Genomic DNA, 72,089 nt, shown 5'->3' with positions numbered 1-72,089 from the left:
GTGAGAGGAAAATTAGTCTAAAATTTGATTGCTGTAATGTCAAAGAGGATCAGTGCATATGTGTCTGCTTCGTTTTGAAGTAGCCCTTGCAATCCCAGTAATTTTGTTAAAATGGAAGCAGTCTATCCCAGATTAGAAAAGCTGAAGGCAGGCACCCTACATAGTATGTTTTTCTTTTGTTTCTGTTTTCTTCTGGGTTTGGCAACAGGAACACCACTTCTTTAGGGTAAAATGTTAGGGTAAAAATAATGGCCATTTGTGAATGTATACCATTGTTAATATGCACCCTGCATGTTTTAATGAAAGTTATTCACTGAGAAATCTTATTCCAGCTAGCAAACTGATTCAAACGTGGAGAGTGGATGACCTGATGCAAATAAAATACCAATCTCCCACTTTCCTCTTCATTTTAAGCCTATTTGCTAATTTTCCTTTCTCATATTTACAATTCTACTGGGCTCAAGTAAAAGGCAGTCAGATAATTAGAAAAGAAATTAAAGAGAAATGCGATGGATGAATGTTTTTTAGAAGCTCAGAAAAGGCTGAGTGTATCCTTTGCCATTTGCTTGGATCTATTAGGGAGTTATAGTGCAGAATATTGAATCCAAGCATTGTGATTTTTCTAGATGTCAGCATTAGTAGCCAGAGGGCTTGCTCTTCATCAAGACAATCTTCACCCTTCATAAACTTGGGCCTGAATAAATAGAAAGTATTGATTAAGAGAAGTGTGGGCGGGGAATATTTTTGATGTTTCTTCGGTTTCAAATAGTACTCTTGGGTGTTTGTTATTTGCATTGATGTCTGCTGAGAGCCCCAAGGGTGTCTCTCAGAAATGCTCTGTGGTCTGCCTTTAGTAGTAAGCCCTTTGGGTAAGTAAAACAGAAAGAGAAAGCTTCTTCCCTGCCTTTGAGAAGTATATCAATGGTCAGAGAGACAATACACAGAAAATTCAAGCATAATTAGAAAGCAGCAAGGGAATATGGGCCAGATAAACTGGTACAAAGTAGAGTCTGTGGAATAAGGAATCATACATTGTGGGGAGAGAACATGGGATCTGGACTGCTTGGGTTCAAATCCCTTCAGCGCTATTTATATTTAATGTGTGACTTTAGGGAAGTCACTTAACCTCTGGGCAAAATAAGGATACAATGTTCACCTCATTTGGTTCTCAAGATGAAGTGAGACATAACAGAGGACTCTTATTCACAGTATCTCTTTTGCGTGATAAATGTAACAGGAGTAGTAGCATAATCAGAGACTTTCAGTCACAAAATTGCCTCATCATCTGTATGAGTTATGTACACATAATTCCTAAAGTCAACAACTCAAGGAAGATGCAGGTTGGAGAGGATCCTGCAGACATCAATGACCGTAAGCATAGATTAAAGGGCTTCATCCTTAAAATGAAGACATTTGGGAATACTGTATTTATTCAGCAAAGGAAAGACTAAGGGGAAGATGTGTTTGGTGCTGTAAAAATATGAACTCGGAATAAGCAGTACTTTAACCACACTACTCTCAGGGCCTCTACTTTTCTCCTACAACTACCACCCTGGACACGAGAAATTACCTTGCCCAATTATAAGGCTTAATAAGACCAAGTGTCATTAGCATTGTCTCAGCAATCCAAATAATTCCATATTTGGATAATATGTCTTTAGACTCATAAAACATGTATTGTTTTGGGTGCTGGTTCTCATTTATAGGTGCATGTAGGAAAAAAAAAATGTTGGTGACTACTTTGGCAGCTGCAGTGAACAGAGAACAATTACTTCCTTCTCTTCTTGGCTCTTCTGAGTTCTCAGGAGGTACAGCAGCAAAATCAACACCAGATGGCTCTAAAGAAGATTGTATTGATTTTTCATCTATGTCCTATTTCTAAAAACGAAGTTAAGGTAGCTCAAAGTCTCAAATCATTTGCAGAGCAGAAACTTCTTATTATTCTGATGTAAGTCTCCCTAGAGGAAAATGTCATTTTCATTGATTTACAAAGCAAATCTTGTGGTCCAGTGGTTTAGAGATGTTTAGTTCTTGCATGATGAAGTCCTATGAGTTTAATTGCTGTGGCAGGGACCCACCTTAGTCCTGTTGCAAAGCACCTAGAAAATAGAAATTGTTAGGAGAAAAGCATCCAAAATATGTTCTAGATTATTCTCTAAGTTCTTAGAAAAATCTTAGAGACATGCCCACCAATAGTCAACAACGTGCATCGTAGAAAGGGAACAACACGTTGACAAGGATGAAGACAACCAACAAGGAGAAGTTTGCTAGGCTTTCCACTCTGACAGAGCCAGTCTATTTGCCTCATGTTTTCTTTCTGATGTATGCACAAGAGCTATGTATAATAAAAATCTATGTCTCACAAGTAGGGGCAGCTATATTATTTGCAGGGCCCAATGTGAAATGGAAATGTGGGCTTCTTGTTCAAAAAGCAAGAAAAACAGGGGCACCTGGGTGGCTCAGTCGGTTAAGCATCCGACTTCAGCTCAGGTCATGATCTCATGGTTTGTGAGTCCAGGCCCCACGTCGGGCTCTGTGCTGACAGCTTGGAACCTGGAACCTGCTTTGGATTCTGTGTCTTCCTCTCTCCCTGCCCTTCCCTGTTGCACTTTTTCTCTCTTAAAAAATAAATGAACATTAAAAAAAGTTAAAAAAAAAAGCAAGGAAAACACTTTTTCTTCTTTTCCAAGGTTTCTTTCTCTACCTGTCAAAGCTATTTGGAAACTTGCTCCCCCTGGCATGGAGTTACTTGCAGGGCAAGTGTAGACCCTCAGAGGAGCTCAGGGCCCTGCCCTGTGACTTGGCAGGCAAGGCATTTACATCTGAATCCAAGCCATTCCCAGGCTCAGGTGCGGGTGGGAGGCCACAGTGGTTGCTCGTGGGTGAGGAGAGCATCCTTGAGTACTCTTCCTGGAGAGATGGGTAGGTAGGGCCCTATGTGATCCCACCACCAAGCCTCTAGTGGCTACTCTGTTGTCCCATAAGACTTCACTTACCAAAGTCAAAATCAAAGACAAAATTATCAAAAGTTTCAAGACAGTGACCACAAAGCAATAAAATTGCAAACAAAAGGCCCATCTGAGTGTGGGACCCTACTGGTCACATGGCCTATTCACAAGTCTTTCTGAGGCAGGTTTTGTTATCTTTATTTGGTAGATAAAGAAGTTAAACTCTGAATGTTCACACCTGCTAAACGACAGAATTGGGCATTAAACCCAGGTTGGTTTGACTTCTATGCCTGTGCCTGGGACACCATGCAAGTAAATCTTGTTGTTACTCTCTTCTGGGATCTACCGTAGGGCACTCTCAGCAGTTTGATCCAACTTTGCAATGCGATTTCTTACTTGAGGGAATGTCACAAACAGTTCAAATATCTTTATCATAAACTGAAATTATTGTATTTCCACTATCATAAATGATAATGCCTATAAATATCTCTGTTGTAAATACCTCGAAGAGAAATGTGGCCTTTGCCTCTTTTTCTTGACCCTTTTTGAAGACCCTGTTCCTATTAGTACAGTGTGCTTCTGGGAACAGTTCTGTAAACTCAATATACAAGTCTAACAATTTCCTTGGTCATTTCCCAGAGAATAGTTCTCTACTGCATTGACTCTACCTGCACATTAGAATCACCTTGGAAGCATAAGGAAACACTTGGTCCTACCCTTCACTATTTAAAACAGAACGTCTAGGGGTAAGGATTAGGCATCTGTGCTTGCAAATCTTCCCAGGTGATTCTAGTTTGCAACTGGAGTCAAAAATCCACTGCTCTGCTTATAACCCTGAGCAGCCTGATGTGAACTACATTCTTTTACTCTGGGAGTCTTTTCATTATCAGAATAAATTTCAAGTCACCTAGCATCATTTCCACTTCTTATGTAACATATATCTACATATGAATATGGCCAAGCTAATGCCAAATTGTTTCTCCCATATGTACTTACTAATCGTAATGGACCTCTATTTACATTTTAAGAAGCAGCACGTATGTGTGCAAGTCACACGACTTATTCCATCTACAGATCATGCTGGATGTTTGGTGAAATTACTGGTGGAACTCCCTGAGCCAACCTCTCCAAGTTTTATCCGTGTATGAATTCGTTCAGTATAAAATAGTGTACTTGAGCTGAGCTTCCGTTCCTTATTGAGATTTAAAGACACATCCTTGCCTTTTATGAAGACAAATATGAGCAACACCAAATTGAGGGAATGTCTTTGAATTTCCCACAACTATAATTAAAGATAGTGCTCGTGTTAATTCAGATGTGGCCCACCTGGGACAAGCTGTCAACACTCCCTTAGCACAAATAGAGGGGCTGCTAATTGTGAGTTTAAATGATCATTCTTCAAACATTCATTTTGCAGTTATTCTGTGCAAGGCATGCTTCTCACTCTAGAGGACACTGCAGTAAATAAAAAAGATACAAATTTCTGCTTTTATGAATTTTACATTCCAACAGTAGGAAACAGACAATAAACAAAATAAATGAGTTAAAAAGAAAAGAGGTGACGCTATGAGATTTGGAGAAAAATAATGCAAAGAAAGGGAATAAGGACACTGAGGTGGGAACATGGTGCCCATGAGAAGGTGACATTTTCATAAATATTTGAAGGAGCTGAAGCAGCCAGCCAAGAATGTATCTGGAGAACAGCAAGTGTAGTGCCTGGTGTTTTCCAGGAAAAGCAGCAATACTGCATCGTTGGAGTAGAGGGAGTGAGGGCCAGAGAAATTCTAGTAGATGGTGAAGTTGGAGGTTTTGTGAATGTTGTTAAAGGTGTTGACACACAAGTTAGTGCCTAAATTAAGGGCAGTCTTATAAAAGATTCACTATCAGATGAATACTTCGACCAGATAACTTTTATGGGTTCCAATGAGCTCTTACAACTGTTGATTTCCACAAAGATGCACTTTATTCTTATAGGGCAGGTTTCTTCAAATTCCAAACCAGTGGTGGAGGGAGGGTGAAAAGTCAAATTCAGTTTTACTTTTATTGAAATGTAAACTCATTGAAGGCAAAGAGTTATACAATTTTATTTACTGCTTTGTCCCCAGGCACAAGAAATGTGTAAAATGAATATTTAGGGTAAAATAAATATCTGTTTAAAGAATAATAATTTAAGTTTACAATCAATCAGTATCCCCACTATTCTTGCTAAAGATAAGTTAACTGAAAAACATCAACTTGTTCAGAGTTAAAAAGAATGATTTGTGGTTGTAATATTCATAGACCTTTCTTTTACAATCATGAAAATCTTTTAAAGAACGAAGACGAGGGTCACTTAAAGTTCTTATTTTCAGGAGCAGATATCTCTTCTTTCATTTACCTGCATGCTCTGATTTCTCAATTCTTTGTTCAAATCTCATTTTATTCAAATGTCATTTTCTGTGACCACCTTATCTAAACATGCCTTCCCCCTACCTTTGCCACCTTCAATTTATTTTGTTCTGTTTCTTTTTTTTTTTTTTTCACTGTATAGGTTATGAGTTGAATTGTGTCCCCACCAACAGGTGTGCTGAGGCACTAACTCCCAACACCTCAGATTGTGACCTTATTTATATATGGGGTCTTTGTAGATGTAGCCAAGTTAAAATGAGGCTGTTTAGGTGGGCCTTAGTCCAATATGACTAGTGTCCTTATAAAAAGGGGACATTTGGGCATAGACATAGACATATATGGGAAGAAGGGTATATGAAGAGACATGAGGAGAGTACCATGTGAACATAGAGAATGGAAGTGATGTATCTACAAGCCAAGGAATGACAAAGATCAATGGACAACCACCAAAAGCTAGGGAAATGGCAAAGAAGATTGCAGAGAGACATGGCCCTACAGATAACTCGATTTTGGATTTCTATTCTCCAAAACTGTGAGACAATAGATTTCTGTTGTTTTAACTCATATTACTTGTAGCATGTTGTTGTAGCAGCTCTAGGAAATGAATATACCACTCAACATTTACCATTTATTTAACTTCTGTCTGCCCCTGGCAGATTCCAAGTTCCATGAGGAAAGAGGCATGGTGTATTTTGTTTATTACGTACCCCACGTACTTAGAACAGTCCCTGGCACTCAATAAATATTTGCCAAGTGTAGGGATAAGAAATTTTATTTTTTCCTATTCTTTTCTTTGCTACTATTTAGTCTTTCTTATCTTATAAATCCAGGTCCAGGATTGGAGAGGTAGGAAAAAATGTCAATAACTGTAGAGGAGTATAGAGGAAAAAACTTTACTTCATATTCTATTATGGTTCCCTAAAAAATACTCTGTTGTAGGAATTGATTCTCTGGTAGGGAGAGTCTTAAATACCTCTGAGGATGTCCAGGAAGGGGCTATGACCAAGATGGAGACCATCTGCCCAGGAGACTCTGTTGGGTACTTAGGATTAGGATATCCTGTGTGTTGTCAGCCTCTTGCCTGTTGTGCAACTCAAAGAAAGTGACAGCAAGTTCTGGCAGGATTGCTCCATTTCCCTTCCCCTTTGCTGTCACTGACCTCTGCTGATGCAAAGCAGCGCCTTCTGCTCACCTTCAAGAGCTGCGTTTTCATTGTCCACCAGGAAAACATTCAGTAACAAATCTCATCATTCTGGAAAATAAAAATAACCCCAGGCGTCAAAGGCCACAGTGACTTCCAGCATTTATCTCCTAAAATGGCTTCTGAGGTTTGGAAACTTGTCTGTGAGAACTGCACACAGGGTCACAGGTCTTCAACCTTCAGTGTTACTGAGAGAGTAAAGAGAAAAGGAAACTTGATGCAGCTTCCGCCTTCCCTTGACCACTAGATGTGCCTCCTGCAGCAACTTCCTGCAAACTCTAGTTACTGAGGTGACGCTATGGCTTTTTTTTTTAAAACATAAAATAAAGAGTCCATGCTTCCATTAATCCTCACTCTTATCTAATTCTACCACCTCATCTGGCCAACTCATGGGAGGAAAAAAATATTCTATCCCTTTATTTAGATGAACAATCTAATATGCCTCACAAAGAAAACATTAAGATTAATGATCTCAGTGAAGTCCTTCTGATAAGGCAGCAGCATGATATTCTAAAATAGAAAGAATAAAAACAAAGAATACGTTCATGCATAAACATCCCTCTTAATACATGAGTTTTGGAAAGTCCCATATTTCATGAATCATTAGCCTGTTTTATCTCTGTGTTATACAATCATTTCCAAAACAAGACTGTGGTGATGTTGCCACCTACTGTTTGCCTGGAAATATACTAGTATAATTCACTTTATATAACTATACTCTTTCCTCTAACTGCATTTCTCTTTCTGCAAAGACCATTTTTATCTCAATTCCTTCTTCTTTTAAAATTGTTTATTTAATCACTTACTGTTAAGTACTCTACAAAGTTATCACAAGAAATTCTTCCACTGATATACTAGGAAATCTGGAGGAAGTGGCCTAATTTTCCTTAAATCTGCTGCAATCTATTGAAATAATTTTTAGGTTCGAAAAGATATATAGTATGTGTAATTGAAACCCCATTTTATTTATTTATTTATTATTATTTTTTGATCTTTTAAATGTTTATTTATTTTTGAGAGAGAGAGAGAGAGAGAGACAGGGAGCATGAGTAGGGCAGGGGCAGAGAGAGAGAGAGAGAGAGATTGGGAGACACAGAATCTGAAGCAGGCTCTAGGCTCCAAGCTGTCAGCACAGAGTCCAATGTGGGCTGGAACCCATGAACTGTGAGATCATGACCTGAGCCAATGTCAGACGCTTAACTGAGCCAACCAGTTTCCTCTGAAACACCATTTTAAAAATACATTAGTCTCCAATCTAATTCAAAGGAGTTAAGATTACTGGATTGCTGTTAGTTTTAAGATTCAAATCGAAGATATTTATAAGGCAAATATCTGCTTTCCCCCTCCCGTAAATATATTTAGATGTCAGTGATTGTCCATTCTTTTTATTAGGATAAAATACCAATTCTTCTACTAACCAATGTCTACTTTGTAGTTCCTACTACTTTGTAGTAGGTGCGTGTAGCACTATTTTAAGTAGGATGTTGATTCAAACTGGAAATAAAGTGAAAAATTTTAAATCTTCTCAACCCTATTTCAGGCTAATTTAAATGCACTGAGATAATCTGTGGCTTATAGACAAATAACTATTCTAGACCTAGTAATAATCTTAATTAAAATCTGTGAACTGTTTTACAGTATGTATTTTTTTTGTATATTTTAGTAAATTTGGTCTTAGTAACAATACTGTAGAGTAATTAGTACAGTAATTGTTTCCATATTACAGATAAAGGAAGTAAGACTGGAAGAAATCAAGGTACCCGTTGAATACTGCATGGCCCAAATAACTACAAATCCAATTCTCTTAACTCCTGAGCTTATTCACTTATTATTTGTTATAAGTAGGTTTAATTAATTTACAAGATAGGTACTCAACACCTTTTCAACTTTTGCTTGTTGAGTAATTTTAAAGTATTTGCAAAAATCACGTAATTCACCTCCAAATCTTTGGGCAAGTCTGTAACAACTGAAATTTACTGAAATGTATTCCTGTCCTATGAAGCTGACCTGGACAAGCAGGTCCGTAAACATTGCCTTCCCTAAGTATGTGCTGAATACTTGGTTTAGTAAAGAGCAGATCTTTTAAAATGGTAGAAAGTACTATATTTCATTACTTGCGCTATTTCTATTGCTGCTAGCAAATTACCACAAACTTAGAGGCTTAAAATAACACAAATATGTGATATCACCACTTCTGTAGGTCAGACGTCTTGGCATGAGGTGAGTGAATTTTAGGCTGAAGGTATCACAAGGCTGAAAGCAAGGTATTGGCCAGGCTGAGTTTTTGTGTGGAGACTCTAGGGAATGAGCCACTTCCAAACTTATTCAAATTGTGGACAGAATTCAGTTCCTTTTGTTGTGAGACTGAAGTCCCCATTTTCTTGCTGGCTGTTGACCAGGAGCCAATTTTAGCTCCCAGAGGTCACTGACCTTCCTTGCCATAAAGCGCCTCCTCCGTCTTCAAAGCCAGTAATGGAAACATTTTCCCTTGTTGAGCTCCTCTCATGCTTTGGCTCTTTCTAACTTCCCTGTCTCTGGCCTCGAGACACACATATATTGAAGGGACTTGTGATTAGGTCAGGTATTCCTGGATGATTTGTCTTTTTAAATTTTTAAAATTTTTAATTTTTTTAATCTTTATTTATTCTTGAGAGGGAGACAGAGTGTGAGCAGGGGAGGAGCGTAGAGAGAGGGAGACACAGAATCGGAAGCAGGCTCCAGGCTCTGAGCTCTCAGCACAGAGCCTGACGCAGGGCCTGAAACCACAAACCGCGAGATCATGATCTGAGCCAAAGTCGGTCCCTCAACTGACTGAGCCACCCAGGCACCCCTGATTTCTTTGTCTGTTAAGGTCAGCTGATTTGGGACCTTAATTACATCCCCAAATCCATTCACAGCAACACCTCGATTAATATTTTGCTGAATAACTGGGAGAAGGTGTGCATATACCAAGGGCTGGGAATTTTGAGGGTCTTTTTAGAATTTTACTGACCATGCTTGTCATCTGTGCAGCTACAAACATTTTCTAATTTCGCTTTTAATACTCCCATAAATTCACATTACAAAATAGGACCCTCAGTGACTCTTGCTTAAATTGATAATAAAACAACCCACACTTTGAAGGTCCCTCATTGTAAGTAAGGGCACTGAAAATCAAGATCTGTGTCACCTGTTTCTCTCTACTTTCCTTCACGTATCATTAAATCGAGAATTCACCCTGTGTGTCCAGTATACGGCAAGCTCAGTGCTTTGACTTCTCCCTCTTTTCCTTGCCCTCATCTTTACAAATCTTAAGTGTTGTTTCAAGGCAGCATTCCAATGCTAACTCCTTCAAAGAGCTTTGCATTAACCTTTTCTCCTTTGAATGCTTTTGTTTTATTTTTTTGAAGTTTATATCTCTAGTGTGGCGAGGGCTCCACCTTGGGTTAGGGTAAGTAACAAACTGTAAGGAATAATTGCTCCTACTGAATGGAGAATTCTTCCAGGCCAGATCTGGATTTGGTTCATCTTTGTCTCTCTAAAACACCTGGTAGTACCTTGTAGAGATTTTATATTGCCTAATGGTTGTTGAGCCATTAAGTCAAAATAAAAATAGAAACCAGAGTGGGTCAAGAATTCATAGATCTTCTGGGATGCCTGGGTGGCTCAGTTGGTTAAGTGTCGGATTCTTGACTTCCGGCACAGATCATGATCTCATAGTTCTTGAGTTCCAGCTCCACATCAGGCTCTGCACTAACAGCATGGAGCCTGCTTGGGATTCTGTCTCCTTCTCTTTTTACCCCTCCCCTGATTGTGCTCTCTCTTAAAATAAATAAAAATAAAATTAAAAAAAAAAAAGAGAATTCATAGATCTTCATTGTGAATGCTTAATTACATTTCCACATGTTTGGCAGTTCAGGCTGATAGTCTGTTCTTTTGTGGCAACTATTTTTCAACATCATTGACTCCAGAGCTGTGGTTTCTCAGTTAGACTATATTCTTCAAATGCCTACCTAATATTGAATGTTCAACTCATTTGTGTTTTCAATTATTATAAATAAATGTTTTTGATATACTGGATAAAAATGTTTTTCTGTTGAAATTTAAGAAAACTTTCAAGAGCTAGAGAGACTTAGTCATCTACCTTATTATCTCATTCACAGAATTTACTGTTTTTTAATATTAGTAATATTTCTTTACAAGTCATTCCTTGACTAGTGGACTCTGTTATATGAGTCATGCATGACTCAGCGATTATTTTGGATTTTAAATGAGTTACCATTTATTTAAGCAGGCTTCACAAACATGATTAGTCATTCTGCGATTCAGCTTGCACAGTTCCAGTTATGATTAATTAAAAGTAAGAACAGAACAGATATTTACTTGGTAACTTTTCTGAATTTTCAAAGGACTTTGGCATTAATTATTTAATTTTATTTCATAAAACATGTATGTCATCATCAGCTGTGAAAAATAGCACCTTACCTTAGAGATCCCTTTTAGAACATACTGAAATAAGTGATTTTGGAAAAAAAAATGAATTAACTTATGAATGGATAAAGTGAATGAACTTATGGAAAAATGACAGATTACAAAATAAATGGAAGCAGAGAAAAATGGACTTTAAGTTGCACATTTGAGAAAATAATCAAAACCTTACAACTTAACTAAAGAACACAAAAAAGACCTAAATAAATAATCATGTCATTGTAATAACAACACTGTGAATAAATATGTCAATTTTCCCCAAATATTCTACAATTGATGTGAATCCAAAGTATCAAATGGATTTTTTTTCTTGTTTGTTTTGGTCTTGTAATTCATCTGTAATGGAAAATGCACACAACTATTAAAATGTTGAAAAGGGAACAATGAAGGAAGATTTGCCCTGCTGCATATGTTTTATTTAATGTAATTTATTGTCACATTGGGTTCCATGCAACACCCAGTTCTCATCCCAATAAGTGCCCTCCTCAATGCCTATCACCCATTTTCCCTTTCCCCCATGCCCCCATCCACCCTTAGTTTGTTCTCTGTATTTAAGAGTCTCCTATGGTTTGCCTCCCTCCCTCTCTGTAGTCCCACTGCATATCTAAAGTATACTTTAAATTTGTTGTAAGTAAAACAGTGCAGAATTAGTGTAAGAATGAACAAATAGGTCACATACTGTAATATGGAATTCAGAAACATACCATTTAGTTCTGGAAATTGAAGTGGGGCCAGAGACTGCTAGTTGGGCCATTCTTCTCTGCTATTTCGTTATAGAACCCATGATTTCCAGCTCAGAATATGGCTGCCCACAGTAAAGACCATACTTTCCGGCCTCCCTTCCAGTAGGGTGGCTATGTGATTAATTCCCGATTGATGGGCAATGGGCTGGAAGCATGAAGGTTGTACTGTGATCTCAAAGTAAAAGGCATAGGCACCTTTGCCTTTCACTCTTCCTGCTGGTTGAAACAAGCACAATATATGATATCTTTTTTTTTTTTTATGGTTATTTATTTTTGAGAGAGAGAGAGCGAGCAGGGGAGGGGCAGAGAGAGAGGGAGACAGAATCCGAAGTAGGCTCCAGGCTCTGAGCTGTCAGTACAGAGCCCAGCACCGGGCTCAAACTAGCCAACCCTGAGATCATGACCTGAGCTGAAGTCAGACCCTTAATGGACTGAGCCACCCAAGCTCACCTATCTGCTATCTTAAAACAGTCTTGGCCCATGTGGAAAAAGCCATGCCTATAGTTGGCAGAGAAATAAGATAGAGGGGACAGGGATCCATGACACTACAAGTGCTGGCTCGCCTATCTTTAAATCTTATTTTTGGAGGAATATACAATTCTATTTTGTTTGTGCCTCTCTTATTTTGGGTTTCCTGTTATCTCTAGATGAACCCTATTCTATCTGTCACAGGTATAAGACTATTGATTACACATTTAAGAAATAAATTTAAAGTTTACAAAAAAGTGGAAAAAAAGAAGAAATAAAAAAGAAACCACCTTTAACTTAACATGTTAAAGAGAAAAGAAAGAATCCTCAAGCCCAAGGCATATATTTCTGAGCCTAGGTTTTATCTCTCTACTGCTAATGTAATGATTCTTTAAAGGGGTGTCTTTATTTTTGTGGGATAATGGTGTCTGTTCCAAAAGTTCATTTGTAAGTTTCTTGATTAGGATTTGGAATATATTTTCTCATAGAAGTAAAGTTATGGATGATGGTTGGGTTCCCTATGAACCAGTGCCACAGAGGACAATAGCGGGTTCTGATAAAGACACAGGGACTTGAATCAGTATTGATAGTAGTACATATTTCCAGTCTTCTGTCTTTCTAATATAATCACATTGTTAAGTTTACAGTATTCTGTGTGTTTATATTATCATGAATATAAATGTTATGGATGGCTCAGCCAAATATTATACTATGATCATTTTTCCTTTACTTCAACTCTTTGTTTTCCTAGGGATTAATTACAGTTTATTTTCTTCATTTGCTTATGTCTCTATGAACTATCAGTTTGACCCTAAACTCTCAATCAATGGTCTAAACCTCTTCTTAATACATTCAGACCCACCAGGTATTCTTATGGCTCTTCAGATGTGCTTCCATCTGGAAGAGTTTCCCTTAGAGCCTTGGACTCTGAGCTTTGGATTGAGAATCCTGGTAGCTCTGCCTGACTGGCTGGGCAGAGGACAAATATCTTTTCTTAGATGAGGTGCATACATGTTAATTGTAGGGGTAGAAATGTGAGAATCTGATATTTTCACCCTCTGTAGTGAGAGCTGACTATTGCTTCCACCAAGACTCTCAACATAGGTACTTTTTTCCCCCAAACGCAGGAAGGGTTTTAGATTTTAGGCAGTAAACAACACAAAATAGCACCAGTATCCATAAGGGCTATGAGTAAACAATGTTCACTATTCATCTAATTGAATTGATAAAGCAAGTAGCAAATTGAATAGCTGTACTTTCAACATTCACTGATAATAACATTTATTTTTTTTTTTAAATTTTTTCAACGTTTTTTATTTATTTTTGGGACAGAGAGAGAGCATGAACGGGGGAGGGGCAGAGAAAGAGGGAGACACAGAATCGGAAACAGGCTCCAGGCTCCGAGCCATCAGCCCAGAGCCTGATGCGGGGCTCGAACTCACGGACCGCGAGATCGTGACCTGGCTGAAGTCGGACGCTTAACCGACTGCACCACCCAGGCGCCCTGATAATAACATTTAAATGTCCCAGTTTTCAGGTGCCTCTGTGGCTCAGTGTGTTAAGTATCTGACTCTTGATTTCAGCTCAGGTCATGACCTCAGGGTCCCGAAATCAGCCCCTCGGCAGGCTCCACACTGAGTGTGGATTCTCTTTCTCCCTCTCCCTCTACCCCTCCCCCCTCTCAAAATAAATAAACATTATAAAAATAAATTTCCCAGTTTTTAATCAGTTTTCTAAAAATTAAATTCCTATATGGGATCTTGAATCATGTTCTGAGATATCTGGGCTACTTCCCTTCAAAATCTTTTGGGTTCTTAAAAAATGATTAGGAGACAGCGAGGGCCTGAGGAGCAGAGTTGCTATGGAGGGATCTGAAGGGCGGCCCTGCCCCTCTCCCCATCAGCTCTGTCACAGTGATATAACAGTGCCCTCAATGCCACCTTATGTTTTGAGATGATTTAAACTTACAGAAGAGTTCCAAAAATAGTACAGAGTTCTAGTATGCTCTTTTTCAAGCTTCCTCTTATGTTTGCATCTTACATAACCACAGAACATTTACCAAAACTAAGAAAACTAAGAAATTAATCTTGGCACAGTACTACTAATTAGAGAATGTATTTGTATTTCACCAGTTTTTCCAAAAATGTCCTTTATTTATTTCAAATCCCATTTTGCCCTTAGAAACGCCATAGCTTTATTTTTATTTTATTTAATTTATTATGTCAGATAACTCTACACATAGAAATTTTACAGTTCTTCCCTGGCCTAGTCATGCTAGGTGCTTAGTTGGAATTAATTTCCTTGTTTTATTTTAATTTTTTTTAACGTTTATTTAATTTTGAGAGAGACAGAGTGTGAGTGGGGAAGGGACAGAGAGAGGGGGACACAGAGTCTGAAGCAGGCTTCAGGCCCTGAGCCGTCAGTACAGAGGCTGACACTGGGCTCGAACCTATGATCCGCGAGATCATGACCTGAGCCAAACTGGGATGCTTAACTGACTGAGCCACGCAGGCTTCAACTCCCAGTTGGAGTTAATTTCTAAGATCAGTTTCCTATTATGACAATTACAGCATGGACGTGAAGAGGTTACATTAAACTTGGAATACGCCACAAGGAGCATAAATAAGTGTAGGGGACCATGAGTGTGTCTCCTGTTCTTTAATATTTTACAGAATTACAGAATATTAGAGTTGGGAAGAACCTGAGAGATCATCTTACCCCAATCCTCATTTTGCAAAGGAACCAAGATCTAGAAAATTAAGTGATGTGCCTTCAAGGCTTCATCTGGAACTCGGGTCTTTAATCTGCTGGCTCTTCCCCACTGCAGTAGCAGTTCTCGGTGTGGTCCAGGGACCCAGGGATCCCCACACCTTGTGAGGAGATTATGACATCAAAATTATTTCCATAATAAGATGCTATTTGCCTTTTTCACTCTTATTCTCTCACGAGTATACAGTGGAATTGTCCAGGGGCTGCCTGGCATGTGGTGATGCAGTAGAATGCAGAAGCAGATGTGAGGTTCTAGTGATTTTCAATTTCTAGACACTAACAAGAGTTGCAAAAATATGAAATGGTGTCAAGCCTCTATTACTTTTTTGCGTTTTGGAGAATATGGTTATTTTTCTTTGAAATATATTATTTGTGTTAACATGTACTCTGTTCATTACTATTTTGTTTTGAAATACGGTCAATATTGATTGACATAATCCACATAAATGAAAGGTTTTGGAATTCTCAATAATTTTTAAGCACTGTCCCAGTGTTTGGAAGGATGTCCTTAGTAAGAGAAGAAAACGTGGACTGGACAACATTCACTATCAAATTTGTTAAATTAATGGTGCTATAAAAATGTTTTCTGTGACACTCCCCTTCTTTCTCTAAATAGGGCTCTGGCTGTTTGGGAGTAATTTTTTTACTCATTATATGTGATAGCAAGCTCCTTGGAACTAAGATTTCATGCTCCAACATTCATGATTGACTTTAACTTTATGGAGTTAGGCTAAATATATGAATAATGATTGAAAATATTGTATTAAAATGGTTTTGAACTAGTTTTTCATTTTATCAAACCTGCATAATTGTCACCTACTTTTTTCAGGGAGTTGCATTATTTTGTACTTCTTGCCTCATTGAATTTACAGAAGGGGAAGATGACAGGAGAAATTCCCTTTCCAGAGCAAGTGAAGAAGGCAACAACAACAGCAAAATCCTCACATTCCCTGCCAATGTGTGTTTCTTCTCATTCATGAAATCACTAAGCCTCTACACAGCCCCACCCAAACTACTCTTTTTAGTGATGGGTTTAAAATCTCAGTCCTGTAAACAGATCTACCGTTTCCTTAGGAAATGAAATGTTTCTAGGCAGAACTGGGGAGAGGCGGGGGCTGAGTAGGTGGAGGGGACTACTGGAAGCTGTTGTAATCAGGAGTTCCAGAACTCCTGAGAGAGCCCAAATATTACTCTTCACAATGCTTGGCCATATTCTCTTCAGTTAAGGGTGTCGATGGCAGTTTTCTGGTTGTCTGTCACAGCTAGACACATATGAAAGAGGAGCAAACCCATGCAGCTTCTAGAACACAAATCTGGAGAAAGATAAAGTGCAAGTATCCTGTCACTGTTGTCATGGCCTTGCACTGACCCTAAACTATGGTTGTGTGATTGATGGAAGTGGTAAGAAAGACTATTCTCTCCTTTGCACTTATCTATTATTCTCACAAATCAGTTAGGCCCTTACCTCCATTGGGCATGTTCTATCCTATTTCTTCAGCAGTTAGTGTTGGGAAGGCAAGAACTTTGTGTCTTATACATTGTTTTGTAACATGCATACATAAGTGTGAAGTAAAACCAGAATTATTGTGGTTTCATTTTCTTCCACTGTTTCTTGTACAATGAAAGAATAGGTTTAATCTTGTACTTAATTTGCATCCTTTGCTCCTCTAGTCCTGTTAAATAATTCAACAGAAGGCAGTAACTTAGTGGTAAACAACACACTGTTTCCCCTGGTTGGTACTTAGTAAACTTTAGCTCCTGCAATCTGTTCTCAGAGAATGAATCCCATCATTCCGTTAATCATTTTAGTCACTCCTCTCTGGATCCACTCAATTAGAGTACATCTTTTTGGCAAGAGAAGTACTCGAGTTGAACAGTCTTCCCATATGTTGTCTCAGAAGAGTGGTAGGGGAAAGACTTGAATCTTATGTTCATGGCTCAATGACTCTAATCATTTGGCTGATAGAGTCCCTGAATATAGTAGGTATTGAACAAATGCTTATGAATGAGCAATATTGACTATGGACTTATGACAATTCACTGTTTTTTCCCATCTATCTCTTAAACATTTTACTAACATTCGGTTTCCTGAAAACTGATTTTATAACAGTAAGACTTTTAATGTATCTTGTGCTACTATCACAGATTTGGTTATTTCCATGTATCCACGCACACAAATGATTATGGTAGCTGCATGCATGGTTAGCCTATTTGCCATCCATTGCTGGACTGCAGCAGTATCAATGAAAAGATGAATAAGTGGAATAGCAAATAACCAAGAATTTTCCAAAAGGACGTTAAATATATACACATAAATATGTATAAGTGAAATAATTGACTTTATCATTCATCCAATTTGTTTTTCCTTTAATAGTTTTTAGTTCAAGAGTGAAGTTTAACATTTTATAAATTCTTTTCTTCATAGATTTTATTTTATTTTATTTTTATTTTAGAGAGAGAGAGAGTGAGCATAAGCAGGGGAGAGGAGCAGAGGGAGAGAGAATCTTAAGCAGGCTCCACGCTCAGCAAGGAGTCTGAGGTGGGGCTTGATCTCAGGACTCTGGGATTGTGACCTGAGTCAAAATTAAGAGTCAGATGCTTAACCAACTAAACCACCCAGATGCCCCTATAAATTCTTTTTGTTTTTTTTTTTTTAATGTTTATTTATTTTGAGAAAGAGTGTGAATGCACAAGAGGGGAGGGGCAGAGAGAGAGCAGGGGAGAGAATCCCAAGCAGGCACTGTGCTGATTGAGCCCAATGCAGGGCTTAGTCTCATAAACCCTGTGATCGTGACCTGAGCTGAATTAAAAGTTGGTCACTTAACTGACTGAGCCACCCAGGCACTCCTATAAATTCTTCATATAATAAAATTCCCTGGGTAAAATTACAATTGGTCTTGAAAATTGACTTGATGTCTTGGACTTTAAATAACATATTTTTCAAACAACATTTTAAGGAACAAATCATAAATCATACTAAGGAGGGGTGCCTAGGTGGCTTAGTCAGTTGAGCATCCAACTTTGGCTCAGGTCATGATCTTGTGGTTCATAAGTTTGAGCCCTGCATTGGGCTCACTGCTGTCAGTGTAGAGCCCACTTTGGATCTTCTGTCCCCCTCTTTCTCTGCCCTTTCCCTGTTCACTCTCTCTCTCTCAAAAATAAAAACTAAGCACTAAAAAAAAAAGAAAAATCACACTGAGGAAAAAAATGTGTATACCTCATAAAAAGATGCAAAGCATATAAGAAGAAAGGAAATTATAGTAAGCAAATAGTGCTTATATTTACTTTTGCTGACCCTAAACAGAATATGAGGCAATGTGCTAAATAAGAATTCTTCCAGAAAATCGGACATTGATGAAAGGAGTTTTTAAAAGCAAAAATATGTTTGTTCCTATGTCTTATTAAATGTTTTAAGTTTACTTTCAAAATGATATGTGATATATAGAATATATTATTACATATTTTTATTTAAAAGAATGAAAACAGAAAGTCTCTTGAGAGATCACAAAGTATAAATGTGTACATTTGTCGATCAAATTCTCTGTCAGGGGTTGGCAAACTGGCCATATATTGTCTATGGCTGTTGTCATCCTACAGAGGCACAACAATGACCTACAAAGCTTAAAATATTTATTATTTGGATTATGGAAAAAAAGTTTGTTGATCCCCATTCATGGTTAAATACCCAGATTTATTCCTTAAAGTTTATTTATTTAGTTTGAGAGAGAGAGATGTGGGAGGGGCAGAGAGAGAGGGAGAGACAAAGAATCCCAAGTAGGCTCCACATGGATGCGGGGCTCGAACTCACGAACTGTGAGATCATGACCTGAGCAGAAAGCAAGAGTCCAACATTGAACTCATTGAGCCACCCAGGTGCCCCCGCCCTGATTTATCCTTTAAAGTCATCTGTGCATGTTAATTATCTTCCAACAGTTTCTTTTAAACATTCCTTTCCCTACAAGGATTTTCCTTTCTCTGAAAAATTGAGGGAAAAAAAAATCAAATTAGCAGAAAGGAGAGACAAAAATAATGTGAAAGACCAAATGTTGGTCTCAAATTCTGTGCAAATGCTATTCTAAAATTTTGCCTCTTTCCTCAGCCTTCAACTATCATACTTTCTACAGATGGAATGGCCTACTTCTACCTATGCAGATTTCCATCTGAAGTCTTCAGTATTTAGGAATGTTAAATATATGATATTAAACCTCACTCCCACAAAGTAAAAAGTACCTGTGCCCTCCTAAAATAGATTGACAATTTAATTTTTGCTGCAAGTAGTCCAAGGAGTTCCTACTCACATCAGTCAGTTTTAGAGATCAAAAAATGACGCCAGAGGTGCCTGTGTGGCACGGTCAGTTGAGCGTCCGACTTCAGCTCAGGTCATGATCTCACTGCTCATGGTTTTGAGCCCCACATTGGGCTCTGTGCTGACAGCTCAGGGACTGGAGCCTGCTTCAGATTCTGTCTCCATCTCTCTGTTCATGCTCTGTCTCTCTCACTCTCTCTCTCAAATATAAAATAAAACATTAGAAAAAAATTTTTAAAATGACACCAGCAGAGTTTCCTTTAACCTGTATGGGTCCTGATAGGCTCTTATGAATGCAAAGGGGCAAGGGTTATTGAGTTTCCTGACTTTAGATTCATGCATATGTTTATGATTTCTTAGGTGCTGTGTTCTTTTAAGCCTGAGTCCTCTCCTGTGTTGCCTTCATGGCTGAGATTGTGGAGTCTGGGCGAGGCTATTAGAGTTCAGATCCTGGTTGTGCCACTTAAGCTGTGGGGCTTCCAAAAGATACATAAAGTTTCTGTGCCTCAGTTACTCCATCTGTAAAATGGTGGTAATAATAGCAGTACCTCATTAATTTTGGGGGAGGTTAAATGAGTTCGTATCTGTAAAGCACTTAGACATTCATCTGTACACACTAAGAACTAGGTACGTGTATCTTATTTTATCTATTAAAATAATGTAGCAGTGTTAAATATTTGTGAAATTGCTAAAGCTTTTGTCATAATTACAAACTTCTCAAATGGAGTGGAGGAAGCAGTGTCAACACTCCAGGTTCATCTCGGTCACAGTTCCAAAGTAAAGAGATTGAAGCACACGATATAGGCACAAGGGCGTTCAGTGAAGAAGCTCAATCAGTGAGCAAAGAAAGAGATCTTCTTGGACTTTTTTTTTTCTCATTTGCTTCCTTTTCTAAAGCATGTTTGCTTAATTAAAGACCCATTACTTTAAAACTTATGATGCCATCAGAAACGTATTTATTTGTTTTCTGATGTAAAGTATACCAAACGGACACGAAACACATACCATTAGTTTATTACCTACCATCTTTTTTTTTTTTTTAATTTTTTTTTTCAACGTTTATTTATTTTTGGGACAGAGAGAGACAGAGCATGAACGGGGGAGGGGCAGAGAGAGAGGGAGACACAGAATCGGAAACAGGCTCCAGGCTCCGAGCCATCAGCCCAGAGCCTGACGCGGGGCTCGAACTCACGGACCGCGAGATCGTGACCTGGCTGAAGTCGGACGCTTAACCGACTACGCCACCCAGGCGCCCCATTACCTACCATCTTTTATAGCGGCCAACATACAACGGAAATCAAATGTTTCAAATGAGTGTGGGCCCTATTGTTTTAGAGTCTAATACCTTTATGTTTTTAAAATATTTTGTGTACAGATGACAATTCTATTGTTTAGAAAACATGGTTCATTAATCATTTAAATTCAAGCAGAAGATACAGCTTATCTTTCTAGGTGGTAAGAATATTGTGTTCGGTTTGTGAATCATTCTTTTTAAAAAATTTTTGAAAATATTTATTTATTTTTGAGAGAGAGCGAGAGAGAGAGAAAGAGAGTGCACGAGCGAGCATGAGCTGGAGAGGGGCAGAGAGAGAGGGAGACACAGAATCTGAAGCAGGCTCCAGGTTCTGAGCTGTCAGCACAGAGCCAAATGGGGAGCTCGAACTTACCAACCGTGACATCATGACCTGAGCCAAAGTCGGATGCTTAACTGACTGAGCCAGCCACCCAAGCACCCCGAATCATTCTTTTTAAAACAATTTTATTTTTATTTTTATTTTTAAAAAATGTTTATTTATTTTTGAGAGAGACAGACAGAGTGCAAGCGGGGGAGGGGCAGAGAGAGAGAGGGAGACACAGAATCCAAAGCAGGCTCCAGCCTCTGAGCTGTCAGCACAGAGTCCAATGCAGGGCTCGAACTCACGAACAGCGAGATCATTACCTGAGCCGGAGTTGGAGGCTTAACTGACTGAGTGAACCAAGTGCCCCAAGAATCATTCTTAATTGAACAATCTTAGAATGATTTTCAAGAAACCTGAAATAGGAGTAAATAATATACAGTATTTTCTAAAGCAGCAACCTGGTCAGAGAACACTCAAATGTTTGGTATATAAATTATATGAAGGGCTCTGACTTTACCTAAAAAGTAAGTAATCATGAATACAGATTGTCACTTCTGGGTGAAGATGTCTGACAGTAGATGTTTTCAGTCCTTTGTCTAATAGAAAGAAAGCACTCATGGTAACTTCAGTGGCCATGGTGAGTGACTGCAGCATAGAGGCTATATCACTTGAAACTAAGTCATCATAAAAGTTTGATTTAGAATGGCATAAGAGACTATTTGTTTTTTGGCAATATATACTTAATTCTCATAATAGAAGTGTGCCATATTTTTCCTAGATAATAAATTCAGTTTTTCTCATACATCATTCATTCATTTAACAAAAGTATATTGATCTCTTATGAGATAGGCAGTATTCCAGGTACTTGAGTTACAAAATAGAGTCCAAAATCTCTAGGAATTCACAGCTTTGGTGGGAGATACAGAGACAGATAAAATACTCTATGATATGGTAAACACTATATTAAGTTATGTAAAAGGATTAAGTGGCTAACTGTACATAAAGAAATTACATAAGACCACTTAACAGAAAAAGAAAGAAAGAAACAGAGATCAAGTAAACACAACTGAATGAACTACATCTGAAGAGAGAAATCAACATTTCGACCATCCCCACCCCCACTAACTTTTGTGTTTATTAAAGATATGTATGCCCATGGTTTAAAGAGGCAAACAGTTCCTCAGTCCACTTCTGTTTCCTCTCCCAAGACATCTAGTCTCAATTTCTTTAGCTGGATCTTTTTGTTTTGACTCAGTTATCTCTAAAAATTGTACTTACATTACTATTTATTCATCTTTAAGTTTTTGGCATTAACTATTGACTTCTCACGTTGGATAAATGAGGATTTAGCTGTCTTTCCTTGCTGAATATACATGTACACTTTCAATTCCCACAGTTGTTCTAATAAAGCATTGTAATGTTATTAGGATCAAAACTTAGTATTTACATTATTATGTAAAGCTCTTCACAGTTGAGCTGTGTAGTATTGTTACATGATTCTTTTTCCTGACCCACATCATTTTTTTCTTTTCCATGATGTTAAAAAAAACATGAACTTTTTTTTTTTCTCCAGTTGCTTATGTCTTTTTTTTCTCCAGTTGCTTATGTCTAAGTATCCTATGTAAAATTAGAAATTCAGTCTCAGTTATTCCCCCAAAATTTAGACACAAGAGATGTTTTATTAATTTATTCTTTTTGCAAGTTATTTCTTGAGACTTTGCTCTGAAAATATCTGGCAATACTTTACTTTTGATATTCAGCCGTCATTCTGAGATTTCACCTTATCAGTTTCCTGGTGATTCTCTTTACTCTCCCCCATGTGGATCTCCTGTTTACTTGGGCCTGTGGTTTTCTTCTATTTTGGTTTCCTACACTGGAAAACAATATCCTTCATTAGCTTTCTGAGAAAGGGTACATGAGTGGTATGTGAAACATGTCGTTAGTTTGTTCATTTGATTGTTAGTTTTTGACTCAGTATAGAATAATGGGTTAGGTATTTTTCCACAGAACTTTGAAACCTTTTCTCCATTGTTTTCTATTAAGAAGTCTGGGTTCTTTTGGATTCTTCATACATTGTATATGTTAGTGTTCTGAAATTTTATAATAGTGAGACTAGATATGTATAAATTTTATTCCATTTAGCTAGTTATTCAGAGTAACCTTTCATTCTGAAAACTCATGGCCTTCAATTCTGGGAAATGACTATTTTGAAGATATCTTCCCCTTTATTTTTCTCTATTATATTTTTCTGAGGCTCTTATTATTCATATATCAAACCTCCTACATTGGTCATCTTTTTCTTTTTTAGTCTCTTTGATCTTATTTTTTTTACTTTTTGCTTTTTTTCTCTTATTTCTGGAAAGTTCTACAGTGCACGCTGTATTGTTTCTTGACTTTTCTGATTACTTAGGATTAGCTTACTGTGGTTTGTTAAAGTTTGCTACAATTTTTCAACATGCTTTCTACCATCCAAATCTTTTTTCTGTTGTCCTCATTTCCATTTCTTTTTCCTTTTTCACTTATGCCTTTTAGTTCATTTTTTTTGAAACCAGCAAAAGTAAATGTGTATATTATATCTGACATCTCTCTCCAAAAAGCCTCATCCACTTTTTTTAAAGAAAAGTTTATAAAAATAAAGGAGGTCTTTCATCTTAAACGATCAAGTAAAAAAATATTTGGTTAATCAAGGAAATCAGCTAAAATAAAGTACCATAAGGCATACTTATTTAAATATATATATATATATATATTAACTTAAGTCATCTAATTATACACTTATTAGCCAATATATTGATTTTGGATCAATGCCTTGTTTTGAGTATACATCCATTGATTTGAATCTTATATTGGCTCTCTTGCATAAACCATTATCATAGTGCTTCATGTAAGAATAATATAAAATTGTTTATTTTAGTTAGTGTTGTAAGAACTTAAAGATGATCACAAGGCAATCCAAAAGAAAATTCTATACTCTAATAAGTTATCTTTATTTTCTACAGGCATATTACCTGAACAGTATTTAGCAACAAGTATTATTAGACATATACTGCTATTTACTGAGTCCCTTGTGAATGAGATTAGTACCCTTATAAAAGGGACTCCAGAAAGGTCTATGTGAGGACACAGTGAGGAGACTGCCATTTATGAACCAGGAAGGGGGTCCTCACAAGGCATCAAATCTGCTGGTGTCTTGGTCTTGAACTTCCTAGCCTCCAGAATTGTAAGAAATACATTTTTAATATTTTTATACTACCTAGTCAATGGTATTTTGTTAAGCATAGCAGACTAAGACTTGTATCATTTTTAAATCTTTCTAAAACATTCACCTTAGCTTTGAAGCAATGTTAAATATCTTTCTTTTTATTAGTTTACACAATATTTAATTAAACTTCATATTTGCAAGAACCAGTGCAGTTAGGATAAGCAATTTTGGAAAGAACTACAATTAATTTTTAGTAAGTATACAACTAGAATGGTGGAAGAAGTGGTGGACGGGACTTGTTAAAGTAGCTGATCTCGAGGGTTAGAGTGAGGAGGGTCAAAGATAATTTGATTGGGAGGCGAGAGATGATGGGGTACAGGCTAGTGAGTACAACAGAATTGGAAAGATGCTCAGTGGATAGGTTGTTACTGGAAATTGGAATCTCTGAATTAAGATCTCTCTGACTTACAATGTATGGCTTGTGTCACTATTGCAGATAATACTCCTCTGCATGTGAAAGGAAAACTCTTATATATGAATAATGAAGATGTTTTACAGCCTGGTAAGATTTAATTGTTTATCTGATTTACTCTTCAGAAATGTATCAACTCCCTGTTTCATAATACAACAATATTTTCATTTTATTTTGCTTATTAGAATTAGAATTAATTGTTAATTTGGAGGGTTAAAGAAAGAGGATGAAAACTTCAGCTATAATTTTTTTACTCTGCCTTTATTTTTAAAATTTTTTAAAGTTTATTGATTAATTTTGAGAAAGAGCAAGCAGGGATGGGGCAGAGAAAGAAGGAGAGGGAGAATCGCAAGCAGGCTCTGTGCTGTGAATGTGGAGACTGACATGGGGCTTGATCTCGAGAACTGTGAGATTATGACCTGAGCTTAAACAAGAGTTAGATGCTCAACCGACTGAGCCACCCAGGCACCCCATGATTTATTAAAGTTTCCAAAGAAAATCAACATTTGGCTTTGGATTAAATTATGAAAAATCAACCAAAAGTAATTAGACAAATAGGTCCAGTTTGATTTTTTTAAGTTTTAAGAGAGAAATGAAAAACTTTTTAGATATTAAGTTTTGTAATTAAGAACAGAGAACAAAATTTGTCAGCAATATAGAAACTATTATAAACAATGTGTTTGAATTTTATATTATGGTTTGGTTAGAAGTAGACACAGAGGGTAAACTGAGAAGACCTTGAAGTTTATACGATAGACAAGGGACACAAGGGAGACAGGTGGAAAGATGAGCAAAGAAGCAAAGGAAAAAATAGAGTTGATTACAACAAACATAAAACAATATGCAGTTATGGAAATAGAACAAAAAAGTCAGGCCTGGCTGATGGGCTGGAGTGTTGGCTTGGGCTTCCTCAGGCCAGAGTCCAGAACAGAAGTGATCAGCTATGGAGACTGTACACTCATTCATGGAAAATGCTCAGAGAGGATTTGATTTGATTCAGAACACTTCCCTCCTCTCCCCCACCAACACGAAGTCACAATTGAAGGCAACAGAAGCATAATTTCAAACTCTTTGACAAAGCATTCCCTATTCCTCTGACTGAGTTAGGATTGTTTCTGGACCATGTGGGGGCAACCTGTAGATCATTCTATGTTCCTTGTGGCCAGCTGGGAAGGGCGGGGGTTTGTCAGAGAGTGACATTTGTAAAATTAGAAAGGCTAAATAAAGAAAAATGGTTGTGGCTATATAGCAAAGGACCAGAATTAATTTGGAAGCTAGAAAGGACCCTAGAAAACAAAAGGAGAGGAAAGGAAAGGAAAGGAAAGGGAAGGGAAGGGAAGGGAAGGGAAGGGAAGAAGAGAAGAGAAGAAAAAAATGGGAATTACAAATGAGTGGATCTTTGCCATTGGTATAAATCTGGGTCACTTACAACTGTATTTTTCCATTTGTGTTTTGTCTGTGGACTGTGATTGCATAGTTGTCTAATAAATGTTTCATCATCTGAGTCTAACAATAGAGTTCATTCTAGAATACAATTGTTATATAACAAAATTCAGTATGTTGGAGAAAAAGTCAATCAACACAGTTTTAAGCTCTGCAATGTCCTTTGTTTGTAGGGAGTCAGGCATAAATGAGCATTTGTCATTCGACTCTTCTAGTGCATTTCCAGCATACTGTGCCTTGGGCATGACACATCAGAGTCTGGTGTTTATCTTTTATTACCTGCCAGACCCCTCTGGAAAAGAGCCTCAATGGAATTCATCATCTGCCGTGTTTGTTTCAGGTATACATATAAATACGTGTTGAACGCATTTGTTGGGGATTGTGGTTTCCAAAGTGGACTTAAATAAAAAAGTGTGAGATGGATGATGAAGGGGACCTTCTACAGGAGGTATGAAGTTAATGGTTAAAATGTTATTTACCAAAATACTGACAGCAAAGCTTTTTATTATTCTATGTGAACTATTTGAGTGCCAGTATGAATAAGGGCAGCATGATTATACTTGTTTTATGTCTGCTTCAGAGAAGTTGGTGAAGACACTCTCTCCTCTACTACACGTTGAGTTTATAAATATAATAAAAACTAAATTCAGAATTTGCATTAGGAAAGCTCATTTAGTTTGAATAATCATTGAAAATAACTTCACTAGGCACTGCATTTAGGAAGCATAAGGATGGTGTAGAATTCTTTTATGCATATTTTGGTTGTTTTTAAGAGCACAATCTTTGTTTTTCTCAAAGCTTTTGTCTCATAATAAAAATGCTTTGAGGTTAAGTGGCTAAAGGTGAGAACCCATTTTCAAATTATAATTGAAATGCATGGCATTTAAATAGTGATAGCCTTTCATCTGCTCTAGAATATATTAAAATACTCAGTTGTCAACATGTAGCACTTCTCACTAGTTTTTAATGGGTATGTACCCAACTTTTACTCTTGTATTTCTGACAGACCATTCTGGAAGACTGAAAGGTAGACTGGGAGGTGCATTGTGGTCGAATCTTGGAGAATGTGGGTTTTCTTTAGATGGATTTAAGAAAATAAAATACAAGAAGCACATCTACTAAGTGCAAAGCATAGTGGTAGGACAATGCACTGTGTTTGAAATAGAGGCATAGAGAAAATAGACCTGATCCCCCCTCCTCCATCTAGTGAAGAAGACAGCTTGAAGGCTAAGGAAGAGTGGGGTCACTGCTACGTAGAATGAGTGTGAGCTGTGTGCTTTGGGATGGAGACAACAAATGCACTTTCCACAAGGAAACTGGGTAACAGTATGTGAAGAAGGGATTCACTGAAGAATAGCTGTGGCTCATCACACAGTGTCCTGTCATTGTCAGAGGTGTCAAATGATGGACACATTTAATAGAATGATTTTATCTGAAAGTAAATTTGGAGCTGAAAATAAATGATGACTTCGGGAAAGTAATTAGAATGCACATCATTACCTTTTTAAAAAATTTCTTTTAAGTTTTATTTATTTTGAGAAAGAAAGAGAGCATGAGCAGGGGAAGGGGGAGAGAGACAAGGAGGGAGAGAATCCCAAACAGGTTCTGCACTGTCAGTGTGGAGCCCAATTCAGGGCTCAAACCCAAGAACCGTGAGATCATGACCTGAGCAGAAATCAGGAGTCAGATGCTTAACCAACTGAGCCACACAGGTAACTCACTCACCTTTTCAAATATTGGCGTCTAACTATTCAACTTCTTCTTGGTCTAGGTTTTATTACACCTGAGCCTATGACAAAACTGTATTTCCCACCCCCAGCTGTATTCCCAGGTGGCCCAGCTTTTGTGAAAATCTTTAAGTGTCATAGTCTCCCAAGACCAGTCTAGACCAAATGTTGAGTATTCATTCACTCTTAGGAGAATAGAAAAACTAGCAATATGATTTTGAAGTACACAATTTTCATGGCAAGAGACAAACCCTGTGTCTTGGGAAAAAGTTCTTTGATAACTGGGACAGAACATTATATTTACTAGATGTAATAAAAGTGAGTGTTGGTGTCCACTTGACCCAACTCTCCTCTGAATAACCCCTGTGGTTACCCTGTGTAGGGTCATATTCTCAGGAAGAGAAAGAATATGGAAGGTGGGAGGGAGATGGTGTGTGACATTCTGTTTCTACTTAACTAATGTCTGGAAAAGGACAATGATTTTGTTCCATACCAGATGTTTTGGTAGCGTGAGCTGCAGCAGCATGAGGTTAGCTGCAAAAAACACAGCAGCTGAACAAAGACTCAATGAATCAAAAGGGCAGATTGTGTGTGTGAAGAAACTCTCCCAGGTGGTTACTTCCCCAGCCTGAACAAATTTTTTGGTAGAATCTTCAGTGAAAATGAACAGTTATTAATCTTAGATCTGGTATTTCCCTAAAGAATATTTTACTGAGATTCTCTATTCAAAACAATGTCATAAAGTCGTGTGTTCAGCCAAATTCTCAGCAGCAGTGAACAGACAATAGATCAAAAACACATTCTTATTCCTGAAAGTAGACCCTATGGGTGTGTGAAGTTGCAAATTGATGGAAATGGCAGGACATCATAATAATTAAAAGCTATTTATCAAAACCTTGCGTGTGGTCCTGAGTTGGGTGATATGCCAAGCGAGTTGGGTAAGATCTGTTCTCTGCCCTGTAAATTATGCATCTGTGAGGTAGGCACAGAGGAAAACACCTGCACAGGTAGACACAAAGGGGTGATGCTTCCAGATTGCAGGACGAATGGACCCCATCTGGGTGAGACCAGAGGTTCATCCTACTCTGCAGCCTGTATCTTGTGTGTGTGTGTGTGTGTGTGTGTGTGTGTGTGTGTGTTGGGGCATTAAGTGCAGCTCTGTGGGAAGCTATGACTGACTTTCTAGAAGTAGGACTCAAGGCTAGAGATTTCCCTACTCCAACTTACCCTCTTTTCCCTGCTTTATGCTTGTCTGTGCAACTCTGTATAGACTTTCTGATTCTATTTTTATATTTTAAATATGTTTTGTCTCTTAAACATTCAGTTTTGTTTTTAGATTTTGAGGTTTTTAGTTCATTTTATGTTTATTTTTATTTACCTTGAATCTACCTCCCTTTAAGTACCTCTCTTGATGTTAAAAATTAGGTTTGTGTTTCACATACCTAATACACTCCCCGAAACCGGAATGCCTGTGTTTTCATCTTGGCTGTACTACCTACTAGCTGGGTGAGCTGGGGCAAAGTATTGGATTTTTCTGTGCTTCATTTGGACATTAATAGTACTGAATGGAAGAGATTTTGTGAGAGATTAAATGAGTTAATACAAGTCCAGGGCTTAGAATAGTGCTCAGAACTACTGAATAACAGCAGTTATTCATCATATGCACTTTACTATGTTGTAGATGACTAGCAGTGTTTCCCCTAAGTTTTCATTTTTATAGCCTTGAGGAGTTTTGCACTTTTTCTTTTACATGGTAGAACTTTATTTACCTTTTTTGGTAAACGTTTGTTTGTTTGTTTGTTTGTTTATGAGAGAGAGTGGGGGAGGGGCAGAGAGAGGGAGAAAGAGAATCCCAAGCAGGCTCCACACTATCAGCACAGAGCCCAACCTGGGGCTCCATCTCATGAACCGTGAGACCATGACCTGAACTGAAATCAAGAGTTAGACACTTAACTGGGTGAGCCACCCAGGTGCCCCTATTTGCCTTTCTACGTGATAATGATAACAATTACATGTGGCATACATTTATATAAATAAACACATATTGATCCACTTCTAGCCCATTAATGTTTTTCCAGGGGCAGTGACTAGAACTATATTTAGTATTCTAGCCATAAACACATCACATTGTTTTTAAAAGATGGAGCTCCTCCTGTCACATTGAAAATATTCTTTTTTGATGAGGCCCAATATTTTTATCTGCAGCGGCCTATTAGCTGATACCTTTGCTGACAGTTCTATAATGTTCTTGGATCTTATTTCACTCTATATTATAGAACTCATTACCATAAATATATATTATATACTACATGTATATTTAAATTTTTCTACAAATCTTCTCTCACCTTTGAAACATATTTGTTTTTATGCCCATCACAGAGACTGCAAAAATTACTTTGATCCTATTTACACGGATATTTTTAGAGACAAAATCTTCATTTCTCAGGTAAATATGGAAATTTATTTTTCAGTAAAAAAAGAAGGCCAGTACTAGCATCAAGCTCAGGAAATTGACCAAACTTTTTGTCCTTTATTATTTTAGCTTCATTTGTTTTTTAGCTTCATATTGTGAAAATAACATGGTGTTAGATGTTTATAAAATCATTTTTCCCCTCTCTGAAACTATTGACTCTGCACACTTTTCTCATATAGAATGTTGTGTTCAAGATTTTACCTGCAGAGGAGAGATTGGCTCTAGGCTTGGTTCTGCTGTTGCATATTTTGCCATCTTGTTGGGAATGGAAGTGAGAGGCCGAGAACTTCACATCATTTACAGCGTAGGGGCAGCCAATAATTAACATTGTGGCCCTTCTTTCACATAGAGGCTCCTTACAATGATAGTTTCTCTATAATTTTTGGGCGGAGATGGATATATAGGTGGAACAGGGTTCCATCTAACCTACCAACTTGGATCTAGGTTATTTTACTGCAAAAGTGGTGAGAACTGGAAACTATCTGGGTCATCCCTGACAATTGACTATCCAACCCCACCACAAATGTGCTTGAGGATGAGAAACCTGACATGTTTCCAAATAGCTCCTCCTATTTTTAGCCCATTATAGTTAAGTAAAATTCTGATTCTCTGTAACTTCCAAGGAATGTATCTGTAGTTACCTTTACCTTAGGTTTACCTCAAAAGACAGGGATGCTACTGAACTCTGTGTTAAAATGTGAAGTTAAAAAAAATCAACTTGAATTTCCTGCTGCCTTTTATATAAAACTGCTCAGTGTTTAGCATTCTTAAAGGCAACATTTTTAGTTTTCAATATTTTGTTGCTTGAGGGCACCTGGGTTGCTCATTTGATTGAGCATCTCTTTAAAAAAATTTTTTTTAATGTTTATTTATTTTTGAGAGAGAGAGAGAGAGAGAGAGAGAGTGAACGAACAGGGGGAGCAGCAGAGAGCGGGAGATACAGAATCTGAAGCATGCTCCAGGCTCCAAGCTGTCAGCCCAGAGCCCAGTGCAGGGCTCAGACTCAGGAATGGTAAGATCATGACCTGAGCTGAAGTCAGATGCTTAACCAACTGAGCCACCCAGGTGCCCCATCCAGCCCCTGACTCTTGATTTAGCTCAGGTCATGATCTCCTGGTTCGTGGGTTTGAGCCCCACAATTGGCTCTGTGTTGATAGCACAGAGCCTGCTTGGGATTCTGTCTCCCTCTATCTTTGCCCACCACCCCCACTTCTCACCCCCTTGCTTACTCTCTATCTCGCTCTCTCAAAACAACAACAACAACAACAACAACAACTCATTATTTTGTTGTCTGTAAAGTTTGTAAATAAGAGGAAAAAATGAAAGAAGAATTTCAAACCACACGTTTGGATTCTGCTATTTTCTAGGTGTGAAGTCAGGGGGGGTAGTTACTATAACTTTCAAAGACTCAGCTGTTGCATCAGCAAGATGGTTCTAGGGGCACCTTCCTCATTCATATAATATACTTACACCACTTTCTATCACGTATTATATTTATGTTCCATGGAACAAGTAGCTCATCTTTATTTCTCCTATGGCATCCAAACCAGTGACTGGCCTCTTCTAGATATTCACTAAGTACTTGTTGAGTAAATGAATGAATTTCATACAAAGAGGGTGGCTCCAGTAAGTCTCCTGTCAACAAGGTGTATAAATGTACTATATCTATTCTTTTCAGTTTCTATTTTTGATATATTTCAAAATGTGCATAGTCCCAATCAGTACTGACACATTAAGTCATTACTAGAAACAATTATTAAAGAGCTTATGTTAGAAGATGAGCCATTATAAGAGTTATTTGGAGTGGTAAGAAATGACTTTCCGAAAATATTTGCTTGTCAAAAAATCTAAAGTTTAGAGGAGAACAGAGGACTCTTACTGTTTTTAAAATTTTCCATTTTATTTCATGAGCTTCTGACCTTTGAGTTTTTGCAATGAGGATTATTGTATTTGTAATAAAGAACATTGTAACAAAAGTCTCCAGAGATCCATGTATTCAGATGGAACCTCCTAAAATGCAATACAGCTTAAGGATTAAAATTATTTAAAAAATATATAGATGAAGAATTAGCGTTGGAAATAAGTAGATCTGTGGGTAATGTCTCCTTAAGAATGTCTTATTTTTTTTAAGTTGGGAAATGGTGGTCATTTGGGTCTTTGTCCTTAATGATATCAGGGACTCTAATTTAGGGTAAGACTACAGTGACTTTGCAGAAACAGTTTGGTTGAAGGAGTGAATCACTTAGTAGACCATAAAGAAGTGTTCTAGGTTTCCAAATAAGTTTCCAAAGGATGCTTATTTATCTGGTTGGTGAGTCAGAGAATTAAAAAGGCAAATACTTTGGACAGGTCTTGAGTAAGACAGGGAACAGGTCAGAACTGAAGAAAATATATCTAATGACCAAGACAATAGAAAGCACGTGTTTTATAATTTTCTTTCTTTTTTATTTTCTTTTTTATTGTTCCTTAATGTTTAGAAAATTCTTTTGAAATATCAGCATGTTTTAGTTATGCTATGAGGAAAAATAGGAGATAAGATTTTGTGTATGTCTTAAAGGACATAATCATAACCTTGAAGATAAGGTGTGGCTTTGAGGATAAATACAGTGAGGAAAACCCTAAAGGAAAGGTGGAATTAATGGGGTGAAGGGACAGAGTCACTGCAGAGCAGCTCCCCAGCAGGGATTCCTTTCTCTTAGCTCACCTTGAGAAAACTGAGGGAATCCAGTAACATTTTATCTAGGAAAAGTGTTTTGATTACATCAACCCATTCATTCTAATGGATATCCAAAGATTTCATTTTAAATCACTTGTGAAGGAGAGATCTGAGTTGAAGTTCCCTTCTGGCCTTATATTCCAACAAAGTAGGCCTTGGTTGCCATTCACTGATTAGAAAATATTTACTCAATTCCTATTTTATTCTAGTCAATATATTCGGCACAAGGATACATATAAAATGCCACCTTCTAAGACTCTCCAGTCCTTGGACTAGGTTCCCCTTGTCGGTCTTTCCTGGTTTCATTTCCCATTTCATCTCTCTTGGATTCCATATCTCATTATTTTAGTCTTTCTTGCCAGTATCCTTAACTTATTTTTGTTATTGTCTTCCTAAGTTTGTATCTTCACAAAACCTCAATCCTGGAAGAATTTTATAGAGGAAAAATAATTTACCTGTACAGATTGATGCCACTATAACTTAAAAATCTCCCATTTCTGTGGGGCACTCGGCACTTTTGTTTCCTGAGTTGGCTTTTTTGAATTCTCTGCTGTGGCAATGTCAACCATTTCCATTTTTCTTAAACCTCTAGTCTTGCATTCTAATACTGTCTGTGCATCTCCCACCCAGAGAAGAAAATTGGAAGCTTCATAACTGGCTACCTTTCTTATCCAGAATAGACAAGAAAGAACAAATGTTTAAAATTAGTTTTGCATCCAGATTCTGCCACTTCCTGGGTGAACTTAATTGTCATGAGGCACAATTATGTTACCTGAATAGCCCTCATTAGATGTTGACAATTCCCTTCTTCCCTTCCTCCTCTTAATTTCCCTTTCCTCCTTAATTTTTTTTTTCTTCTCTCTTCCTTCTAACATTCTATCTTCCTTTCTTCCTCTTATAGAGGAAGATATATTAAAGTTAAACCTTTCATTTCAACTCTAGTTTCCATCTTTTCTGCCCTTTCAGGGACCTTGCTTTATCCTTCTTCTCCCTTCAACATCTTTTTTATTAACTCCTTTCATTAAGCATTTAAATATGTGTAAGCCGTTCTTCCTGAAAGCAACATACGCTTTTCTTAGACCCTTCAGCACTTCTCCAGTGGTCAAAGTCTCTGTCTCTTTCTCTTGTTATTTTTGAGGTGTATTTTCTGACTGTCTCCGCTTGATAGTAGAGAATATTTCTGTTGTGTTTGTAGTGTGTGGACCTTGGACTAAGCATCTCTCATTCCCTCCTCACCTCTTTGGTGTCCACCTTCTTCTGCTGAACCTGCCTTTACCAATGCCTCTAGTGACTCGAGTTGTAAAACACAATGGACTAGCCTTTTTCCCTTTTTTCTTGTTTTTGATAATATGGAAGATGTACATTTATACAACGTATGTTTTTTTAATATAATTTATTGTCAAATCGTCTTACATACAACACCCAGCGCTCATCCCAACAAGTGCCCTCCTCAATGCCCATCACACTTTTCCCCTCTCCCCTACCTCCCCATCCACCCTCAGTTTGTTCTCTGTATTTAAGAGTCTCTTGTGGTTTGCCTCTGTCTCTGTTTGAAACTTTTTTTCCCACCTACCCTTCCCCCATGGACTTCTGTTAAGTTTCTCAAGATCCACATATGAGTAAAAATATATGATATCTGTCCTCTGACTGACTTATTTCACTCAGCATAATACCTTCCAGTTCCATCCACATTGTTTCAAATGGCATGATTTTATTCTTTCTCAACAATGGACTAGTCTTAATGTCAACCTTATTTATCATTTCAGTAGTAGGCCTACTGGTACTCCCTTCTTTTAATACAGCTTTTATTTCTTGCTATCAATGAAACCACTCTGTCCCAACTTTTTCTTTCACTTTCTTGTCATTTTTTTTTTCTCTGATTACTTTTTGGGATTCCATTTCTTTGTTTACTTATTAAGTGTTGTCCTTTTTCAGCTCTAGCTTAGTCCTCTTATTTTCTCAGTCTCTGCTCTTTCTCTTAATGGTTTAGCCACTTTCAGGGCTATGCTCTTTACTTCCATTTTATCTCTTGGATTCTGACCCCTGCTTGCTGTAGGCCTTCAGAAGACACAGTCATCATAGGGTCCATATGTTCACAAAACAACCCAGCAACTCCTGTCTCAGGTCTCCTCCTCATCCTGGGATCTCTAGTCAGAAACCTATCACCTTTGACCCTCTGTCTCTTGCACCTCCTATATCAAGTCAATCACCAAATTGTTAAGTCTACCTCCCAAATATATCTGTAGTATGTTCATTTTCCCCATCCCTACAGCCATTGCCATAATCAGATCAACATAATCTCTACCCTAGTTTGCCCAAGTGGATATTGAGGCTATAAGTACTTCCTTGGCTTATAGTGGCAGTGGTTCTTAATTCTAGAAGGGATGCCTAAATATATCCTTGACACTTAAGGAATCCCAAAAACTAATTGTTGCCTTGTGGTTTGGAGAGAAAAGTATACAAATGGAAGGAAGCTACTTTAATGATACCGAGAATTATTTTACAAAGCAGAGATTTTTAAGAGAAGGCTGAATATTTTACCAATTGTGATGAAGAAGACAATAATTGATTACAAAATTTGATAAGGGATCTGCTTTCACTGAGGATTTAAAAAAAATCAGTCATCTTTGAATGGAGTGGCTACAGCAAATTGTCCAGGGGCTTAATTTTGAGCTGTGACCAGAAGAGTAGATTACATTTCCTTAGGACAGGCTAGAAAACCAATGAGCGTAGGAAAAAAGAAATCAGTGTGGGACAGAGGAATGATAAAATTAGTTTTGAATGGGTGGAGATAAAGTTTGTGTGTACAAATGGCCAGCTATGGAGTCTGGAGGCATTGGTGAGACTGGCCTCTGCAGGGCCTCAGAGAATACTAATCTGAATTTTTCTTAAAGGTGGGGGAAAACTGGATGCAACCTAAGCAGAGAAATAGTAATACCAACATTGTGATTTAAAGAAGGACCATGGGCCATAGTGTGGAGGATGGGTAAAAATGGAGAATGCAGGGAGGACATTTTGGTAACTGTTGTGGTAATCCAGGTGACAAAGATAGGAAATGGAAGCACTCATTTTAAATGGTGAACTCACTGAACAGAATGACCACAATCTGTTCCACTCTTCCTACTTCACTGTGCTCTGCTTTCAAGTGTTTGCTATTATAAAAAAAGTGACCCTGGACATGCATGACTTTATATTTTGTATTATTTTCTTAGAACATATTGTTAGAAGTAGAACTAGTAGTTAATGGGTATGGATGGTTTTAGATTCATTGATGTAAGTTTGTGATGTGTCTTTGAAGTGTCTCTTCTGTAAATATTTTGAATACATTTTCCTCCCTTTTTCTTTGAAGAGCACACTTTAAGGAAACTGAAGGCATACTCTTTTCTCCCTGACATATTCTTTTAAATTTGATAATCATTGATACTTTTTTCTCCTTTTTTCTTTTCTTCTAAATTATTTTAACGTTTAATTATTTTTGAAAGAGAGAGAGAGAAAGAGTGTGAGTGGGGGAGGGGCAGAGACACACACACACACACACACACAGAATCTGAAGCAGGCTCCAGGCTTCAAAGCTGTCAGTGCAGAGACCTATGTGGGGCTCGAACTCACAAACTGCGAGATCATGACCTGAGCTGAAGTCAGATGCTTAACTGACTGAGCCACCTGGCACCCCTCATTATTTCTTTAAAAAAAAAAGTTTATTTATTTATTTTTGAGAGAGAGAGAGAGAGCAAGGAGGGGAGGGGCAGAGAGAAAGAGGGAGACAGAATCCCAAACAGGCTCTGCATTGTCAGTGCAGAGTTGGCCGTGGGGCTTGAACCCACCAACTGTAAGATCACAACCTGAGCGGAAACCAAGAATCAGATGCTTAACTGACTGAGCCACTCAGGTGCCTCTCCCATTATTTCTCACAGAGGTTAAAACTTGATGAGATTTGTTTTTGGCCTGCTTTCTTTTTCTTGCACCCCATCATTAATGAAGTCAGAGTGTTTGGTAAATGCATTCGTGATTATACCTCAGACTCTAGCCAGTATACAGGAGACAAAACAATGATTTTTAAAGTATTGATATTAAAAAAGTAGCTGTTAGAGAAAATTGAAAGTAAATGAATAAAATCAGTGATATTTAGAATCTAAATAACACTGGTTAATACATTGAAGGGAAACTTATTAGGTCAAATTAGGGTCTAAATTTAATGCTTGGCACAATCCCTTTAGGTTAAGCCTCTTTTAGTTAATTTGATCAAGCCACTGGGTTGAAATGCAAAATGACAAACTTTTATTAAGCCATAAAACAACTTTCAAAAGCAACAATGTGATGAGAGAAACATGAATTATGAAAATTCTTGTAATATGAAAACTTCTTTGAGGCCAGTCCCATGTATGAGACAAAGGAGTCCTCTAATGGAATGATAGCAGAAACATTTCTGAAGTGGGAAAAGCCTCTCTGTTGGGAATGTCAAATCAAGTCAGGATCAACCTACTGTAGTGGAATTTTGAGACTGTCTAAGCTAAGCATGAATTGGATTTGCATATTTATGTCATGTGATCCAAATTAAATTGTGTATCTGTGCTTGTGCTCCCGGTTCTTCCAACCTGCCTCACCTCATCTCACCTCTCTCTATCTTCAGCATATGTATCCCTTCTTCTTTTAAAGCCTGGCCTATTGGGCGCCTGGGTGGCGCAGTCGGTTAAGCGTCCGACTTCAGCCAGATCACGATCTCGCGGTCCGTGAGTTTGAGCCCCGCGTCGGGCTCTGGGCTGATGGCTCAGAGCCTGGAGCCTGTTTCTGATTCTGTGTCTCCCTCTCTCTCTGGCCCTCCCCCGTTCATGCTCTGTCTCTCTCTGTCCCCAAAAAAATAAACGTTTTGAAAAAAAAAAAAATAAATAAAAAAATAAAGCCTGGCCTAGTTTCCCTGGCTGTGTGGAGACTGTTTATAAAATATTCTGCCTATTTAATAATAGTAGTACTACAGAGTCCAGGCATGAGTATATTCTCGGAACTCTCCCCGAGAATCCTCACATTGCTTGGCATACCCTCACCTCTCTGAGAAGTTCCCCTAGTTTATTGTTCAGAATCTAGAGCTGTTCAGATAAAGGATTAGGGCCTGACTCAGTGAGAGCCATCTCCCAAGAGCCAGGGGCCCAGGAGGTAACCTAGAATGAGGTATCTTTCCCACAGACAACCCCAGTAATGCAGGGTGCCTAGGGAATAATAATAAGGATTAAAGTCTGTTTCAGTGCTTACTACATACATCAGGCACTGTTTGTCCAACATAATGGTGCAACCAGGAGATCTGTAAATTGGAACTATATTGCTGAATGTCTGACAGATCAAGAAAAGTTTCTAAACTAGTTGGTAAACAGGTGCTGATAAGAGTCCCTTAAGGCTCCCCCAACCCCCCTAACTTCTGTAGCTAACCTACTATTCCTCTTGGGCTTTTGGAACTTTCATGATCCATCACCTAAAGAGTTAACATCTCACCCTGCAGGGGCCCTCTAGAACCAGCAATGACGCTTCCCAGCAGCCCAGCAATGATGCAGGGGTATTCTGGCGGTGTTCATTAAGGATGCATTAAGTATTTATAATCTGGAGTCAATGTCTGGGTTCAAACCTTAGCTTTACCAATTATGAGAAATGTGATTTTGAGCTAGTTAATTAGTATTCCTTTGACTCAGTTGATAATATATTTATTGCAAGGGGTTGTTTTGAGACTAAATGAATTAATACGTGCAAAGCATTTAGAAGAGATGTGACATATAGTAGTTACAATAAAAGTATTTTTTATTTTTTATTAGCTGTAGTAACAGTTAGATGTTTTGATCATCATGTCTCAGGACCACATTAAATACCAACGTTAGGGAAGAGATACACCGTCACCGCTGCTCTCATTGTGCTGGGGGCCTCCAGAACTGCATATTCTGAGCAGCATTCCAGTCTTTTTGAGACCTGGCTGTGTAGTAGTTGAGAAACTTTCTTTTCTTCTTTATTTCCTACCTTATACTTTGAATTAATTGCCAACATTTAAAAAGCATAAAATTTCACAGGTGACTCTTATTAAAATGAACTTTCTCTAAACGGGCGTCTCTGGCATTTGGGAAGCAGAATGGCATTTTGGCAATTGGAAGATGTGTTTGTAAACTACATCTCTCACTCCCTCTTGAGGCCTTGGCAAATTATTCTGGGTCTCACTTTTCTCATTTGTAAAATGGAGATTCTATTACTGTGAGGGTTATGCTGAGAAATGTGCCCGACAAACGGCTCGATTTTAGCACACTACTATTCAATTGCAGGTTATAGTTTAAAGCTGAAGGAAATCTTAAAGTCTATCTCATTTGATTCCTTCTATCTGTATATGAGGGATACCTAATGGGTCAACTAACACAAATGTTAGTCTGCTCAATTTTCTTTCATATTTACATACCTGACCAACTATTTCCTTGTCTACACAAGACTTCTTAATAAAGCTAGTCATGTATTTATAGAAACATTTACCAAAAGTACAATTATATGATGTATATTTCTGGCAATGCAATTTTAGAAATGTTGAATACGTACAATAAAGTCAGGATATCACTGTCAGAATTCTTTCACAAGTGTATTGGAAAATATGTAAATAAAATGATAAACTGCTAGGAAAAATTAAACTTGTATATCTCACAATAAGTATCACATCATTCAAATATAAAATTGTCTGGAGTAGAGGGGACCACGATTTTCTAAGATGTGAAATTTTACTTTTATTTTATTTTATTTTATTTTATTTATTTTTTAAAAAATGTTTATTTATTTTTGAGAGAGCGCAAGTGGAGGAGGGACAGAGGATCTGAAGCAGGCTCCCCGCTGACAGCAGGGAGCCCCATGTGGGGGAACTCATGAACCTAGAGATCAGGACATGAGCTGAAGTCGGATGATGCTCAACCAACTGATCCACCCAGGCGCCCCTAAGATGTGAAATTTTAAAATGGCAAAAAAGATTGTATCCTATGAAATATACCTTTTAAAAGGTAGTAACAATAATAACAATGTGTCCTGATTACATATAAACACCAACAGGTTGAATTCTGTTTTCTTCTTTTAGCTTTTGGAGGCTGAACTGGTCTTATTGACAAATGTGTACAGCTGTTCCCCAGATAACTTGCTCCCAGATACAGAATCTTTCAGAATCTGCTCTTCAAAAAGACAATAGCTCAAAACATTTTAGACTATAGTTTTTGACCCTGACCCTGCCACTTATTTCTCCCTTCACACTACAATGAGGAGTTTGTAAAAAAAAAAAAAAAAAAACAAAAACATAAAAAATACTAATTTCTGCTTTTTTTCTTATTTTTTTTTTTTAATGTTACCTTTCATGTCCTGGGACTGCAGGGGTATTCTGCCCACTGTTGGCGCAGAGATGCCCGAGCTCTTCCCCCTTCAGCCCCTGCTTCACTGCCCAGCTCCTTGCTGGGAATAGCCCTTGACAGGTCTATTGAAGAATTCTGTCAAGGATTAGAACTTGATTGTAAAAGTGAAGTTATTTTGTTTTAAAATATTTTTCTTTACATTTTCCCAAGCTATAAAACTGTTCTGAGTATAACATTTGTTTTACCCATAGAAACTAATATGTACAAATGCAACTGAATTTTTTATTTTATTTTTTATATTTTAATTTACTTTTGAAGTAAAGTAAATATTGATGCAGTAAGGCTGAGGGTAAGAGAAAAGAAAGAATAGAATCTAATTCTTCGGGTACTTGTGCTTTTGGTCAAAAGGTTAGAGATCCAAAAAAAGATAGAAATCATAAAAAGAGGATTTTACGCTTAAATGGGTTTAGGCATGGATAATATAAAATATCCCAGAGTAAAAAATAAAGATTAAAATCTTGACTAGTTGGACAAGATCCCAATTTATTTAATTATATTTCTGTACCAGGTATAAAAGGAGTACAGAATATCCAGCCTGTAAGCAGAATATTGGGCTTGTTAATTTTGAATTATTCAAGTGACAGAAGTGACAAAATTTACCTCATTATAAAAGTCTCTTACATTCACTTTAAAGCTTAAGTATCCAGTCACCATGCTTTCCTGACATCCAGATTTAGTTGTGTGCACGATCTGTTATCTGGTTTTTGTTTATTAATTATTACAGGACACGAGAGATGAAGGTAATGAGACTGAAGCCAATAGGATGAGTAAATTAAGAAGAACAAGAAAGAAAGTTACTAAACAACATCTATTTTCAACTGAAGTAGGAGAAATGGATATATCCAACTCAAAAGGTAACTTAGTTACTCTTATCCCTCAGGACTATGATGTCAATTGCAATCTCTATTTAGTTCTCCTTTTTACAAAACCTTTTCTTTTCATCGAAGGGAGAAACAAAAACAAAGAAATGAAATTTAGTTCTACATAGGCAACACAAAAGATAGCAAATATAAAGGTATAACGAAACTATATAAAAATAACCAATCAAAATATTTAGAATGTAAAGGGAGCAGAACTAGGTTGATAGTGGGGCAAAAAGAAGACAACAGAGAGAACATATGCATAAGCAGGGAAGCACATTTCTGCTCTGAGATTGATTGCAAAGATCATTGCCAAGGATTTGGGAGGCCACAATAAAGATGTGGAACAAGTTTTCATGCCACATGCTGGGATTTCAACCAAACTCAATAGATCTGAAACAGTGCTGAAACTAGGAGTTAATCTGGGCAAGAGATGCAATCCAGGGACAGTGGTGTTCCAAGGCAGGGGCACAGGGATGGCTGGTACATGGTAACAATAAAAAGCAAGCAGGGTGCTCATCGATTTTATTATTGCTTTAAAATTTTCTGCAGACCATGTGCCCCCTTATGGCCTGCAACCGGTGCAGACCTTTCCCCTTGCCCCTCATTCGGTATGTCACTGCCCAGGAATAAATTATTTTCTCAAAGATTCCTCTCCATATCATGTTAAAAGACGGTTGAAAACCAAGGCAGTGTGTGTTTTAACATTTTTTCTTTATTATTAAAGAAAGGATCAGATACCAAATGGTGTGCCACAAGTTGGGGGATATGAGCAAACCAGTTGTGGGACCTGGCTCTGCAGACTCTCATCTGCCACAAGATGACAAGGACTCTGAGAATCAGACAACAGTGATAAAACCCTCCCGCCTCAAAACATCAGCCAGTGCTCCTTGTAGCGAATTTAACACAAACTCCAGCCATTCTGGTAAGGACTGGGAAACAAACTCACGTGTCATTCTAGCCACTGCCCCCAAATTTGTATTTGAAATAGAAATAATGTGGCCTTCAACAGGCACATGAAAAGATGCTCAACGTCGCTCCTCACCAGGGAAATACAAATCAAAACCACACTCAGATATCACCTCACGCCAGTCAGAGTGGCCAAAATGAACAAATCAGGAGACTATAGATGCTGGAGAGGATGTGGAGAAACGGGAACCCTCTTGCACTGTTGGTGGGAATGCAAATTGGTGCAGCCACTCTGGAAAGCAGTGTGGAGGTTCCTCAGAAAATTAAAAATAGACCTACCCTATGACCCAGCAATAGCACTGCTAGGAATTTACCCAAGGGATACAGGAGTACTGATGCATAGGGGCAGTTGTACCCCAATGTTCATAGCAGCACTCTCAACAATAGCCAAATTATGGAAAGAGCCTAAATGTCCATCAACTGATGAATGGATAAAGAAATTGTGGTTTATATACACAATGGAGTACTATGTGGCAATGAGAAGGAATGAAATATGGCCCTTTGTAGCAACGTGGCTGGAACTGGAGAGTGTGATGCTAAGTGAAATAAGCCATACAGAGAAAGACAGATACCATATGGTTTCACTCTTATGTGGATCCTGAGAAACTTAACAGGAACCCATGGGGGAGGGGAAGGAAAAAAAAAAAAAAAAAAGAGGTTAGAATGGGAGAGAGCCAAAGCATAAGAGACTCTTAAAAACTGAGAACACACTGAGGGTGATGGGTATTGAGGAGGGCACCTTTTGGGATGAGCACTGGGTGTTGTATGGAAACCATTTTGACAATAAATTTCATGTATTGAAAAAAAAAAAAAAGAAATAATGTGGCCTTGATTGAGGAACGCTAGTCTCGGAGTCATCGAAGAATTTATATACCTATCATTTATAAAAGACTTTATAGTTTTCTTTAACCACTAGGCTGCTCATCAAGAAAATGGCAGGGTTGCAATGGTTGATCTTTCTAGTCTTTTTTTTAAAGTGAAATTCTTCTATTTTAAGTTTCTGTCTTATTAATAGCTATACAAGTATTTTGGTCTATCTGTGTATGGGTTAAAAATCTCTGGGATCCAAGTGACAGAAACTAGTTAAAATGAAATATTGGGGCACCTGGGTGGCTCAGTCGGTTGAGTGTCTGACTTTGGCTCAGGTCATGATCTCACAGTCTGTGAGTTCGAGCCCGTGTTGGACTCTGTGCTGAGCTTAGAGCTTGGAGACTGCTTCAGATTCTGTGTCTCCTTCTCTCTCTGTCCCTCCCCCTACCTCATGCTCTGTCTCTCTCTGTCTCTGAAAAATGAATAATCCTTAAACAAATTTAAAAAAATGAAATATTTATTCCATAAAGGAATCCCTGATAAGAGGGTTGAACAAACAAGGTTTGAAAAGACAGAAATATGACAGGGTGTGAAGTTAGGTTTCCACCGTCGTTACTGACACCAATTGCAAGTTTGAGAATTCCCCAAGACTAATCCTAGTTTTGATAATTTTCTATAAGGACTCACAGAACTCATTGAAAACTATTATACTCAAGAATACAGTGAAAGAATACAGATTAAAATCAGCCAAGGGAAGAGACCCAGCAGGGGGAGTCCAGGAAAGTTCGAAGCATGGTGCCTCCACTTGTCTTCTCCCAGTGGAGTCATGGACAGAACCACTCTTCTGACAATGATGTGTGACAATATGTATGGAGTATTGCCAACCAGGGAAGCTTACCTGAGTCTTGGTCTCCAGAGTCTTTACTGGAGCTCCATAGCGGGGTTCCATGTGGCAGACCTCCATCTCCAGCTTCTCTGGGGGGTCAAGCTGATACAACATGACTCAAAGCTCCCATGAAAAATGACATTATTAGATTTTCTAGTGTGGCCCAGAGATCACAAACAAAGACACTCTCGTTAGGCGGGGTGTTCCAAAGTCTTAGAGATTATCTTCCAGGAGCCAAGGGTAAGGAGGTCTCCTTTGGTAAGGTTAAATTCTTTACTACACACAGGTCCTAAGGAGGAACTAGAGCCTGAGAAGTGAATGCTATCAGGACTCCATATGTATTAGTTTTCCATTGCCACCATCACGGATTACCACACATTTAGTAACTTAAAAGAATACAATTCATTACCTTATAGTTCTGTATGCCAGAAGTCAGGGTTGTCTCAGCTGGTTTCTCTGATTCAGATTTTGCAAGGTTGAAGTCAAGGTGTTGTCCATCTGGATTCTTATCCAGCGATTCTAGGGAGTTCATTCAGATGGTTGGGAGAATCCATTTCCTTGGGGTTGTAGGATTGAGGTTTATGTTTCCTTGCTGGCTGTCACCTGGAGTGGCCCTTGCCTTCTGGAAGCCTCTGTGTGGTCCTGTGTCTTGGGACCAAGACAATCAGTCAAATCCTTCTCCCGTTTGGAACCTCTCCAAATTCTCCTTCTTCTACATCTCTTTTCTCCTTACAGCTGGAGAAAGTTCTCTGCTTTTAAGAACTCACTTGGATACTCCAAGACAATATCCCAATTTTAAGGTTTATAGCCTTAATTGCCTGCAGTTTAACATATTCTTTAGGTTTCAGGACTTAGCATGTGAACATATTTGTGAGGCAGCTCTGCCCACGGTGGCATTTCTCATCTCTGCATTTCTTTGTGCGTTGGCTTTGTGAGTTTCTCCATGAAATGCAGGTGAGCGCTGACAGTCTAGCCTCAGGAACTATTGAGGCTAATGCCATAGGGGCCAGGTAAATAATACAAATGAGTAAGGTGGGCTTGTATAAAGAAACAGTGATGCTGGCTGTGAGGAACTAGAGCAGAGGTTGACACACTGTGGCCCACAGGACAAATTCAGCCTGCTGGCCATGTTTTGTAAGTAAGGTTTATGTATTGTCTATGGCTGCTTTTGTGCTACGGCGGCATAGTTGAGTGGTTGCGAGAGCAGATACCATACGGTCTGCCAAGCTGCAAATATTTACTCTTTGGCCCTTTACAGAAAGCATTTGCCAACCCATGGATTAGAGGATCTGTGCCCCATTTCAGGCCACTTCAGAGCTCCAGCCAGTGGTTGCTATGGAGAAATAATTACCCAGTGGTACCAAATTTAATTTCTTCAAAAGAAGCTTGAACTGAAGATTTTTCTATGCAATTTTCAGATTTTCAAGTGTCAACTATATTAAATGTTTCCAAACACTGTGAGACAACCAGTGAGAAAACATCTGCTAGCCACATTGGCTCTTCCATGAACAGTTTGTGACCTTTGTTTCATATAGTCTCAGCCATAAAATTGAGATGAAATTTACCATTTCTTAGTCTTACATCAAAAAAATCTGTGGAAGGAATTTGTGTCATGAGCTCTCTTTGCACCAACCGACTATGACTAGGATTATGGGTATCATTATTAACTCAGTTTGGTTCATTCAGAAGTTCCCTCTTTGGCCCCAGGCTAGATTAATTTTTTTATAGGCCCAGAGCACCAAAAAGTTTATAGCTTGCAACAAACCACCATTACAGAATTTAAAGATATGTATGAAAAATCCATCCCCCAATAAATGCTAGAAATTTTAACATGGTGTTTTCTTCTCTGTGATACCACCCTGACTCTAAAAAAAGTTTTTTTTTTAAGTTTATTTATTTATTCTGAGAGAGAGAGAGGGCACACACAAGCAGTGGGAGGGGCAGAGAGAGAGAGAGAGAGAGGGAGAGAGAGAAATCCCAAGCAGACTGTACTGACAGTGCATATAGCCTGATGCCTGGGGCTCGAACTCATGAGCCTATGAGATCATAACCTGAGCTGAGATCAAGAGGCCAACACTTAACTGCTTAACTGACTGAGTCACCCATGTGCCCCACCACTCTGACTTAAAATATTTTTTTCAAAGAAGGCCCCCCCTCCGGACTTTTTTTTTATTGTTTTTGTTTTTGTTGCTGCTTTGTACTTGATTATCTGCCACCTGGGCTGACATGATACTTCTGGAGAGTGGGGTCACATATGCTCTGAGAGGGTGTCTGTCAGAGAAGCCATGTGGAGGAAGGAGGGCAGGCCCTGGGAACGGAGTGTGGCACATCATCCTAAGCATATTCCATAAGCTAAATGTGTTGCACGGTACTCTTTGGTGCGCTTTTCCCTTTTTAAATTGACATTTCTGAAAGCTCAAACACCTATTCAATCTGCCTTTTATAAGTGACCACAGCTTGTTCTCTATAGTTGAAATATGTCCTCATCGTCACTGAACACAGACAACATTTCTCCAAGGCATTTTAGTTGCTATAGAGCTTTGAGGTTTAATTTTAATTTTAATTTTTTTTTTGTAGTGTTGTCTTATCTTCTCCCCCCCCCCCCCGACGCCAAACACACACAGCAAGCAAACTTCCTCTGTAAAAGCAGATTGATTTAATTTATTAGTCCTCTGAGGGGATAGGAAAGGAGAACATCTCCCAGGAACCATACTGCAAGAAAAACAAATGAGTCCCCGAACTAGCAATTATCTGCCTACTATTCATCATGTACATCTGGGAAGTCCTGACCAAAAGGTTTAATTGTAACTAACAAGTATGATTTATTTGAAGAAGAGAAATTCAGACAACGATACAGTAAGATTAGTTGATTCCTTGAAAATGAAATTAGATTGCATAGAATTCTCATATTTGATGGAAGAATTAAACTTTTAAATAAAAAAAAAATATCAAATTACCAAAACATGTGATGCCAATTTCTACTTCTTAATTAGATGAGGTCAAATCATGCAGGGTTTATTAATTAATTAATTTATTCACACACCCCTTTATGAAAGGATTAGAGGAGTGGTCATTGAGCATCTCTGCTATGCTCGTACTGCTGCAGGTACCGGGGATACAGCAGCAAGTAAAGTGTTCTCCTGGAACTGACATGCAAGTGGGGAAAGACAGAAAGTAAACATGTGATTATACAATATGGTGGGCAGTGATAGGGACTCAAGAAAATGGAAATGAGATGATACATTGTTAGGGGTTGAATTGTGTCTGCCCCAAATTCGTGGGTGGTTGGAATCCTATCCCCTCATACCTCACATTGTAACTGTATTTGGAGATAGGGTTTTAAAAGGAGTAATGAATGTTACTCTTCTTATGAGAAGAGAAGATTAGGACACCCAAAGAGGGAAGACCATGTGAAGACAGCCATTTACGAGCCAACGAGGGAGGGCTCTCAGAAGAGACCAACTCTGGTGACACTTCGAACTTAGACTTCTACCCTCTGGAAGTGTAAGAAAATAAATTTGTACATAAGTCGCCTGGTCTGTGGAATTTGTCTTGGCACCCCTAGCAAATGAATACATCTTATTGTCCAGCCACAGGTCAACTTGGCAATCTTTGAATGAATCAGGGGTTAGACCTGTCCGCACTGTGATCAGATCTCATAGAATTATTACTCCAGATGATTCTATTTTATTTATTTTCAGCACTTTTAACCATGGTAAAGTATACCACCTTTGCACTCAATGGCATATGTATTGTCTATCGTTCCCCCATTCAATAATATAAAGCTGTATGAGGGCAGGGCTTTTTCTGGCTTCTTCCTAGATATATGTCCAATAAATAATAATAATAAATAAATAATACATGGTAACTAAACAACATATTTTGAGTGGATACATACTTTTCTTATTTTAAAAAAATGCATATTTATTGTAGAAATGTTAGAAGCTACAGGTAAGACAAAGAACTAATAAGATTGCCTGTGATTATATTACGGATGAACCAATAAAATGACCTTCCTCCTTTGATAGGAGATGAATACTGATTTTTTTATGTTGTTAAAATATTTATAGCTTATATATTAATTGCTTATTATTTTTAGAATACTGCTTGTCTGAAATTTTCCATACTTTATAATTTTTTAATGTTTATTCATTTTTCAGAGAGAGAGAGAGAGAGAGAGAGAGAGCAGGGGAGGGGCAGAGGGAGAGGGAGACAGAATCTGAAGCAGGCTCCAGGTGTCAGCACAGAGCCCAATGCAGGCCTCCAACTCACAAACCGTGACATCATGACCTAAGCTGAGGTCAGCCCTTAACTGGCCCCAGAAGTTTTCCATATTTTAAAATGCTTATCAGTTTTATTTTCTGTAAAGAGAATTGTTCAACCTGGGCAGAACACCCAATACTTCAGGATAGGTTGGGAAGACAGCAACTGCTAATTTAGCATGAAACATTGTAATTGCTACAGCTTAATTGTTTGTGTTAAATGGAAGGTAGTTATAAAGCCTCAGGAGTCTCAGAGTAGCCAAATGTATCAGTGACAGGACATTATCTCTAATATATTTGTAGAGGTGGAACCAGTAATTTGTTTTCCTCATGCTTCACATACTTAAAATCTGCTTAATCTGTGTTTTTAAACTGTCAATCTTTATGCCTATTTTTAGAGCCAATTATATATCAAAAAGGATATTCAGGTATCACGTTAAAATTATAGCTGCTCAACATCAGTGATGTGACAGATTGATGAGTATTCAGATTCAGACATGATCATGGTACCATTACTAGGGTTAGAGTAATTGTGTTCACTTTATGCGTTTCAGAAGCACTTATATGATGCTTAATGTCTGCCAGGGATTGTTAAATAACTTGTTTAATCGTCACAGCAAGCCTATGAAGAGGGTAATATTGCATCAGTGAGAGAGCCCAGGCACAGAGAGGATAAAAAAAGTGTCTAGGGCACAGGCAGGATTCCGAGGGAGGCAGATAGGCTTCAGTGTGTGTGTTGAATCATCACGGTCCGCTACCTCTCCTCAAAGTTTGGACAGTAGCTGACATGTATGATGTGTATTATGTGCCAGATCCTTTAGATCTATGTGCTTTATATATATTCATTCACTTTATGGTAACAAGTCACCAACTGGGAGTTAAGAGGTCTGGTTTCTAGTTTCAACTTCAGCACTGGACTGAGAGCATGATTTGGACTACCTTACTGTACCTATCTGGGACTCAAGCTAGACAGTTAGTTGAATTAGGTGATTTATCTCCAAACTCTCTTCTAGCTCTGAAGTTTTAGAATTTGCAGTCTACCTTAAATGCCTTGAAAATATATACATACCTACCTTCACACGCACACACACATAGACACACACACACACGCACATTTGGGGTTAGGTTTCTGGTTTTAAAATTGAATACTCACTCTAGATTTTTCCTCTCTTACACTCTCATCCTTGAAGAACCCTTTTGTTTGCTCACTCACACTGATTTTAAAATTTAAATCTGACAGTGACATGTAGATGTCTTAGATTTAGATGCCATTATAAAATCCTTTTGGCAAACAAAACAAGAAACACAAAATGGAAACCCGCAGAAAATACACAAACACCAAACACTTTTGCCTTTAATCATACAGGAACTTCTAATGAAGGCATTACTAGTTAGTTCAAGAAGCTCAGTCTTTTCAATGATAGTCATCTGTGTGCAGACTTGTGTGGTGCCTTATTCACATAAGGTTATCTTTCACCTACCCCCAAGTGCTAAACAGTCTCTAAGGCTGTTTAGAGACCATGTTCTTGGGAATATGGTAAAGGCAGGGAAAGAAAGGTAAGATCCCCAATTCTAAGTCAATAACAGTATATGAGTATATGAGTATATGATGCTTTTGTTAACAATCATGGTGACGAAGTCACTACTGTGTAGCTTCCTTTTGCTTTTCAGTTCATCGTGATCTAACTACTTAGGGCCATTCTCTATTTTACAGATAACACCAGAGATGGCACTCAGCTTCCGACCACACCCCATATCTCCTCTAGAATGAAGCACATTAAGCAAGAGATGGTCAAAAATCACCTACAGTTTGTGCGATTTGAAGCAACAGACCTCCATGGTGTGTCCAGATCTAAGAGTATCCCTGCACACTTTTTCCAAGTGAGTTTTACAGGTGGAGTTAAGATTAAATGTAATTTCACGACCATGAGCAAGCAAATGGTCCTAACTAATCTTTCTTATTTTCTTGTAATCTATACAGTAATTAAAGCTGAAAACCTATAATTTATTTTCTTTCTTGCTTGTCCCTCCCCAAACACATTATTGCTCCCTAAGGAGCTGAACATATACTTTCAAGGCCCAAGCAGCAATTCCTTTACCCGATAGAAATACAAAACTAATTAAGACTGGTAATTTTAGTTTTTCTGCCTTGAATAGTTTCCCTCTATAGAATTATCTTTTCTCTCTTGCTGCAATTATGAAGATTATATTTTGTTTGACATGAGAAAATTGCAACAGAAGACCCAAGAGCAAATATCAAATGAAAAAAAAAAAAGATTAAATAGTAAGAATTTGCTAGATAAAAAGAACATCCCTTTCAGCTTCTAATTCTGATAAGAAAATACCTTATTGTTGTTGGATGACTTAATGAATATGATTAAATTCTTGAAAATAGTGATATTAAGAAATATTGTAGTTTTGGATATGTTTTGAGACTTTTTGGGATTTTTTTTTCCAGTTTATGTCATGTATTTTTTTAATGACTGATTTATTGCATCACTGAAACATTTCTTAGAAGGAAGGGATGTTAGTCAGTGTTACATATGGAAGTGTAAAAGTTAAGCATCCTTGAAGTTTATTTTTAAGAGATATCTTACTTTTATCACTTTAATATTAAATTGTAATTTTATCATTTGTTTTATTTTGGGAAAAACTGAGCACTTTTTTTTTTACAAGAATTCCAACAGGTTCAAATTTGTTTCTTAAAAATGTTCAACATCACTCATCATCAGGGAAATGCAAGTCAAAACCACAATGAGATATAATCTCACACCTGTCAGAATGGCTGGTACCCAAAAGACAAGAAATAACAAGTGTTAAAAAAAAAAAAAAGAAATAACAAGTGTTGGCAAGGATGTGGAGAAAAGGGAGCCCTTGTGCACAGTTGACGGGAATGTAAATTGGTGCAACCACTGTGGAAAACCACAGTATAGAGATTCCTTAAAATATTAAAAGTAGAAATGCCATACCATTCAGTAATTCCACTACTGGCTATTTACCCTCCAAAAACGAAAATACAAATTTGGAAAGACATATTACCCCTACGTTTATTGTAGCATTATTTACAATAGCTAAGATACGGAAACAATCTAAGTGTCCATTGATAAATGAATAAAGATGTGGAACACATATACAGTGGAATATTTCTCAGCCACAAAAAGGATGAGATCTTGCCACTCGTGACAACATAGATGGATCTAGAGGGTATTATGCTAAGTGAAATAAGTCAAATAAAGAAAGAAATACCATATGATTCCATCTACATGTGGAATCTCAAAAAAAGAAAACAAAGGAGCAAGCAAACAAACAAACTGAAACAGATTCATTGAGAACAAACTGATAGTTGCCAGGGAGTATGGGGTAGGGGATGGGTGAAATAGGTGAAGGCAATGACAAAGTACAAAACTTCCAGTTATAAATACGCCATGCGGATGAAAAGTGCAGCAAAGGGAATATAGTCAATAATATTGTGATAACGTTGTATGGTGACAGATGGTGGACTTTGGTGGACTTTGTTGTGATCCAAATTTCAGTTATTATAGAGATTTAAGCTATTTTGCAAGAATTAGTATTGAATTCCTGGTGATCTATATTGGGGTGTGAAGTTGTTCTAGTGCTTTATATATATACAAGGTAACTTAATTTGTGGTCACGAACATGACATGTTTGTATATATTTATATATTTCCCCCTACTAATAGAGTAGTTTGAATCAGAATGTCCAAAAACGAAAAAAGAAAATGATAGTGTTAACAAAGATAGCTCGGAAAAATACAGATTAAGTCGTTTGAAGAATACAGTGTGACTTTTTACTATTCTTTAAATTTGTGAAGGCCTAGTGGAATGAAATGGTAACAAGCCGTTCTTTATTGTTCACAATCGAGTACAAACAGATTTAAATTGCAGGAACTCTCGGAAGTCTCATGAGTAAAATAATATTACTCCTCATGTTAGATACATACAAAACGACAGATTTTCAAACGAAGAAATTGAAAAGTAGGGAAATAATATTATTTCTTACAGTAAAAATTCAAATGAAAGGATTTTATATTAAAGTACTCTAAAATTCCACAATATGTATGTGTGTATACAGGTCCTTGAGGGAGTTGAAAAATTAAGCAGGCACTGAATAACTGAATAGTGCTTGACTTTCTCTACTTTATTACTGGCAAAAGCAGATTTGGATCAGCTAAGCCAAATGGCATTTGAAAACATGTGTATAGATGGTGGAAAGTGAAGGAGACAGTGGCTTAAGGTCAAAGGCAGAAGAGGGACCAGTAGATTGCCTCTACTAGCTTTGGCCCCTTTTTGGTACCCATACTCTTTGGGATTGGAGGTAATATAAGAAACAATTTGGCTCACAGAATGTTAGTATGTTTTATTAACCTCATGATGCACACTGACATTATGGGAACCAGACATTCTATTTAGCTTTCTCTACCATCAGTGTAACCTTCAACACATGAAGCCTTGTTATACTGCTCTGACACTATTTCTAGAAATTGTTTTATGTGTCTGCTCAACTTTATAACCTCATCATGTCCCTGTTGTCTGGCACATAGCAACAGTTAAATAAATGACCAAATCTATTGACCCCAAGAGGTATATAGCTAGAAAGTGTCTTAGCAATCATCTAGTCTAACACTTTTGTTTCACAGACATGGAAGCTGATGGCACATAGTCCAGTGATTTGCCTAACTTCGCATAGGTAATTGGTGAAAGACCTAGGGCTAGAAGTCAGATTTGGTAACATCCAGTTCATGGCTGACTTGAAGGCTATAACATTTTGGAACTCTAGCTCACAGGCAAAGTTTCTGGGACTGTGAGGCTGGGAGGCAGTCATTCTTAGTGGGCTATAAAAATGACTGAAGACAGAAGTGCAGCTTTCAGTAGACCCGGTTCCTCTGGTGTTAGGATGTCTGTCATGTGTGTCCTAGAATAGGATAATTGTCATGTGTGTCCTAGGATTGACCCATACTAGTCTCTCTGGGAAGAACTGAGGATTCTCAGTTAACTGTGTGGATTACAATAGAATAAGCCAAAATAAAATCTTATCTGAAGTATTAGCAACTATGCCATAAAATAAAAAGTGCTTTGAAAAGGGCTAGGTTATAATCATGTCAAATAATTTCATAAGGCTTTACCTTTGTTGTTTGTGGTAAAGACATTTTATCATTGTACCTTGTATTTAGGACTGCTACTTTCAGATCCAAGAACATATAAAGCCTTGAAGGCTACAAAGGTTAACAGTTGCTTATAAAAGTAACTTTGGGGGTTTATTTTTAAAATATTTGAAATTTACTTGATACTAAGCTAATGTTACCCAGCAGACATTAGACGCATTTTTTTTTTTCCTCATCAGCAGTGTCTCACCCCCACCTCCACCCTTTTGTTTGTTTTCAAGTTTCAAAACCTGATTGCTGTGTCTACTTTCTTCAGGAAAAAGTGATCCATGGCGTTTGCATGCCTCGAGGTTATCTTGAATTGATACCGAATCCTAAGGACGACGAAGTGGATCACATAAGAGCAACATGTTTTAATAGTGACATAGTCCTGATGCCAGAGCTCTCAACCTTTCGAGTGTTGCCATGGGCTGAGAGAACGGCAAGAGTGATATGTGACACATTCACTGTGACCGGTGAACCTCTTCTGACTTCCCCAAGGTACATTGCCAAGAGGCAACTGAGCCAGCTACAAGATTCTGGCTTTTCCTTGCTCTCTGCCTTCATCTATGATTTTTGCATTTTTGCCGTGCCTGAAATTATCAATTCAAAGACCATATCTTTTCCTGCTTCAACGTTGCTAAATAATCATGACCAGCCTTTCATCCAGGAACTCGTTGATGGTTTGTATCACACAGGAGCCAATGTTGAGAGCTTTTCCTCCTCTACCAGGCCTGGTCAGATGGAAATCTGTTTTTTGCCTGAATTTGGCATCAGTGCAGCTGATAATGCATTTACCCTCAGAACAGGGGTCAAAGAAGTGGCAAGGAAATATAACTACATCGCCAGCTTTTTCATTGAGACTGGATTCTGCAATTCAGGAATTTTGTCTCACAGTCTCTGGGATGTCGATGGGAAGGAAAACATGTTCTGCAGCAGTTCTGGGATTGAGGAGCTCACGATCACTGGGAAAAAATGGTTGGCAGGACTATTGAAGCATTCCGCTGCTCTCAGCTGCTTGATGGCTCCCGCTGTTAGCTGCCGAAAGCGTTATTCTAAGGAGAGTAAAGACCTCAAGGACAGTGTGCCTACAACGTGGGGATACAATGATAACAGCTGTGCTTTTAATATCAAGTGTCATGGTGAGAAAGGCACCCGGATAGAGAACAAACTGGGCTCAGCCACTGCGAATCCTTACCTGGTGTTGGCTGCTACTGTTGCTGCAGGCTTGGATGGACTTCAAAGCAGCGATGGTGTCCTGGTTGGTCCAGATGACAGCACGGACCTCTATCAGCCAAAACCTTCCGAGATTCCTTTGAAACTGGAAGATGCTCTTGTGGCACTGGAGGAAGATCAATGCCTGAGACAGGCTCTCGGGGAAACTTTTATTCGCTATTTTGTTGCCATGAAAAAATATGAGTTGGAAAATGAAGAAACAGATGCAGAGAGAAATAAATTCTTAGAATATTTTATTTAGAATAGCACCCTTAACTCTTCTTTCAGAGATGTGATTTTTACTTAAGTAGTTGATCTCCCAGAAAGAAAAGATTGGATTTTTATAATTAACAACAAAAAGACTACAAATGCTTTCGCTCTTTTTTGTCCCCATGGAGTATTTGACAGATATGAAGTGGGACTGCTGAGAGATTCTGACAGTAGAAACAAACAATAAAGTTGTGGTGCGGCTGTATTATGCAAATTTACCAGGTCTTGTCAGTCAGTCATCATTTCCTCTGTGTATGTTGACCTACATAGAAATATGCAGTTATTTTGGGCAACAGATACACTCACACAATAAAAGAAGTCTTAAGAATTACAAAACAGAACTTAATGACTAAAAAACCCAAAGGATTTCAATTAATTTCAATTATACACATAGGTTGTGACTGCCAGAAAGACAAAAATGCTTACTAATACAATCTCACTAATCAAGACCTCTGGAGGACAGGTGCTCTGTTTCCTGCCCTTTCCCCACCCTTCTGCCATTACCCTTCCTGTTGGCCAACCTGCAGGTGATGTGGCGAGGGTGACACTCCTGGGAATGGAGCCCGCACAAGATGGAGTAACAACGTGGAAGCTGTTTTGCGAAGCAAATTTTGCAAGCATCATTGTGATTTTTCTTTTTTTTTTTTTTAAATTTTTTTTCAACGTTTTATTTATTTTTGGGACAGAGAGAGACAGAGCATGAACGGGGGAGGGGCAGAGAGAGAGGGAGACACAGAATCGGAAACTGGCTCCAGGCTCTGAACCATCAGCCCAGAGCCTGACGCGGGGCTCGAACTCCCGGACCGCGAGATCGTGACCTGGCTGAAGTCGGACGCTCAACCGACTGCGCCACCCAGGCGCCCCTCATTGTGATTTTTCTAAATAAGTTAAATGAGTTTTCAAAAATATGTCATGATGACAAGTTAGCAGAAGTTTTCACCTATATCCCTTCTTTTCACTGTTTTTTTTTTTTACTAGTTTCTGAAAGGCCTGGGAAGTTCAGGGCTATAATGTCCATGAGAAACAAATCTATAAGTAATAAAATTTGGCCGGAAACAATGAGGTCAAATATTTGAAAGTCATGAAAGTTTTTCTTTAAGCAATATCTCATATAGAATCCCATGCATAGAACACAGGTGGAATGGGTATGTGTGGCAGGGCGGGGGGTGGGGGGATGGCTGGGCTCTTCATGCTTCGTTCTGTTCTTTGAAGATGTCTGTAGTGCTTTGTGAAGTGTCAGAGCAACTGCCTATATAAGAAGGCTATGCTTGAAGCTTAAGTTTATCTTTAAATGACTGATTCTACTGCCCACAGAGTTTGGTGTGTCCCAGAGAATATTAAATGTTCCAGATCTTCCTTTGAATGAGATAATATTTCTAACTATCCCTAAAGTTTAGCTTCATTGGGAGGAAATCCAAAATCCACTGAGTAGCAAGTGAAAACCCTATTCTACTGCTTAGGATCACACAAGAGATTTTATGTTCAATTAAAACTGACAGTGGCCTCAGTTTAGATAGCAAACACAAGAGCAGAGGATTAGACTTGGCTCAGATCCTCCTATTCAAATTCATAGCACCCAGTAGCTTAAACAGTAAAACTCGCCTGTCCATCACTAATTGCTGCCCTCTTTTCTCTGTTGAGCAGGAGAATAACGTTCTTGGTGGATTAAGAGGTAGAGGGCAAGGTGGTGCTGGGTGAGTGGAGAAGGAAAGGAATCAGCCCAGAAACTTATGAGAATGGAATCCCACATATTACATCATGGGAAGGATGGCAGGGAGGAACCGCTTGGCAGCTCGCTAGTTATTTGCCAATATTCATTCTCTCTCTGTTCCCCATAGTAACACCTAAATGTGTCAGTTGGAAAGCATGATGGAAAATAAAAATGACATTTCTGAGTTCCATTGTGGCTGAGTGTGGTCATGTGATTAGATTCAGGCCAAAGAGATGTAAGTACAAGTGCTGCATGGAAACTCTGGGAAACTTCTTTAAAGGGCACACTCTCTGTTTCCCGCCCTTTCTCTATCCTTCTGCCTTTGCCATTCCTGTTGGTTAACCTGCAAGTCTTGCAGCTAGAGTAATGCCCTCGGGAATGGAACCCACACGAGATGGAGTTACAAGGTGGAAACTCTGCTCAATGGCCTACATTGAGATTTTTACCTGGGAGAGAAGGAAACTCTCCTCTAAGGTGCCATGATTTTGGGTCTTTGTTTCTGTGACAAAACTTATCTTCCTACTTGTGTGTGTGTGTGTGTGTGTGTGTGCACGAGTGCATGTGCCTGAGTTGTATGTGTATATATACGTGTGTGGGGGACATTTGGGGAATTTGAGAATGAAAGAATAAAGATATAAGAAACAGTGAAAGACTACTACTTCCTCAATCTTTCCACTGTACTATCTCCCACCCTAACAGAGCTGTATAGACACTTCTGTCATCCATGGGCCTTCATGAAACATGGCTAGTGTTTTGGCTTGTTTTTTCCACAACAGATAGAAGGTGCTATAAAAATTCTGCTAATCAAGTTGTTATATCAGTGTATATATATATATATATATATATATATATACACACTGTATATATATATATATATATATATATATATATATATGTTATATCAGCATAACCTAAAAAAAAAACTACAAAATTCAGGATGGCAATGTAAGGAAATTATGTAACCAGGAATAATACCTTTGATGTTAATTGTACCATAGTGAGTTGACAAAAAATGTTCGGCTGATCTTACAACATAATTTGGTGTGGTAATCTTCACAGAGATTTCCTTTAGGTGTGGGCTGATGTATATTCTTGTTTTTAAAGGTAAAACCAAAGTAACATTGGCCAAGAGTAAAGTTGAGGGTTAAAGAAAAATTGTGATAGATGTAAAAATGGAATGATCTGTTTCTTTTCTATTTCTTTACCTGTTTACATGCTTTCTATTTTTGAGGGGACTTTCTGCTAATGCTTCTAGCTTTTAGGTCCAGGCAAAAGGGCCAGATACTCACTCAGTAGCATTTATTGGGCACATTTTGTGTGCTAACTCTTCTGCTGGGAGCCACAGTACTAGAGTAGACCCAGAAAAAAAGATGAGAAGACAGTGAAAGTGTTTTGGATCTGTGTATCTTGAGCAGAACAGAATAATTTTTTTTTGATAGACCTAATGCTGAAGAAACTATTTGGAAGGCTGCTTTATGGCTTGAAAAGGATGCTTTATGAATCTCTTTACAGAAATTACTTTCTTATTTTCATTAACTATAATTGTTCTAATCAAAGCTTAGGGGAAAATGTGATTCCTGAATTTAAAGTTGGTTATTAAATGAGTATACATAAGAAATGTAAATTAAAAACTATAATGTTTTAAGACCAGAAACTAAAACATTAGTATCATAGTAAGAAGTTTCTATTTTCAAGGACATTTTATGATCTAAAATTTCATTTTACAGTGTCTGAATCATAATGAAGCTTGAAATGATGATTTGAAGGCAATAAAAGATCCAAAAACTTTAATATGAATAAAAATTGAAAGTGCACACACAGTAAGACCTGAACTTATCAGCAATGTGCAACAGTCTATTGACATATCTCCGGTTTCTGTTTAACAAAATAGACTTACCAATATGTTTGTGATATAAGTCTTACGGGGCAATACCTTTCATCTTGGGTTTCCCACTACAAGAGTTAGAACTAGTGTCTCTAAACACTACATATATGTAGAGTGCCCTACATCTTCTCTGTTAACATGCTCCACATGTTACCTTTAGTTATCAGTTCATACGGCGGATTCCTATGGATGTGAGTTTCAAGAATGAAGGACACAGATCTTATTCATATTTGTGTTTATATTTCCTATTCCTTGTAGATGTTCTACAAGGATATCAATAAATGTTTAATCAATCCATCCATCAATCAATCAATCAATCAATGTATATAGTGTAAGCATAATGGAGTTCTATGCTTGTCCAGTATCATACTCTTACACATATTCATATACCCAGAGAGAGTGAAAAGTAGAAATGGGGACAGCTGAGAGAATCCGTGATTTGTGCTTTGTTATTAGCCCTAAACGTTCTGCCGTTAGATGTACTTCTTCAGCTTCTCTGTTTCTAGGAACTCTTGGGTAAACAATTTGATCAGCTTGATGGGGATCTTAGAAAAAACAACAACAAACAAACAAAAAACAAAAAACAGAGAGCAAGGTGGAGTGATCATGCATTTTGGTCACATTGAACCCTTAAGTAACTTTCTTATGTTTGTAGAATTCCTCACTTTTTTCTCCTGTTGTCCAAAGTAGAAGTTAGAATCTCAACTTTCCAGTTTTTCTTGCAGCCTTGGTGCAGGCTCTGCCGATCAGATGCAATAATTCAACCCTTGTGGACTTCACTCTGGGTAAACCTGAGGAGACAGCAGTGACAAGAGTCCCAAGGGTAGCATCCTGGGTTGGCATTGGTAGTACTAGTTGCTCAGTGGGAGTGGCTTATGGTCTGTGTGGAACAGTCAGTGTAGCTTCCAAACCTGGTTTTCTGACCATCCCTGATTCTGTGAATTACTTAATATCTCTTAATAAATTCACTTCTGCTTAAACAAGCTCGAATTTGCAAAGATCGAAAAACAGTACGTAAGGATACACAAAGAGCACGAAACTTTGATAAGGGGAAAAGAAGATACAAGATAGAGAGTGCCCTTTATCAGAAGAATAGGAACAATTTAATGTTTATATTAGAGTAAACAAAGGCTTATTAAACTCCTTGTTTGGAGCATACATCATGCTCGTGCTTTCTCATTCATTGCCTCGTTTGATGGTTTCTACAATTGCATGAGCATGGTATACTCATTATTTTAAATGTAAGAGAGGTAAGACTCAGTACTTAAGTGCTGACAGAACTGAGAATCAAATCCAGGTATCCACCCTTGGGGCATCATGGTCTCTGTGCTATATGCAAATGTCATTCCCTACACGGTTCCAGCTGAGAACAACACTGAAACTTAAGCTGCACATTATATTTCACTTTTAAGGCTTTTGGGTACCAAAATGCAAGTAGATACTTAAATAAACATATCTTCCTTTTCTGTTAATGTGTCGACATGTTCAATTTAATGTCATTTCACTGGGTTTTAGCCAATATGTTTGACTACAAATAAACCTCAGCCAAGCAGATACGGAATTGTTCAGGTAACAAATAGCTGATAACTCTGTCCAAGGCCAGAAAATCTCATCACAAAGGAGTTTCATGTCAGAACAGCATCTATTTCAGAACTTTTCTCAGAGAAGAATAGCAACCCAAGCCTTAAAGAGTTTTATAATTTTTTTGAATACAAAAACAGCTGTTTTTGAAGTTACTGACAGTCCTCGGAATGTGAACTGAAATTATTTTGTTCTGTCTTCAGAAATATCCTTTGACAAGTGTTCAGCATTCACTGAGAGCATAAAAGATTTGATACTTCTCTCTGGCTGCTTAAGGAATAAAAGATAAGAAAGCACATTGATTTTTAAAACAGTCAGCTTACCTGAAAGGAGAAGGTGTAAATTAAGGTGAAAAGAGAATCGGCTGGGAATCTGGCACACAACGAGGGAGCTTTAAATTTTTTCCTTTTTAAGATTTTTCTTCTATTGTAATATGATCAGTTAATCAACTTATAAATCCGCGTAAATCTTATCTGGAAAGGAAAGAAATGTATAACTTTAATTAATAGCTGTACAAATAAAGGGCCTCCAATGTATGATTCATTGAAAACGAATGGGTATCTGTTTACTGGACTCATACAAGGGATTTGCTGAATAAATTGTTACATTGTGGGGAAGTTTGCAAATGTAAGCTAGAGGGCAGCAGCGGACCATCAAACACAGAACTTGTGGCTTGGAATTCATCACAAAACCTGATATTAAACATGAAAGTAACCAGATCTTAAATGAATAGAAATTGGAAAAAAAACGTATTAGAAGTACTAACAGCATAAATGCATCTCCAATCACATGACTCGCATTTGAGTATCTTTAGGTTAACAGATATTAAGTAGAGGCTCAATATCAGGGTAGGGGGAAAGGAGAGAGGAAGGTTATAATATTACCGACACTGAAGGGTACATTCAGGAGCCATTAGAAATATGAAACCATGGAAACATTAGCTTCATTATGTGATGCCTGAAATTAATCCAGGTGTTTAAAATTCTGGATGACTCTGCAATGGATTTGGAATAAATAGTTCTGAAAAGGACTAAAGAAGAAATGTTTAATATTTAATAAGCTATAAAAAGAATGATAAAAAACCTGGCTATAATTTGTTACTTATTCGGAGGTCCATTTAAATAAATCAGATTATAAAAGCCTCTCAAACCTCTACAAATTAAAAAAATTCCTCCAAATGATAGTTTTCTTTCTCACATCACTAGAAAACACATAGGCTAAATCACCTTTCACAAGGTAATCAGAAATTAGGATACTTTAGTGTCAGGAGTGAAAAAATATGGTGAGATTTTAGGTGGTTATTGACTTAGATACTAAGCAACGTTTCTAATCAACTTATTAAATAATTGTTTTTTGAGAGAATTTTGCATGTAAATTCTGAAGAGGAAGCTGCAAAACTGGACAATACATGTTTGTCTCTCACAAAGAATTTTTAACTTAATTGAGAGAGGAACACGTAATGTCTACGGATTGAGGACAGATACATGTTGGAGAAGACAACAAAACAGCAGAGTGGAGAATGTCATTGATTGAGTAATACTAAAGTCTGTATCTTGTCTATATGTCCTTGACTCCGAACTCATTCCCCGCAGGGGCAGGGGTTATCAGGATCCCTGTCTCCAGGACTTGAAGAAGGAAAAGAAGTGTGGCTAGGAAGGAGAGAAGAAACAGAGGCTGGGTCAGGCTGTACCCCTGCCTTCATTCCCCGACAGTGAACGGGCATCTTACTTGAGCTTCTCATCTAATGCAAGAGGCGTCTCTCAGGTGTTCTCAGGACCCCAATCTTCTGGCCTTCTCAGCCCTAATGCTACCATTATGCTACTTCTACTTATCTCCTGTGTGGACCATTCCTGATGTTTCTTTCCGTCAGAATTTAAACATGTTGACATGTTTCCAATGTGTATAATACATGTACACACATCCCAGGAAGGGGAAAAAAACTGCATCCATCTCAAATACCCTTCATACTCTCTTTTAAATCAAATTTATTGATTATGTTACATATCCTTGCTCTACCTCCTGTTACTATTTACTCCTGACAGCTCCATAGCAATCTACTCCATACTTCTCTCATCAAGGTTGACAGCCATGTCCTCCCCTCTTGTTAAATCCACTGGCCATGTCTCCTTCTTTATGTTTCAGGACTGCTAGACAGGTAGAATTTGACACAGCTGGACTCTGCCTTTTTGTTGAAATGGTCTCCTCTTGACTTGTAAGACAACACAGGTTCTAGGTTTTCTTCTTTATGGCCACTTCTCAATCTCCTGTGAACTTCTCTCTTCTGTCTGATACTTTTTGTTTGTTATTATTTATGATCCTTGTCATCTCTCTAAAAAGTCCTCTCCTCTTTCTAAAAAGTGTCCCCATAACCTCTTATCTATTATTAGTATTACTTTTTATTGATTAAAACTCTTGGTTTGAAGTAATGGAAATCAAATTGAACTTGATTGAACAAAAGGGAAGTCTTGGAGTTTTTCTCTGGTAGAGGTAGAAGGTGTGCCTCATGGGCCATAAGAACCTGCATGTGGGTAAGTCCCAGAAATGGGTCTAATCAGGGACCAAGGCACTGTAGATGAACCAGAACATCTCTGTTCTTATCTCTGGGTCTCTCTTTATGCTAGCATTATGCTTTCTCTCTTGCCATCCCTTGGATTTCTCTATATTTTTCCCTATACAATGGAAAATGGCTGCTGATTCAGCGGACCAGATTTGTATCTTTTATGTTCAACAAGCACCTGCCTGAAGCTGGACTTTCTACTTCCAATTCTAAATTGCCTGGTTCAGTTTGGGCAATGTACCCACTCTTCATACAGTTAACCGTGGCCTGCAAGGGCAAGACATAGTGTACAACCGTGGCTGTTTCCTCTATCACAATGTGGGTAGGACAGAGAAGGGGGAACCTGTGTGGGATGACATGAAAACCCAGTGAGTCTTCACGGCAAATTCCATCCCTTCAGTTTCCATCTACAAGTAGGTGACTTCCAAATTAATGGCTCAAAATACACTTCCACTTGCATATCCCCCAGGCATCTCAAATTAAGTGTCCAGTGTTTAACTCATGACCTTTGGCCTAAAAATCTCCTTATCTGTCCTCTGCTATTCTTTCAGTCTTGACTGGTGTCCTACTAGGAGAAGTCCCTTCACCAGGTTACTGATAATCTGCGGCCATTCATTGTTTAAGCACTGGAGGTCTGGTGAGACGTGTGTTCTCTTCTCTTCACATGGTCGGGTCTTCCCCCCTGATCCCTCTCACCTACCCACGTTAGTCTGTCTTCAGCTTTTTCCTGTTTGAAGGGCTCACTGAGTCTCAGTCATATCCTCTACCCACTGAAGGATCTACACAGTCCACCGGGCAGCTTCAGCTATGGCTTTACCTCATCCTGCACACCAGTTTGCCTCAGGTCAACTATTTCCCTCTATGCTTTTGGCATGTGATTTTGGGCAAGTAAGCTAATTTCTTTAAGCCACGTTTGTATCATTGATAAATAAAGATATCCTGCTTATCCACAGCAGCAGGCCTGTTGCAATAACTCTCCCTTTTTAGCTCAAAATGTACTGTGTTAAGCTTCTTTGGATATTCCTTTAAAAATGTGACATTAAATGAGGGATCATTTGACTTAACCATCCAACAGTTACTGAAAACTTTGTTATGAGTTAGATGAACAGAAACCTAAAACTGAGTGGAAAATAAAGAAATGTCTTGACTGAGATCTGCAGAAAGCATCTGAATTGGACCCCACATGCACTCACCTTCAAATCTTCTTGGCTTCTCTTTACAGTATGAAACAGTACCCTAAGGTCACTTGTCGCCCTTGGAGCTCATGGTACAATAGAATGATTCTCTTCAGGGACACTCATTTTTCATACTCATGTACCCAGTCAAAGAAGCCTCATGCTGTATGACGGCCTTGCAGGTTGTTTTGGTATTTTGGTCAGGGCACAGTAATTGTTTTTGCATGTCCTGGTTTCCCAGAGCTGTTTCTCCATCTCACTGATATGAAGGGAGAAAAAAAAATAGTGAGAAACTGAGGCAGCTTTGAGAATCACAGTGGTTACAAGGATGCCCTAAAACAGTGCTGCTCAGCGCTGCTCAAAGGGAACCTTGCAACAGCAGAAGCATCACCTCTGAGATTTTTAGAAATGCAAACTCTCAAGCCCAGGAATATGTGTTTTCACAAGTGCTCTAGGCGATTCCTCTGCATGCTTAGGGTTGAGAAGCACTGACCTTCAAGATCAAGACCTCCAGTAGTTCACAGAGATTTCCATAAGCCCCGAATCTAAGGGGAAAACACACAAAGCCTCCACTGCCTTCGAGAAGCTACTTCCATGCTTCTAGTTTCTCGTGCCCCTGGGGCTAACATTTGCTATTCTAAACTGCCACAGAGCCAAACAGCTGTTCTCACACCTAGGATATCTGCCTAGTACTCAAGAAAGGCTTTTGCGTGCTTCAAAAAAAGTATGTTATCTGCTGTGCTATTAGGGCCAATGTGATGACTATTAATCAAGTTTGCAGCTTAGGCAGTTAAAAGCTTCTTGACATGTGAATGATCTCACTTCAGTTCATCACTTACTCCTTTAAGGAAGGAGAGAGGCTCTATAAAGAATAGTCTTTCATTGAATGACTTCCAACTTATTGGGTTTGGGATATTTTTAAGAATGCGATTTTGGCAGGACATTTAACCTTATTGAGCTATCTGTACTCTGTGGAGGCAAAATTCCTGCATGATCAAGAAGTCACATGGTATTTATTTGGTACTAGTTGGGGTTATGCAATACCTCTTAATTCTCTTAATGCCTCTTACTTCTAATAATAAGCCCATTTTTTTTTTCATAAGGCAGAAGCAGTTTTTAGGATATACACTCACAATAGGAAACACAGTGTACACACTGCATTTGTCCACATTCCTGTAAAAGATTCTGATATTTCTAAAATGCATTATGCACATCAGATTCACACACACACACACATACACATACATACACAAACACACATGCATACACAGGAATGAAAGAGAAAGACGTGTATTTATCCACAATAGATTTAAACCCCGACATAAAGACACACACAAATGTATGATTTGAAGGACAGCCATTATGCCTATTGGGGAGGTCTAGTGTAGAATTTTCAATGGTGAAGGTTCTGGAATTAGACTCTGGGTTTGAGTCCCAGCTCTATCTCTCACTATCTCTGTATCCTTGTGAAGGTTTTGTGAACTTTCCATGCTCAGTTTCTGATCTGGAAAAGGAGGCTCCAAATAAAACTTCAAAAGTCAATGTGAGTATTAAATTAGTTAATGCATGGAGAGCCCCTGAATTAGTGCATGACATCTGTTAAACACGCAATAAATATTTGCAAACAAATTATAGTATTGTTTATTTTTTGTGACAAGAGAAAACATGAATTTCCTTTTACCCTGTCCATATGGTTTGAGACCTTCCCAGCTGGGGGTTGTAGTTTAAAAAAGGAGTTCTCTTGGAGATATTTATGGTGGAGTTGTATAAAGGAAGCAAGGATAGGGACCAGTTTTAGACTTAACTTTGATGTCTTCAGGCCTCAATGTTTGTTTTCCTCCTTCCCAATCCAAGTAATTCCTGGACAAGATAAACACTACTTTATCATGTCAGTGCAGAGCTTGACATGGGGCTCAAACTCACAAACTGAGATCATGACCTGAGCTGAAATCTAGTCAGATGCTTAACCAACTGAGCAACCCAATTGCCCCGCTTTTCTCTTCCTTCCTCTTTCTTTCTTTCTTTCTTTCTTTCTTTCTTTCTTTCTTCTTTCTCTTTCTTTTTCTTTCTTTCTTTCATCTCTCTCCCTCCCTTCCTCCCTTCCTTCTTTCTTTCTCTCTTTCTCTTTCTCTTTCTCTTTCTTTCAATATGTATAATTTAAAAAAAATACTTTTTTACTTGTAATATACTTCAGAGGTAGTCTTTGACTGACAGAAAATATAATAGTATATCAAATTCAAGCAGTCCTTCGAACATTATTCTTCACAGTTATATTTTATACACATGTAAGAAGAAGATGACTTTTGCATATGGAACTTTCTAGAAGAAATCCCATGTAGCATAGATTTTCAACTGCCTGTGAAGTTGAAAGGAATCTTTCTAACATACTAAATCACAGTGTGTTTCTTGAACAATACAAAGGACTGAAATGCAAGCTTGTTCATTCATTTGCTTACTACCAAGTACAATTTTCATGTTAAGTCAAAAAAGAAATATGCAGGGTTAAGAGAAAGACAAATTTGAATAATTTATGTAAAGGACAAAAACCTCACATATACAAAAAATAATGTTTGACACTGGGATTTCTTCTGAAAAGAGCTTGCTTTATTAAGTTTCAAGGAAAGTAAACTTATTCTAAAGAGTAACAGACTTATAACCTTTTAAACAAAGAATTGTCCTCAATGAGGACATTAAACTTAGAAATTAAATATTACGAATTGGTAACAGTATTTAGACCAAGAAACACACAATTTTGCACACTTTAATTTTTTTACATTATTTTCAAACTTGAAAATATTGTAAGATTTTTTTCCTGAAGACTTTATTTATTTATTTTTTTCAACGTTTATTTATTTTTGGGACAGAGAGAGACAGAGCATGAACGGGGGAGGGGCAGAGAGAGAGGGAGACACAGAATCAGAAGCAGGCTCCAGGCTCTGAGCCATCAGCCCAGAGCCCGACGCGGGGCTCGAACTCACGGACCGCGAGATCATGACCTGGCTGAAGTCGGACGCTTAACTGACTGCGCCACCCAGGCGCCCCATCCTGAAGACTTTAAAAAATTATCCCCAGATAATAATCTACTTTATTTTGTGCTACCTCATCTAGTTCTACATAGTTGAAATAGTGATTAATACACTTTTCTAAGTAGGAAATAAAATATGAGCAAGTGAAGATAATCACAGGCTATTTCATATAGTATTTATAAAATATAACTAATCTTATGATGAATTATCATATTGTTCTTTCTCCTTTCAAATTTATACTATGAACTTTGGTATTAACAATTTTTTGGTGAGGATAAAATCTTTCATCCTTCTTACTAAAAGGAAGATTAGCGACACTCATCTTATGCCAGAGACTGTTCTCCTGAGGTTGTTTTTTCATGACTTCCACACAGAACACTATGCTTGCTACTGTTCATGGTTGGTTAGAGCCACATTGCAGCCTACGAAGGGCTTCTACTGAGAAATTCACAATGAATTAATGAAATTTCAAGTTCTGTTACCAGAGAGTGACACAATAAAATCCTCTGAGATCCATATCAAACCAGAGGGTTTCACTACCAAGTGACTCAGTTGGTTTCATGCTACTGCACAGTGAATAAGAGTCTCTCAATAAAGCCACACCATGAGCTTCTATATACCGTACAGTAAATCAATAGCATTTTACAACAGAATTATATGGTAAGCTTCCCTGTGCTTTACTCTAAATCAATGGAGATTCACAATAGGATTCACCTTTTAGCTTCTATGAATTGCATGGTAAATCAAGTGTCTTTATTTATTTTAAAACTGGATAGTTGCCATTACATTAGGCAATAAACCTACAGGCATAACGTTTCTAAGAAAGAAGCCTTATTTCCAAAACTTGCCTCCAGATACTTAATGAATTTCTCATGAATAAAGGTGATAGCTTCTATGATGTTAAATATTGGAGCCACTTGGACAAAAAAAGAAAAACTTACTGGAAGGGGCAAGACAATTTTCAGAACCACAAACTCATGAAGAAACCGAGGGCTAAGAAATTTTTCTGTTGGTGAGAAGTAGGATGATGATAGCAAAAAGGATTCAGAGAGAATGAGGAGGTTGTAAGAGGGAAGAGAACAAGATGCTTGTCAAGCATTGACTGAAATATCCCATCCAGCAATTACTAAAAATTTTATTCTTTTTTTGCCAGTGAGATATAGTTACTTGATTCCGTGGTCTCTTTTAATGGTAACGTTTTAGGGACTGAGGACAAACAATTTCTAGAGAAAATATTTTACCAACCTGGAAATATTTTCTCAATTCTGAAAGCTTCTTGCCTTTTTAGTACAATGCTATTAATTTTCTAAATACTAAATTTAAGTAGGGTGAGTTCAGATTGGGTTTTAGTCTGTTGTAGGGGGAAATAATTGTAAGTATCAAATTTGATTTTAAAGTGATTTTCACTTATGAGACAATCAAATGATGTAAACCTTTCAGACAACCCAAAGTGTGAGATTTTCAAGTAGATACAGAACTAAACATTTTAGGAATATGAAAGATACCAATTATCCCTCACCTTTCTTTTAAGGATGAGGAAGCTAAGGCCCAGAAAATTTTATATAATTTGCCCAAGGGCTGTTAGTCACTGGCAAAGCCAAAATAATATCAGGATCTTCTAATTTCCAGTCTAGTACTTTTTTCTTTAATGCTGTACAATGTCATCTTCCTATTATCCCATATTTAAATAGAATTTTTGTGCTGTCACTGGAACTTGTAAAATATTTTTACCCTTGAATCTGCCCTTTTATTTGCGTTTTGCCATGTTTTAAAGCCCCATTGGTTTTCTGCCTAGAGGAATTTTGAATTAAATTGCCTTTTGGGTTCTAAATTTGTTTTAAAACTCATTTTGAATTGGCTCGTAAAACTGTGAGCTTGTCCTGCTTGAGTTTGGGCCCAGCCCCTGATTTAAATTGACTTAGACATAAACTGGAGATAATTTCCAATTTTTCTCTACTTCCCAATCACCAGTCAGACTTTTGCTATTCTGTTTTACGTTCTTATGACAGAAACTGAGGAAAGTATCCCAACCCTTGAGGTGATTTAGAGAACCCTGGACCAGATTCAAACACATTAAGGAAAAAAAAAAAAAAAGAGTAGCGGTAGATTTTAGATACCAAGCGTATTCAAACCTGTTCCAGAAAAAATGCCAGCAGGTGTCAATGACTCCTAGTCCTCCAGTCCTTTATCACCTCATTAACTTTTGACTGCCTGACCCAGGATGCTCATGGCTATGTCAGTGTCAGGCTTCTGGCTTCCTATTTTCTCTCAGGAATATGAATTATTCCCCCCACCCAACTTAAAGAAAGCTTTTACTGACAATATCCTTTGGGAATTGGAGTAACACAGAAATACTATGTAAACATATATGTTCTGCTTGGGGCACCTTTACCTCTAACCTTCAATAATCTTTGAGATTTTATTTTATTTTATTTTAAAAAAAATTTTTAAACTTTTTTTATTTTTGGGACAGAGAGAGACAGAGCATGAACTGGGGAAGGACAGAGAGAGAGGGAGACAGAATCGGAAGCAGGCTCCAGGCTCTGAGCCATCAGCCCAGAGCCTGATGCGGGGCTCGAACTCATGGACCGTGAGATCGTGACCTGAGCTGAAGTCAGACGCTTAACCAACTGAGCCAACCAGGCGCCCCAATCTTTGAGATTTTAATTCTATCTTTTCTGTGTCCAGTTCGGCCCAGAGTTCCTAACATTCCTACCTTCCTTTCTTCCCATCTAAGTCCTGAAATACACAAGGGGACAAAGTTTTAAGCAAGAGTTTGCAATGGAGATTACATGCATAAGCATGTGAGTGTGTGTTCAGAGTTTGTGAATGGATGCAGGTAAGCAAGTCAGAAATAGAAAATCATCCACATTTTCTTTTACATGAGTGCAAGGTAATGCTTACACTTAGCTTAAATAGCTGTTGGGTAAATGAGTGAAATTAGGATACATTTCTCTTTCAGATTTCAGTTTTGGATACTTAAGTATTCTGCTCTAGTGGAAGGCAGGCTAACTAGAAGCTGCAGACCCAGTTCTTGGCTCCCTGTTGGAGCTACCCCCAAGCTGCCGACAGATGTTGATGTGTTGTCACATTCAGGGTGACAGCTCTGTGACTGTAGCCCAGAGAGAGGAAGAAGGCACAGAGAGAAGGGAGCTGGGGGGAAACAAAACCAAACTACTTTGCCTGATTATTTCCACCCTTTAAAACAATGGTTCTCTCCTTGGCTGCACATTGCAGTTACCTGGGAATTTACCAGTTACCAGTGTTTGAAAAACACTGATGCTTGGGTCCCACCCCCAAACATCCTGATGAGATTGGTCTAGGGGCTGGGGCCTAAGCTTCAGGATTTAAATAAAAAACCTCCCAAGGTGATTCTAATGTGCAGCTGAGTTGTTCTTAATCTTGGCCTTAAGGAATTATTGACTATCAATTCTGCTTTTGATTTAACCAATAATTCTCAAACCTGCTTGTGAATGAGAATTGCCTTGGGAGGCTGTTGAAGACACAGATTCCTAGGCCTCATCTTGCTCAAACAGAATGACTTCAGGGTGGGTCCCCAAAAATATGCTTTTAAGAAAATACCCCCTCAGGGCACCTGGGTGGGTCAGTTGGTTGAGCATCCAACTTCACCTCGGGTCATGATCTCGAGGTTCATGAGTTCGAGCCCCACATCAGGCTCACTGCTGTCAGCACAGAGCCCACTTCTGATCCTCGGTCTCCCTCTCTGTGCCCCTCCCCTACCTGCATTCTCTCTCTCTCTCCTTCTCTCTCTCTCTCAAAAGTAAACATTAAAAAAGAAGAAAATACCTCCTCAGTGATATTTTATGCAGTCAGCTACTTGAGAAAGAGAACTGTTTATCTGTTCTTCTTTTTACAAAATTTTTAAATGTTTATTTATTTTTGAGAGAGAGAGAGAGAGAGAGAGAGAGAGACAGACAGAGCATGAGCAGAGGAGGGGCAGAGAGAGAGGGAGACACAGAATCTGGAACAGGCTCCAGCCTCTGAGCTGTCAACACAGAACTCAACAAGGGGCTCAAACTAACAGATCGTGAGATCATGACCTGAGCCGAAGTCGGAGGCTTAATCAACTGAGCCACCCAGATGCCCCGTGTTCTGATAACTACTGGATAATTTATCCTGGCTTATGTCCCTAAAGTTCATAGGAACCTCGGCTGACGGCACTATTCATAGCTGAGGAAGGGGAGGGTTTACAGAGTTTACAGAGAAGTGAAAGTTATGCTGGAAACGCTTCCCAAGTGGGAAGAAGAATAGGAAGGAATATGGAAAAGGAGGAGAAAATTTTTGTGCAATTTTAACATGATTTGTTGATAAACTTATCTTGAGGTAAGTATATATCAATCCAGTGATTCTTTGATGTTGCAAAAGACCTGGACTTGCGCCCTGCAGCTGGAACTTTCCATTGTGTAAACTCGAGATATCTGTGTTCAGCCATGAAATGGATAGAAGAAGACCTCATACTTTTGTGGGGTTACTGGGAAGCAACATCTGTAATGTATCTGGGACAATCTTTGTGTGGAAGGTGGTAAGAGGCAGCCATTATTTTTATCGCATATCCATAATTTTTTTTCTGAGCAATAATACATGTAGAGAGGACGACGAGGAGAGAAGGATAATCAAGCAGGAGCATATCAAGCCTGGAACAATCATAAGACTTAATTGCCATCTATTAAGAAAAACAAAAATGTCAAGGTTGTTTTTTTTTTATTTTAGTCTTAATTATTATGTTGTTTTTAAAAATGTAGGCAGTCTCAAAAATGCAACTGTATTTTGAAACATTTCATTTTAAGCTCATTAGTGACTTGTGTCTAATCAAAAACATATCTATCCAATTTGCAGTTATCACCAGCATTATAATCATCATGCACAGAATTATTATTTTTCTACCCTAGATATACAAAAATAACCTAAAGATCCATTTTGGCTTCACTATAGTGAGATTTTTTTTCCTTTTCTAAAACCCAATAAGTTTCTTAAATTATAGGAAAACGTAACAAGTGAATTAGAGTCTGATATTTATTAAATAGGATGTCTATTTGATGGGGTGTATCAATTTTAATATATCCAAGCTTCTCAATAGTCCATATTTATAGAAAATATAGACTATGCAAATATGAACAGCAGGCTGGCTACATTTCTTTGGCTTCATTGGCAAAGCCTATGATTATAAATGACAAGAAGACTTAAAATATCTCCTGATCTGGCAATAGAAAATCATCGCATGTACTGTCCTCATAGCTTAGTTTCAGGAAGAGAGAGAGAGAGAGAGAGAGAGAACAAGGAAGGTATTTTATTATTGCAGAAGTTCTGTTTCTTCTTAGTATGAACCCCACACACAATGGGGAAGACCTACAA

At 38.1% G+C, this 72,089-nt stretch overlaps 1 protein-coding gene across 1 annotated transcript; it reads left to right on the top strand.

The window, feature by feature from the left end:
- Positions 1-26,390: 26,390 nt before the first annotated feature.
- Positions 26,391-54,999, top strand: LGSN (lengsin, lens protein with glutamine synthetase domain). The gene is made up of 5 exons (XM_043591718.1): positions 26,391-26,474; positions 41,073-41,202; positions 41,936-42,133; positions 49,850-50,016; positions 53,574-54,999. The coding sequence occupies exons 1-5, from the start codon at positions 26,445-26,447 to the stop codon at positions 54,771-54,773; spliced, it is 1,725 nt and encodes a 574-aa protein (XP_043447653.1). The 5' UTR covers positions 26,391-26,444; the 3' UTR covers positions 54,774-54,999.
- The last annotated feature ends 17,090 nt before the right edge of the window (positions 55,000-72,089 follow it).

The sequence above is a fragment of the Prionailurus bengalensis genome, chromosome B2 (assembly GCF_016509475.1).
Source record: "Prionailurus bengalensis isolate Pbe53 chromosome B2, Fcat_Pben_1.1_paternal_pri, whole genome shotgun sequence".
In the NCBI taxonomy this organism is placed as follows: Eukaryota; Metazoa; Chordata; class Mammalia; order Carnivora; family Felidae; genus Prionailurus; species Prionailurus bengalensis.
The sequence above is the reverse complement of the archived record's forward strand: the minus strand, read 5'-3'. Positions and strand labels throughout refer to the sequence as shown.

What these genes read in the sequence shown, in the direction of transcription:
- LGSN (XM_043591718.1), top strand. Translation starts at nt 26,445, where the DNA reads ATGGATGATGAAGGGGACCTTCTACAGGAG. An exon ending in GGATATATCCAACTCAAAAG is followed by an intron (nt 41,203 to 41,935) that starts GTAACTTAGTTA and finishes TTATTATTAAAG; the next exon opens with AAAGGATCAGATACCAAATG. An exon ending in CACAAACTCCAGCCATTCTG is followed by an intron (nt 42,134 to 49,849) that starts GTAAGGACTGGG and finishes TCTATTTTACAG; the next exon opens with ATAACACCAGAGATGGCACT.